This window comes from Gigantopelta aegis, chromosome 6, assembly GCF_016097555.1.
Source record: "Gigantopelta aegis isolate Gae_Host chromosome 6, Gae_host_genome, whole genome shotgun sequence".
Taxonomy (NCBI): domain Eukaryota; kingdom Metazoa; phylum Mollusca; class Gastropoda; order Neomphalida; family Peltospiridae; genus Gigantopelta; species Gigantopelta aegis.
This window is the reverse complement of record NC_054704.1, coordinates 56,275,075-56,347,163: the sequence shown is the minus strand read 5'-3', so window position 1 is coordinate 56,347,163 and position 72,089 is coordinate 56,275,075. Positions and strand designations below refer to the sequence as shown.

The following is a 72,089-nucleotide window of genomic DNA, read 5'->3' as shown; positions in this document are numbered from 1 at the left end:
TTAATTTTATTTTTTAATACATAAAAATTAGTAATAGCAGGACAGCGATACATGATAAACATTAAAATATGTTGAATGTGTTGTGGATATAGAGATGGCACATTTTGTACACACCTACCTAACATTAATTATTTGCATATGAAAAGGTAATGTATGAACACATTCTGAAAATGGCATTATCAGCGTTATAAGATTGAGTTAGATATACATATACATGTATTTCTGAATTGGACAGAAGCTATTTAAACCAGTATACATTGTGTACCAACGTGTATGAGGTAGACGTGAAATTGTTTTCTCCCATTCATCTGTGTGTTATAGATTATACATATACTGTTTAATATGTTTTTTTTATTTTATATTCAGTGTACAAGTATTTATATTTCCATTATTAAAGTGTGTATTGTTTAACAATACAGTTGGTCTGAGTGTTAGATGTTCTGTGTTACGTGTATGTTTCCTAAAACATGGTTTGTCTGTAGCTGTATTGTATAGATGCTTCAAATGTCATCATCCGTGCGTTTATTCTGTAATCGTATTTTGTTGGCACCGACTTCTGTTTGCAAATTAAAAAAGAAAATGTATTTGTGTGTATGTGTGCATATTATGCATGTATGAATAAACATGTTTATATATACAGATGCATATGTTCTGTATGTAACAGAAAATATTATGTTTTACAAAGATATATGGTGTTTGTTTTATGTGGGTGTGAAGTTTTGAGGAATAATTGGAGTAATGCTGAAGTACAACATAACTACCCGTTTTGTAACTCACTCAATTTCCACAGCAGTTATATTTTTACAGAATCAAATTTTATGTTTCTAGTGAACGTGTTGAACCACAGCCACTGATAATGAATGGCACCAATGAAAAAATTAAATCCCAAACATTCAACTGAAGTTTCTTGAAAACAACCTCATTTGGAAACAAGCAAGGCAGACTACAACAGACAATTAGAATTCAGTGTGGGTACCAGAGACTTCAATATGAAGCATCTTAAGATACCTGCCTACTATTGATGCATGAGGTTCAGAGCCAACGATTGTATTTGAAAATTTTGAACCAGAGCAGAGAATAAAGCTACCTTTACAAACCATTGCCGTACTGATGAATCAAACAGTTTGCAAAGACATAACGACTGCTATGTCATTATTCTCTTTAAAAATGGTAGGCATCATATGAAGGTGGTTTGAAGGCTTGTAATAGGATTATTGCTGAATACATAGTTGAGTCCTTAAGTCAAGATGTATATAAATTTATGAAGTTCTAAAAGTCATGGGACTAGCCCGGTCAGTTTATTATTTGGGCAAAAAGCTATCCAAAGTGAAAACCAGCATTGTTGAAGACTTGTGCCAACCTAACAGCTTAACATGTTTACACGTTTTAGCAGATTTAAAGAATGTCTGGAAAGATTTATTAAATTGTCTGTGCGAAAGAAATGAAGCGTTTTCAACATTTTGTGATGCTTCACAGTTTACATAGATGCATTACTTAGCCTTCTACGAGGGGTGGGATGTAGCCCAGTGGTAAAGCGCTCGCCCGATGGGCAGTCGATCTTTGAACGGTCCCTGTCGGTGGCCCATTGGGCTACTGCTCGCTCTAGCCAGTGCACCACGACTGGTATATCAACGGCAGTGGTATGTGCTAGCCTGGCTGTGGGATGTAGTATAACTCCCCACCCCGTCATTTTATTTCATTATAATCCAAAGACGGGGAGAGGGGTGGTCTTGGATAACCGTTGAGTACACTAGAATAGGGACAATGCACCCGCCCCCATTTAATGGCCCAGCACGTACTATAATAAGGAGCCGGACAAAAGGATACCGGCTCCGAGTACACAATTGCACTGCACCCAGAGGAAGCCGGTCATAAGAATACCGGCCTACCTTATCCCACCCCTAAATACTTGCTGCTGGTGGTCTACTTGGTACTTGGTGACAATGAGAGAGGACGTCGTTGACTGCAACAACAACAAGATCGGGAAAACCCCCGGAATAAGAAATCTGTCTCAATTATTTGTAACAATCATTTTTAAAACAACTTCTTAAAATTTAAATACTCTGTTGCAGGAAACTACCATATCCCTCGAGTGTTACATTATTATTATTTGTTCTATGTTTGAAAAATGTTTTCTCCGTCATGTCATGTAATATGACCAATGGAGTAATAGTGTGGGGGGGGGGGGGGGGGGGGGGGGGGGTAATATAATATCCACATGTTCCACAGTGTGAAAAAAAAATAATGGAATGCAATGTTTGGATTTAAATGACATGCAACTTGTATATTCACAACTGAGAAGCTTAATTTTTAGTACAGTGTCGAAAAGTTTGTGAATGGGGTAGAATATGCTGCAATTATTATACTGGTGAAGATCCAAGATTTTGCGGAGAGGATAAGATAAAGTTTCTGCTAAAACATCAAGACGAGGACCGATGAACAGACGGATATCAGATGGGGAAAGATGGAAGCGGAGAACTAAGAAAAAGGATAACAACAGGATAACAACGAGAGCTTACCGGCCTTACCTCCCGTATATATACACACATTGCAAGCTCCTTTAAGGGCTCAGTTCGGGACAACCTAGGGACACACCCAACGACGGCCATCAATAGGCTAGGTTCCAATAATGAGCTACTCTCGGCATAATAAGTTCAAATCACGTGTAGCTCCTCTTTTACCTTTCGGTGAACCGTTCAAAAGGAAGGAAATGTTTTATTTAATGACGCACTCAACACATTTTATTTACGGTTATATGGCGTCGGACATGTGGTTAAGAACCACATAGATAATGAGAGAGAAAACCCGTTGTCGCCACTTCATGGGCTACTCTTTTCGATTAGCAGCAAGGGATCTTTTATATGCACCATCACACAAACAGGATAGTACATACCACGACTTTTGTTACACCAGCTGTGGAGCACTGGCTGGAACGAGAAATGGCTCAATGAGCCCACCCACGAGTGCAAACCAGCGCTCGCTTGATGCGCGGTCGGTTTAGGATCGATACTCGTCGGTGGCCCCATTGGGCTATTTCTCGTTCCATACAGTGCTCCACAACTGGTGTAACAAAGGCCGTGGCATGTATTATTCTGTCTGTGGGATGGTGCATATAAAAGATCCCTTGCTGCTAATCGAAAAGAGTAGCCTATGAAGTGGTAGCAGGTTTCCTCTCTATATATCTGTGTGGTCCTTAACGATATGTCTGACGCCATATAACCGTAGATAAAATGTGTTGAGTGCGTCGTTAAATAAAACATTTCCTTCCTTCCTTCCTTCGTCTGCGTGTAGGCCTAAGTATTCGCGTGCGCGTATGAGTGAGCGCGCACGAATGCTTGATATATTATTATAGTATTAATACGTGAACTCTTTGTTTTTATGAGATGCTGCATTCCACTACATTTTATTAAATGTTTTATTCATAAAGGAATGACCTTGAGTTTCTCATATTACTGCATCGTATCCTCTAAAAATAGAGGCATATATTATTAAATCTCAGGGGAGAAGTAAATCCATACCGCACACATACACACAGACAGACACATATTTCCATCAGAGAACTTTTCAAAAACACCTGTTATGATAACAACCTGTCTTCGCCAGAGAGTTTCTCTGCAAAGCAGGTTTTTGCAATTAGCAGCAAGAGGGTTATTTTTTATGTACCATCCCACAGACAGGGTAGTACATACCATGACCTTTGTTATGCCTGTTATGGCACAATGGCTGGAACGAGAAGTAGCTCATTGGTCCCACAGAACGCCATCAGACGAATGCTTTATCTCTGGGATACATCCAGCCTACAGTCTGGCCCGTAACCAGCATATCAAGTGTGTGTGTGTGTGTGTGGGGGGGGGGGGGGGGGGGGGGGGGGTCGACTTTGAATCAGACGGAACTAAATTAGTGTGGACAACGTTGCCCGATGAGGCGAGCGCCGTAGGCCATACGGGGGTATGGAAGTTTTAAAATGTTTTGAATATTTACCCTCTCTTTAGCGCTACCCTGGCGTGTTTTCTGCTACTTTCAAAGGAGTTTTAAAATCACGCTTTTTGGTTTCGTTAATAACATTTATTTGATTCATCCCGTGAAATAAACTGCAGACATAGTAACCATTTAGGGCCAGTCCATTTCAAATCAATAAATGCCCCACGCTCATCAGTTTCAGATTCACTTTACATTTGTACCAAATATGCCTCAGTCATCTACATTAATACATCTAAATTATGGACTCTGTATTCCAAGTATTTGGGTGTTTTTTTTTATGAAATGGTCACTTTGCAAACCATAGTAGGTGTAAAATGTAGCTCGAAAATTTCCGCCATATTTTTTTTTTATCCCGTTTCAAGTTCCATTATCTTGGCAAATAATGAAGATAGAAATGTAACATTTTGTATAGGAATTGAATATAAATGTCTAATATATAGCAGATTGGTAGTTTTCATTAGTCATACTGAATGCCTAGAGACAATTGATAAATCTTTAAAAGTTAATTTTATTTTACTTAAAAATTATATTCATTAGACCTACACACATTTAACTTTGTGATGATTAATTATGGAACAATAGCCTTCTGAAATCGGAAGCATAGTTTTGGGGGGTCTTTTCAATGAAACTTCCCCCCCCCCCCAAAAAAAAAAAAAAACCCCACACACAACCCAACAACAAACAAAAACAACAACAACAACAACTCCAAAACAATGTGGTAGATTGTTAAAATCCCGAATCTTGTCTCATTTTGTAGCTAATGGTATGTAGTTTATGTGTACCGAATTTTATTATCCATATAGAAGTCTTTTTTTAGGATTTTTTTTTTAAATTACGAATGATTTTAACACTGACGAAACATTGGGGTGGACTTGACAGAGAAATAATAAATAAATAAATAAATAAATGTGTGTAATACTAAATGTAAAACATTGTTTATGGTGTCTAAACATTATCTGTTTGTAACATAAAATGGCATTTTAAAGACTCTTCAGTTGTCTCTAAGTATCCATTGTAACTTCTTAAAGCTACAAGTTTCGTGTTTCTATGTACAGTATGTTCTGAGATAATGGGACTTTATATTACCATTTCTCAAAATCTACTTGGAATACAGAGCCCATGTGGATATCTGTGGAATATTTGTTACAAATTTCAAGTGAATCTAAAACAGAAGTGCGTGGGTGACTCTAAATATTTGAAATGGATTTACACTATAAATGTTATTTTGACATACTAGATGTCATAGCAGAATGTTGCTGTTCTTAATAGCTTCATGTTTACAAGAGACCTGTCCTTTTATATGGATATTCCGCATTCTTTCCCCTTGGAGCGGAACTCTCTTTTTCTGCGGGGGAGGCGGGAGTCATCCGATCTCCAGCCCCCCCCCCCCCCCCCCCCCCCCCGGCTACGGGCCAGCTGCCTCCATGTGGTTTTCATCGAAATATTTTATATGCTCAGACTGAAAATTACCTAGCACGGTGTTTAATGTATGTATACAGGCATGTGGTAACGACTGGGACGGCACGGAGTTTAATGTATGTATACAGGCATGTGGTAACGGTTGGGACGGCACGGTGTTTAATGTATGTAAAGAGGCATCTGGTAACGGTTGGGACGGCACGGCGTTTAATGTATGTATACAGGCATCTGGTAACGTTTGGGACGGTACGTGTTTAATGTATGTATATAGGCATGTGGTAACGTTTGGGACGGCACAGTGTTTAATGTATGTATACAGGCATGTGGTAACGATTGGGACGGCACGGACCTTAATGTATGTATACAGGCAAGTGGTAACGATTGGGACGGCACGGTGTTTAATGTATGTATACAGGCATGTGGTAAGGGTTGGGACGGCACTGTGTGTAATGAATGTATACAGGCATGTGGTAACGGTTGGGACGGCACGGTGTTTAATGTATGTATACAGGCATGTGGTAACGGTTGGGACGGCACAGTGTTTAATGTATGTATACAGGCATGTGGTAATGTTTGGAACGACACGGTTTTTAATGTATGTATACAGGCATGTGGTAACGGTTGGGACGGCACGGTGTTTAATGTATGTATACAGACATGTGGTAAGGGTTGGGACGGCACGGTGTTTAATGTATGTATACAGGCATGTGGTAACGGTTGGGACGGAACGGTGTTTAATGTATGTATACAGGCATGTGGTAACGGTTGGGACGGAACGGTGTTTAATGTATGTATACATGCATGTGGTAACGTTTGGGACGGCACGGTGTTTAATGTATGTATACAGGCATGTGGTAACGTTTGGGACGGCACGGTGTTTAATGTATGTATACAGGTATGTGGTAACGGTTGGGACGGCACGTGTTTAATATATGTATACAAGCATGTGGTAACGGTTGGGACGGCACGGTGTTTAATGTATGTATACAGGCATGTGGTAACGGTTGGGACGGCACGGTGTTTAATATATGTATACAGGCATGTGGTAACGGTTGGGATGGCACGGTGTTTAATGTATGTATACAGGCATGTGGTAACGGTTGGGACGGCACGGTGTTTAATGTATGTATACAGGCATGTGGTAACGGTTGGGACGGTACAAACTCACTGATTCCGCTAAAGAGATTCTATCCCACGACCCAAAGCACCTCAGTTCTGGGCTAGATACTGCTTACCAACCAGCTGAAGTCATTATCAATTGGTCCATGTACTCCACGGCAGGTAAATCAAACTGTGTGGTATTATTTGAGATAGAGTAACCCAATGCAACTAGAGAACAGACCTCTTTGCTGATAATCGAAATGAATAGGTTATGTGGCTTTATATTAAACAGTCTCAAATTAAAGAAATGTGATGGTGTGTGAAGAAACGTTTCTTTATTTTTCGGGGGGGGGGGGGGGGGGTGTTTCTCTCCTTTTTTAACAGTTGAAGTCGTTATCTTACCACAATTTGAGATAACTCTAGCTATTATACATCAGGGCAATTTTATTTATTACAATTCAAGTCGACTACTTTATCACAATCCGTGCTCCAGCATATTCTCATTTTTAATACGATGAACAACGGCCATCTTGGATTTCAAGATTAAGATGACCTCAGATTGCAAAAATAAACTGACTTAAATATTATACACCCTCCTTGAAGTGCAAATAGATACTTCATTTATGACTTAGCCCAAATATTTCAAGAGTTCCAGCATGTTTTAATTGTCAATGTTGTGGATAACGACCATCTTGGATTTGGATGTCAAGATGACCTCAAACTGCAAAAGTAACCCCGCCAGAAAATAAGGCGCCGTCTGTGTAATGGGAATGTACACCAATTTCATGATTCTAACTCACATATTAACATGTGATATATGGCCCCTGGCGGCCATCATAGCCCTGTTGTGGAGTTAACTGGAAATTTCGTGAGGTAGGTGGTCTGTGGTGAGTTATTTTTTTTTTATAAACGTATGAAAGACTTGAAATCCACCATCAAATTTTGATCCCTGAAAAATGGTCACGGGGAAGTCAAATATAACCCCACTATATAGGCGAAGTAGTCGATTGTTTACATGAAATAGAAAGAAAGAAGTGTTTTATTTAACGACGCACTCAACACATTTTATTTACGGTTATATGGCGTCAGACATATGGTTAAGGACCACACAGATTTTTTTTTTTTTAGAGGAAACCCGCTGTCGCCACATAGGCTACTCTTTTACGACAGGCAGTAAGGGATCTTTTATTTGCGCTTCCCACAGGCAGGATAGCACAAACCATGGCCTTTGTTGAACCAGTTATGGATCACTGGTCGGTGCAAGTGGTTTACACCTACCCATTGAGCCTTGCGGAGCACTCACTCAGGGTTTGGAGTCGGTATCTGGATTAAAAATTCCATGCCTCGACTGGGATCCGAACCCAGTACCTACCAGCCTGTAGTCCGATGGCCTGCCACGACGCCACTGAGGCCGGTTTACTTGAAATAAGTCAGTAAGTTATAGGTGCATGAGACAGGAGGTCGTGGGTGTGGTGATGAGACTAAGAAATGAGTATTCCAAACTGGAAACGATAGGTACCATCTGAAACCCAGAGTGACTTTTAACAGCTCGGTGAAGACGCGTAAGACGTCACGTCGGTTCCATGCTATGATCGAAACACGCCTCTGCCGCTCTCTCTCTCTTTCCACACACACACACACACACACACACACACAAACACGGGGGAAGAGGGTTCGGTGTTTGCGTAGACAGACAGACATATTTAAAACTGAACTTAGTATGAGGCTGCACTAATAATTAACCATTAATATCCATCCTGGATAGTTCATTTGTGTGCTTATATCCAACTGATGTTCAAGCAATACAGTGGACAAAACTGTGCTTGAATATCTATCAGTGACAAACTTTTACTCAGATTTTACGTTCATGAAGAAAACATGCTGTGGTTAAGGCCAGAACATCCATGTCTGTACCTTGAAGCAGGATTTTGTGGTGACTGCTAAAAACATTTAATTTCATTTCAACTTATTGTTGTTCTGGGCACACACCTCAGCTATCTGTTGGTATAAATTTCAGTGGCGAATCTAGACGAGGGTGTTGAGTATATGAATCAGGGGCGGATCTGCCCTTGTATATCTGCAGAATAAAAATAATAACTCAGCATGTGTGGTGATTGGATCAATCCCAGAATCTCTTCACCCACCCGTTGCTTCTCTTAATTCCGGTTAATATGACAGGAATTATATGGAGATAACATTGCAAAGCTTGTTTTAAATAGGTTCATATTTTATAACCAAACAATCATTACTTCAGACACACCTCACCCCAATTAAGTGCCACGTTGTACAATTTAATTAAAATTAACCACACTGGTTAATTAGTATTACCTGTGGATCTAACAGCACCCCGTTGGAGCTCATGCCCAGTTGACCTTTCATTCCACCAATCAAAACTTTACTTGCAAAATCATGCCAGTGATTTGAAAATAATTTGAAAACATTCGGGAGTATGCCGAGGGTATACGAAATGATTCGGGTAATTACGAAGTGTGCCGGAAACTAATTTCAATATAAAATTTTATATAAAATTCGTTTCAAGACGAAAAAAACACCGTGATGGTATAGCCATAAAATCAGTTTATACTAGTATACAATACAGAGTTTATTATTGCGCTTCCCCCCCACCCCTCTTTTTTAATGTTGAAACAAGTTCGCCTGTTGCATAAATAGTCTCGCCCTATATTTTTAGCATTCGTATGCTCCCGAATAACGCTATAAAAGGCGAAGTGTAATTGGTCGATATTTATATTGTTATTTATAGATGAAATGTCACCTGGACATGGGAGTCCAGGCAATGCTGTTAGATCTACTGGTAGACCAGTAGAGCTAATTTTAATCAGATTTTGAAAATTCAAAATGGATCAAACAGCACACTAGGCATACGTAACACTATATATAGTGAAAACCCGCAGCAGTTATGGAGATATATGAATACCACTAGTTATGTGGGGTTTCTTTTGGAGGGACGTGCAATCCCGTACTCCCTGTCAAGATCTGTTTTATAAACACAAATTACAGTAACAGTCAAACTTTTAAAACAAAGTACACACACATTTTGAGTTGTAATATTTTAATAACACAACATGCCATTAAATTCTGTAATATATAATATTAACAAAACATGTGATCAAATTCCTAAAGACTTATTATTTTTTTTTTTTTATATATAACAATTAACTATGCAAGATATTTGCAGGTTTTAGTTAGCTGCTTGGGTATGAACAGAGTCAACATTCTAATTTCAAAAGCAGACGATGTGTAAACAAAGGGTGGACAATTTTTATCGCCTTATTATCTTGCGTAGTTTAAACGTTCATGGTTATTCATTATTATTCTGTAATCGTGTTGGTGGAGGGGGATTGAACACTCGCAGCCAAACAAAAATGTGTCGGGTTATACTAACTTTTAGAACCTGTCTGAAAACATGCCAAGTTATTACTTAAAATATTTTCATGACAATTACAGGCACGGCGGAGCACCCCCTCCCCCATAATTCTGAATCAAACATATTATTGGTAGTAAATCTTAATTAAGGCAAATATGAATTTTACTTATAGAATGCAGGGTATTGCTTTTCATGATATAAGTTTTCAAAATTTTACGGGGGAGGATACCCACGAACTCCCTAAACTACGTTTAATTACCGTTAGATTTCCCTCAAATTTTGTTACAGTGATAGAGATTCCACACACAAGACTGTAACGATGTCACTGATATCGACTACTCTGAGATCGCATAGGGCAAAATACATGCAGTTTTTTCCGTCTACCATTTTGCTTGTTTATTGAATACTCTTCCTTGGGAATTTAAATATTTTTAAAACAGTCAATAAATTCACAAATATTATTTAGTAACGTAATATTTGTACTACAAAACAATTCATGATTTAATAAGTAAAAACATTGGTATATTGATGCATGTTGCTTTATTGAACAAAAATGTATTGAAACAAATAGTGATATTCATCACCAACATTGCCTGTAAACAACATTTACGTTTATCTCTAGGAATATTCTTCGACATTCCAACTTCGATTGGTAGCTTGTGATTGGTAGTACGATACTTAACAAAAGTAGATCTATTGTTTTTATTTAGTAAAAAATAAATAAGGTTCCAAGTTAATGCTGTAATCGTGTTAAAACTTCTGTAAATATATTTACTTGAATGATAAACAATATCTTTCCATGTTTGCAAATACTGGTCCTTCAGTCTCTCTAAAATAACGTAACTCAAATGACCGCAGTAAACATAATTTTGCAATAACCATACAAAACTAAATCCAGTTTCATTAAAAATAGTTTCAATAAATTTAAATCATTTATATCTATATGTTTCATTAGCATAATCAGATAGTAATGTCATATATATTCTATATATTCTACCATATTACACCAATCACTAATCATTCTAGCTTTCACGTAGATAATAAGTGGAAATCTTCCAAGCTCACCATATACCATATACATGTACATACAATGTAGGTGTACTGCGTTTTACGCCAAGAATACTTCTTAAAGGCATATTGTCACGGATTTAAAGACCTTATTTCTCTAAACATTTATAATAAATGAAAATTACATTAATTTTTGGACACAAAAATCTAGCTATCGCATCACCTTAACTGAAGCATGATGAAGTGAAATCCATGTCAACCCTCTCCGCAATTTTAGGTTTTTAATTATGGACCATTGTCATAATTCAATTATTTGTATACAATATCCTTAATAAGTAGAATATGATGGTTACGTAAATGGTTGAATAAAGTACATTTAGGAATAGATCCAATATTATTTTTTCAGGTAATACTTTGTTAGGCCATTTTATAGGTCAGCGGTCTGTGACAATATGCCTTTAAGAACTTAATATGTACACTTTCAATAATAGAAATTTATCAAAACCCCATATCTCACAACCATATAATAAAATAGATAAAATGGTTTGGTCAAAAAGTTTAAGTTGGTAATCAATAGGCAAAATGAGGTTACATATTCGGGATTTAAAAAAGAAACGTGGCTTTGTGGCTTGTTCCACGATACGTTTCTTTGTAACGAACATGTGTGGTTCTTTGAACAATACAATGCATGGTACTTATAACAATCCGTTACCTCTAACATGCTATGATCTATAGTACACACAGGAGGTCTACGACTTTTTTTTTTACCCCAAAACAACGTTTGTTTTTGCTGTATTAAAGGTACATTCCTGACTTTGCTGCATTGTAAGATGTTTCCGACTATAAAATATTTCTACGATTAAACTTACATATTAAATATATTTTCTTGTTTAGAATATCGGTGTCTGTATATTCAATGTGTTTCTGGTCGTATTAATATTTGTAACAATCCCAAATATATTTTAGGAAATAAAATAAAATTAACCTAGTACAATATTAAAACGATCAGAAACACGTTTAATATACAGCCACTAATATTTTATGCAGAAAAATATATTTGATATGTCGATAACATCTTAAAAATTGTAGCAAACTCAGGAATGTCCCTTTAACAGTCAATTTCCATCTAATACAAAAATTATGGAATACATTTAACACAATCAATTTATTAAATAAACACAAGACAATTAGACCACCCATATGCTAATCTATTTTTACGGATATCCGAATGAGTCCCCTGTGCTCATTTTATATGCACCGCATACAATTATACTGGGTCAAGATTAAACGTTCAAGTGCATATTACATCTTAAAATAATATCTATTTAACATGAAATGTGTAGAGGACATTTATTTTTAATTATAGTAATAATAACAATCAACAAAGAAAAACACTCGAAGGGCTGTTTAAAGCGTACGAGACAGGGGCAGGGGTCAACTGCCTCCCTAGTTCTGGAGCAAAATTTTAAATTCGGGCAAAAAATATAGAGATATTCGGGTAAAATAAGTTAACTTAAGACCTTTTTACGGGGTATTTTCATCATTCTACTCTCAAAATTGCTAAAAATGTGTAGTGATTCGTTTTCAACCCTATATAGCTGCTTGGTAATAATACTAATATGAATAAATGTTCATATTCAGATTCGGGCATTTTCGTTTAATTCGGGCAAAAACCAGCCTGCACCCCTAAAAATATGGGAGCCCGTACGCCTATGAGGGCTGTTAAATTTACTCCATCTTATCAATGTACAAATAGTGACTTCGGTTTACATGTGTCAATAGGGCTATTTATTTTAATCGTGTTATTTAAGACGTGTATTATTAATATGAAATTTATGGACTACCACACACCGTTTCCAGTTATTTTAAGGGATTTTTTCAAAAAGAAATATTGGGACATTCAGAAGTTATCTGGATGTGCCGTTTCAAAACCCATACCGCATCAAAAGGGTTAGACTATTACAATATACACAAATAAACTAAAGATAAAAATAAAAATCGCACTATATATTGAATTCAATGTCCCTATTTTAATGATATAATTCTATATACATTAGGTTTGGTCTCTGTCAATAATCGTAGCCCAGTGGTAAAGCGCTCTCTCTACGCGTATTCGGCCTGGGATCGATCCCCGTCGATGGGCTCATTGGGCTATTTCTCATTCCAGCCAGTGCACCACGACTGGTATATCAAAAGTCGTGGTATACACTACCCTGTCTGCGGGATGGTGCATATAAAAGGTCCCTTGCTGCTAATCGAAAGAGTAGCCCATGAAGTGGCGACAGCGGGTTTCCTCTCTCAATATCTGTGTGGTCCTTATCCATATGTCTGACGCCATATAACCGTAAATACAATGTGTTGAGTGCGTCGTTAAATAAAACATTTCTTTCTTTCTGTCAATAATAACAAGAAGAACATGGTTATTTCTACACTACGCGAGATCGTTGCCTATCGGCTTCAAAACCCATATAACGAAGACATAGGCTCTTAAGAAGCGAAAAACTACACAACTACATAAAACAATCTAGCTCATTTTTGGGAGAAACGTGAAGAAAAAATCTTCAAAAATAACATTTTCCGCTTTGTGGTATTCCCATTCATAATGAATTCAAGACTTATCCAGTGAGGCGTGTTGATCGCGGTGGAAAACATATGGTCGGTCTATTCCAGTTTGTATTTTCGTACATTCAGTCAAGCAAATCATAAGACATGTCGTACACATCAGCAAATATTTTATTTACTTTCCCGCAAATCCTATATCTTCCCGCAAATCACACGGTATACGTGTGGTATTAGTTATTAACCAATCAAAAACGCATGAAATTTATCTAAAAGGTAATGAAAGGAAATACAAGGATTTAACTGAATGAACCCCAAAATGTTAAATTTTTATCTAACAATATAAGCTATGTTTATGCTTTTATACTTTTAAAGCTAAGATAATCAAGTAAACAGTATACAGATCAAACCTCTTTGAAACATGCCAAAATTGTCATTGTTAAAAAAAAGAAAAAAAAAGAAAGAAGTAAGGCAAGGCAAGGCGAGGCACGGCATGAAGTGGCACGAAACAGGGTTGCACGGCACAGGACAGGACGGCACGTCAGGGCACGATGCGGCTCGGCTCCGCTCCACGCTGGTCATACGGATAAAGCAATAGCGGTTGGATAGATTACGTTGCGGTTATAGCGCCAACAAAGTTATTCTTTCAGAGTTGGTTGGTGATTTGTAGGAACATGTAGTCAAATAAGTGTAGGGGATATGGGAGTGATTTCAGCGATATTAAGTCCGCAAACAAATAATATGTTTGCACACTGATATATTTTCAGTCAAATTCAAGTATTTTTTTCTTGTTTTCTTCCATTTAAAGCTAAACAATGTAATACCTGTTATACGACTAAAATTATTAAATCATTTAAGAATATACACTTTAGCAAATTATTAATCATTTAAGAGTATACACTACAGCAAATTATTAAATCATTTAAGAATATACACTTCAGCAAATTATTAAATCATTTAAGAATATACACTTCAGCAAATTATTAAATCATTTAAGAGTATACACTTCAGCAAATTATTAAATCATTTAAGTGTATACACTTCAGCAAATTATTAAATCATTTAAGAGTATACACTTCAGCAAATTATTTAATCATTTAAGAATATACACTTCAGCAAATTATTAAATCATTTAAGAATATACACTTCAGCAAATTATTAAATCATTTAAGAATATACACTTCAGCAAATTATTAAATCATTTAAGAATATACACTTTTAGCAACTGAATTTACATACTCAACGGGGCGGGACGTCGCCTAGTGGTAAAGCGCTCGCTTGATGCGCTGTCGGTCTAGGATCAACCCCCGTCAATGGTCCCATTGGGCTATTTCTCGTTCCAGCTAGTGTACCACGACTGGTATATCGGCCGTGGTATCTGCTATCTTGTCTATGGGATGGTGCATATAAAAAACCCTTTGCTACTAATGGAAAAATGTAGCGGGTTTTCTCTCTAAGACTATGTTAGAATTATAAAATGTTAGAATTCAATAGTTAATGATTAATAAATCAATGTGCTCTAATGGTGTCGTTAAACAAAACAAACAAACATTTGTTTCATACCCAATACATTTCTTTGTTTAAAATACCAGTGGCTGTGTATCCAGGATCATAGTTAGGGGGGGGGGGGGGGGGGGGGGGGGGGGGGCAAGGGGGCAGTTGCCCCACCCTCTAGAAATAAAAATCCCTAAAATATAAAAACTTAAAGAAAATTCTCTTCTTAACCGTTTACGGAGTTTTTAGACTATTAACTACTCAGATGCAAATGTAAGATATATGTATATCTTCACACCCAGCTGTTTACTTTTTTTGTTTTGCGTATGTCAGATTCGTAATTCCGTACAGTCTATTTAATATGCATAATTAAATATGATGTAATGACTAAATAAGATATTATATGAGTGTTTGTTTGCCAAAGGAAAGATGATAAATGCACGTAAAGTAACACTTGGGATTATCATTATAACTAAATGCCGCTTATACAGCTGGCGCTCCACATTGGGCCCTACCATGGAGAGGCAGCTTTCTGTCGGATTTTACTACTAATACATCTCGTTCACTAGTTACTAATATTTCAATTAACTATACAGAGTCATTAGATAAAAACTCACGCTCCAATAAATAAAACATTATTTATGCTATTAAACTAATTTTGGAATTTAACTACATAATTAATACCTTATTTTGTGATTGCATTCATATTTAAGTTTATTTATATTAAATTGATTGCACTTAGCTACGATTCTGACATATTTTAAACAACCTTGCGAAAAAATAATAAAAACATGATTTTAATTTCCCCATATCAAAACAAAAGAAACCTTCAGAAACGTAGGGGAACTCTTATACGAATTTACAATTGCCAAACTTATAAGATATATTAGCTGTGGGGAATGGTTATATGATAATAGTGAATTATTTGGGCAAACATTACAATATCAGTAAATCGCAAATTCAAACAATAAAAATGTTCGGTCTTATAGTTGATATTAACATTAATATTTCAATTTCCCTTACTTTTTTGAAGATTATATATGGACAGCAAATTCATCACTGAAATCTCAAAATTACCATAATTGTTGCAAACAACAAATAAAAATCATATGTAATAACCACATAATATTTTACTCCAAACCACAAAATTATTTACTCTATAAATGTTTTAACCGCTAAATACGTCACTTTCACTTGGAAAAACGTCGTGTAATACAGTCCACATCACTGAAGCTAATATTTATTAAAAATGTTTGTACTATCTGTATCCTTAAAAGCGCCTGGTATATATCACTACTTATGCAAAAAAAATTCAATAGTAGGTATAAATATTCAATTATATGGACGTAATAGATTCTCTCGTTTCAAATACCATAATTCTTTGTCTACATATTATAGATAGACAAGAAGAAATATGCTGTCATAATACTCGCAAACTTATTTTAATTCAAATATGGGAGTTTTCCTTGAACTCATCACTTTACTCTTACGCCCATTCAGTAGCGTGCAATCTCTCAAAACCGCAGCGTAATGTATCCAACCGCTATTGCTTTATCCGTATGACCAGCGTGGGCTCGGCTCGGATCGGATCGGCACGGTACGGCACGCCACGGCTAGGCTCGATTCGCCTCAGCAAGGCTCATCTAGGCTAGTGTCGGCTGGCCTCGGCCTTAGCTCGGCTCGGCGTCGGCTCGACTTCGGCGTCAGCTCGTCTCGGGCGCGGCCGTCTCGCCGGACCTGTTTATTGCTCTTGCGAATAAAAAATTATTTTGCAAGAGGTGTGAAGAGCAGCTGTTACAAAAACATCAGTAGCCCCTCCACCAAAAACAAAACCAACAAAAAACAAACAAAAAACCCCCCAAAACCCCCACCAACAAAACAAAACAAAATAAAAACAAATACAAAACAAAACAAAAAAATCATTGCCTTGTAACTTATTTCCACTCAGCAATAACTAGAAAATATATTTTCAGTTGCTATTGGGAACTTTAAATGACTGGCTATCCATGGCCATAAATCGTGGGGGGAGGGGTGCAGGAAAAAGACATTATTCGTGTATCAGTAATTTTAGGATAGACATTATTCGTGTATCAGTAATTTTAGGATAGACATTATTCGTGTATCAGTAATTTTTGTAATTTTAGTATGTTATCCACGGCAATTTTTTTGGTGTTTTTTTATATGTAGTTCCCCACAGACAACAGCACGTATACCACAGTATAATTATTTATACCTGTAACGAAGCACTGGCTGAAATGAGAAAACCCACAAAGAAGAATCGAGCTTACAATTTATTGTATTTAAGAAAAGAACACTCTTTGAGTTGATAACGACCATTGCCTAAATATTATACAAAATCTTTGCTATTTACCAGAGAACCAAAACAGTATGCCCCTGTTTTCTACAGCAACTTAAGGTGACGAATACCATTATTTATTCCAGTGCCGTCGTTTCTGCAAATGTAAGATATATGTATATCTTCAGACCCAGCTGTTTAACTTTAAATTAATAAATAAATGTTATATTTAACAACGCCTTCAAGACATTTTATCTACGGTTATAATTATGACATCATATACATAGTTACGGACCGCATAGATAATGAAAGAGGAAACCCGTTATCGCCCCTTCATGGGTTAATTTGAACGAGTTAAAAGTTAATTATTAATTATTCAGTTATGTGATTAACGCCGTTTTCAGAAATATTTGTCACAGCAATTATATAATTGGGGAGAGTGCGAAGCGAGATTGTGTACATTTCAGGATTGTATGATTACATTAGTTTTCCTATCATATAAAATCAGTAACCTTTAGAACGACCAACACATTATCTAAAACTGTTCTCCGCATTAGGTTTGAAAGAAAGAAAGAAATGTTTTATTTAACGACGCACTCGACACATGGGCTACTCTTTTTGATTAGCAGCAAGGGATCTTTTATATGCACCATCCCACAGACAGGGTAGTACACACCACGGTCTTTAATATACCAGTCGTGGTGCACTGGCTGGAGCGAGAAATAGGCATTAGGTTTGATGCCATATCAATATAAGATGCTAGCTCGCAGGGGAGAATTCCTCCACACCTCCAAATAGCTCACACTCATCTTCAAACATCCTCCCTACGGCCATTTTATACCGTTTATTACATTTAAATACATTGCGGTTGTCGGTATATACCAGTGTATGACCGCGTGGTGATCCGAGAGTGATTACTTGTAATTTTATTAGAACATTTCCAACTATTCAGTCTGCAGTTAATATTAAAAGGTAAAGACAAGTTCAGTGACCAAACAAAATGTTCAAATTTTACATGAAAACGAGTGAATACTTATGTTCATAATCAATAAAAATGTCCTGAATTGTCACACATTGTGATAATTTAATGGGATGTGTATCTTTATCATTCTAGTACTTAGACCTACCAAAAAGTAAAAGAAAACCCAAGTATTAGTATCAAGAAGCGCGTGTCAAACGGTCAGACCAAGACAACGTATGGAGGTTCCATAAACAGCAAGGCAACCAAGAACACGCCCGATATACAAATATAAATAGTCTAATCAAGAAGGTAGGTTTGTAGATATGGTTTAACGTGCTTACATTCAATTAAGGTTCAAACTAGCTCGTTGTTGGTACAAACTAATCAAGAATGTAAGTTCCATAAACAAGTACCGTGCAAATGTTTTCACAGGACTGCATATTTTGCAAGATCCTGATCGTTGTTTCTATGTTAGTCCATCCGATCTTTACTTTAATGGTTTCCTGTCACCTTTAATGAACACATTTCCCTCTTGTCATCTATTCTATTTCTAACGTGATTTCATTGTTTTCTGATTGGCTAAAACAATATGACATCTACATTTTATAATTCATATCACCTAGTGATTATTCGATAAATTGTTTTGTTTTTGTTTTGGGTATGTCAAATTCGTAATTCTGTACAGTCTATTTAATATGCATAATTAAATATGATGTAATGACTAACGAAGATATTATATGAGTTTTTGTTTGCCAAAGGAAAGATGACAAATGCACGTAAAGCAACCCTTGGAATTATCATTATAACAAAATGGTCGTTATATAGCTGGCGCTCTATGTTGGGCCCTACCATGGAAAGGCAGCTTTCTGCCGGGTTTTACTAATAATACATCTCCTTGACTAATTACTAATACTTCAAGTAACTATATAGTCATTAGATAAAAATCCACACCCCAATCAATTATTAAACTAATTTTGGAATTTAACTACATAATTAATACCTTATTTTGTGATTGCATTCATATTTAAGTTTATTTATATTAAATTGACTGCACGAAGCTACAAATTTTACATATTTCAAACAACCTTGCGAAAAAATAATAAAAATATGATTTTAATTTCCCCATATCAAAACAAAAGAAACCACATTATAAACAGAACATATAGAACAAGATGACAGGTGTTAACTAAATTTAAGAGTTATCCATTCATATAAAAGCAAATTTAAAAAATATGTGTAAATCAGAAGTGTGTTTTTGTGTCTCCGGTGATTAAAAAAAAAAGATAAAAATAAAAATAAATGTACTAAAAAGAACAGATTTAGGAATACTAAGTAAATGTTTTGGGGAAAACAAACACGATATTTATTTGAAATATTAAAACACATTTTATGTCTCATTATTGATTTTAACACAGTATCAAACATTATTGTTTGCATACACAACCAAGGCGGGGAATATATTGTACTGTATAGGGACAAAGTATCATTGGATACCAGCCTTTTCCCTCTTCTTAGCTTTCACATGGGTCTATACATTATTTGTTTGTGTGTGCCAAACAAATACATGTCCCTGGTTCAATTTTCAAAATGCAGGTGTTTGTTCAGACGTAAGCACGTAGAACATTATAATTGACTTAATAAATGTTTAGTACCAATATTTAATTAGTGAACACTCAGTAAACTAGCTAAAACAAGACCAATTAGGGGGTAACTGTTATATTTGACCATATGCGATCGTTAATTTTGGTTTTACTGTCGCATATTGAGTTATTTATTTATTTTTGTGCTTATATCCAATTAAGATTCAAGCACGCTGTCCTGGGCACACACCTCATCTACCTGGGGTTTCTGTCTTGGACAATGGATTAGCGAGAGAGAAGTCGGTGTAGTGGTCTTACACTTACTCATTGAGTCGTCAAAACGCGCTCTCGGTGGCAGCCCGTACTGGGCTGCGAACCCAGTACCTACTATTATGTCCGACGGCTTAAGCATGACGCCATCGATCTGTTAGACCCATTGTGTTATCAATCAACCTCAATGGTTACACTGTGATGATGCAGCTGCTGCTGATGTTGATATTATTATTATTATTATTATTATTATTATTATTATTATTACTGCCATACATCCAATTAAAAACTACTGAATGGAAATCAATTCGACTGTGACGTATAGTTAACCTGACATTCATGTGTCTGTGACACTAAGTCAGCTACAAGTGCAACGGCTGTAAATAACTTTTCGTCGAAAAAGATGTTAAAATTTGCTTGAAACATATTTTTTGAGAATATGTAAGAAATAGAATAATAAATTTGTGTCCGTTAGATTCTATTTATCTCACAACGTATCAAACTCGCGTTCGCTCGATAGATATATTTTAAAACAACTGGTTGTAAGATAAATGGTATCTAACGACCACTCGTGTATTATTCCCAATGTAATGCACTTTTTAAAGCTTGGATAGGTTCTATTAGATACTATTGTAAAATAATCCTTTTCACTATATATTGATAACGGGATGAACGTTTGACAGATGTATCTGGATGTATCACATTGGTTTGTAAAATATATTTCTCACCAATAACACCCACCTGATGACTGGAGGAAGATCATAGTGATATTAGTTCAGCAACGATGGTCTTGTTTAATAACTGCCGACCTTGTCCTTGAATTGGTGTTCTCAAGAATATATCTGAAATAGCATATTTACAACTGTATCTTTGTATAATTCTTAAAAGACCACATTTATTATATATTTTCACAAATATATTATACTTCTCTGAAACATTTTGTAAAATGTTGGTCATTTGTTTGTGCTTAGAATCTAATCATAAATTGTACGCAAATATATGTATAAATAGAATGTATAAATAATAAACAATGGCTTCCTTCTAAATGTTGATATATACGGCCATATATAGCCGATCAAACTGGGGGGTAGGGGTTGGCTTTTTGTATTCTCAAGATAATAATTGACGTCTAATTTTGAAGAGAAGTTTCTAACATGTTTTACATGTTCAAAAGTAATGTAGCGTCTGGCTCAAAACAGCAGGTAACCAAAAGACACATGGACAGGATTAGTGAGTAAAGTGTTCACCGTGTCAAACCTGTACAAAGCTGTGGCGTCAATTAAACCCCAAGCTGAAAGATTCCCAGTCTGGGTAATACGTCCCTAACCCTAAACCTAACCCTAACCCTAACATTTTAAAGACGCGGTAAGACGTGTTTGTTTCGCTTGTCCACACTGCACGTGCTTTCGTGTGCTCGACTTGGGGGTCCTTCATTTCGTTGTTTTTGTTAGCGAAATGAAGTTTTCTACTGGGATGTATGCGGCCATTGGAACTGATTGAACGCTGGAACGCTTCTCGTTTCGACAGCCTGCACCACCAGGTTGGATTCTTTTTTAGCGAGATTCCTTGCCTCCACGTCATTTCTCCGTCTGACTGTCGACTTGTTTTTTTTGGTGACTCGTATGACGACCATTCTGCAGAACGCCACGGTTGTTCGCGTTTAGTCTCTACATGTCCGAGCCTGTCCTAGCAGCACTGGAAGATTGACCGCCCCACTCTAAGTAGAAATAGGAAGCGGGGTCGGCCCCTACTACTCTTTTTCTAGACTTTACCTTGCTTTATAGTGATACCATCTCGTATCCTCCGGAGTCAGGCCCGTCCGCACCACTATACCAACCCATGACGACTAGACTATACCCTAGTCTGATACTCTCTCTCGTTCAGACGGATCCGGCTTCTCGAGATCTGTATTTCAGCACAGCACTACACCTTCAACGTCTATCGACTGTCAATCCAGGGGTTTTCTTGACGGGATGCAACCCATCTCGTCCCTTTAAGCTGTGCACCCAAACGGCCTTAACGAGGCCACTCGCGTGGACATATCGATTGGACTTTAAACTTTTAGATAGTCCGATTACTTCTTTTTAAAAAATATTATTAAATAGTCCGATCCTCTCTTCTTTCTCTTATTTAATTTTGGACTGTCCTTCTAAAATGCTCCAAATTATATAAATATTCGGCCGAGCAGTCAATTCTTTTTATTTTTGGCTTGTAACCTTTTTATTTTTTAAATTTATTCTATTAACTTTTTTACTAATTGCTATTTTCAAAATTCTGCCCATTTTCAACCCCCCCCCCCCCCCCCCCCCTCCATCCCGAGTCGGAGGTCGGACTCGGGATGGGCGTGTTCGAAACCCTAGTGGTATATGGGCACGTTAAACTAGTTATCATCATCACAAAGCTGAAAACCAGTGCAAGGGATCAAATGACAAATACCACCTACACAATAAAAATGTACAAACAGTATACGAATTAATGAATATAACTTTATTCGCATTTCGCATTATATATATATATATATATATATATATATATATATATATATATATATATATATATATGTGTGTGTGTGTGTGTGTAACAGTCGGTATTTTGTGCGTGAAGCTAGGTTCAACAAAGTTCACAACACCAGCTACAGGTTAGGGCATCATCTTTTATTCATGTAAACATAAGACACAAGTCACACCCTGCAAGGATTAAAAACACAAACGTTAACAATATGGTAAAAACAATACAAATATATCCCTGTCGAGGTAAAACAAACATTCAAGCATATATTAATGAAATACATTGCAAATCATAGAAAACCGTCATTAAGCATTAATTATCATTTTGATGATTATGAATAATCCTCCTCTTTATCCTAAATACTGTTATCACGATTATTAGGTAGTACTAAACCAAATAACTTCCGGCTGGGTCAAAGTTCGAGGTGCACCAAACTTTTCATAGAGAAGTGAACACCACAAGTCCTGTGATTGGTTATAAATGTGAGTGTGTTGGTTGTAAAAAACAATAGTTTCATCTGGGTAAAAAAAATATGCAATTTTATTTCATCTAGTACCAATGTGTCAAGTAGCCTTGTGCTTGAAACATGTATGGGGTATCTGTAAAAAAAAAGTACTCGAATTTTGTGCGGAACAAGGGTAGTCATAGACGCTACCCGTTATCTCAGAAACGAGCAGCTTGACCCCCAATTTTTTCTGATTCACTTTAACTGTGAGGGGTGGTAGTATTTATATCCGTGGCATTTATGTCGGTTGATACGTTGCAGGTAGGAGTTTTAGCCATATATGTTACTATTGTCGTCTATGGGATTGGATTTGGTAGTATACACCCTATAATCATGTTAACATACATGTATATATATATATATAATATATATATATATAATAATCAATTCGTGACCACCAATTATAATCATTGATTATAGCAAAGGGGAGATAATTTATAGTAAATAGGGTTATTTAAATGATTGTAATTATAATTATTATTTGACGTAATAAAGAGATATACTTAGCTTTATCATTAATGAGTTTATGAAAGAAAGGATATAAATTACAAGAGTATATTTAAAATTACAAATATATAAGTATTAGACTTAACCTGTAGCTTAACATACCATATGAATTAGCCTACACGTAGGCATTGTGTTGATATATTCGATAATAACTGGGGAAACCTGCATAAAAATAAATTCATAATATCAATTGTTTAGTATATGGTTTCCATATATCTATTATACATTCAGAAATAAAACATTTAAACTAATTCATTCCAAAACCACTGTTTTGGTGTAGTTCGTCATAAAAAAACAGTTGATTAAACGTAGCTAAATTATTAACTCAGATAAGCTAACAACTAAAACTTGTCTCTGCTTAGAGTAATATTAATTCAAGTTTCATTTCTTATCCATTCTTCTATTGCTTTCCACAGAGAATGTACTAAACCACATTCAAATAATAGGTGTTGTATGGTTTCAGGTGATTTGTTGCAAAAACTGCAGGCATTGGAATCAATATAATTAATCATATTTAGAAATTTGTTAGTTGTAAGAATTCAGTGTATGATTTTATACTGAAACCAAGATAACGTTGTTCTTTTGACAGATCTAAAGGGTAGAATGTAATATTTTTCCCAATCATATATATCATAGCTATATGCTTCTTTAGAATATTTTATTTGTGATTTTGGAATGGTGGTTTGAGCGTTCAGTAAATCATATATATGTTTGTAACCTTTCTGATCTTTGAACAAAACCTTTAACTTATATGGAAGAACAGGATTTTGTAATGCTATAAAAACGTCATCATTTAAATTATCTAGGTTGTAAATGAATGATTTTATAGCATTGACCAATGAAGCATATTCCAGAAAATTGGTAATGTCGTATTTCTCTATGAACCGTTCATATGTTAGAAAGTCTCCTTGTTCATTCAACAAATCGTTAATAAAGATAATACCTTTTGAGATACATCGTTTCCGTATAAATGGCTTTTTATCTATACATATTTTACTGTTAAAGCAGATATTGATCTGGAGAATATCATCTACGTTTATTGGAATTTGTTTTTGTTGTATCCTTAACCATCTAAAGAATGTGTCTCTCCAAAATTTATTTTTAATTGAACTTTTTTACTGTATAGAAAATGGTCGCCATATATATAATTAAATCACGTGTTGATATATTTGTAGAAGCTTCGAACAAAATGGTCCATTTTGGGTTATTTAAAAATATCCGTCGTAAATTATTTATGTTTATCATTTTGATGCCACCATTTTTATAGTGTTGCGTTATTAAGTTTCTTTCAAGTTGTACACGGCCGCTATTCCAAATAAAATGCACAAAATAATGTATTTATATGTTTTAGCAAACGTTTGCTTGGATTTGGTAATGTTTTCAGTAGGTATGCTAGTTTAGGAACTATTAACGTTTTCAGGACTGTAATTCTTCCTAAAATAGTAAGTTTTCTGATAGACCATAGCTTCATTAATTTTTGTATTTCGATAATCTTGGGATTATAATTGAAATCAATAATTTCTTCTAGGTTAATGGATAAGTTATACCGAGAAGGTTAAACTGTGTATTGCCCCATTCTAGTTTCCATCGAGTGTGATGGTAAACTTTATCTGAAAATTTCTTGCTACCTATCCAAATAGCTTTTGATTTGGTGTAGTTAATTTTTAGGCCAGATATTTGTGCATAATAATCTAGGACAGATAGAACACCCTGCGGGGAGCTGTCTAAAATAAAACGTGTGTCGTCTGCATACTGCAATATTATAGTGATACCTTCTGTATTATTGGAGGGTTTTTTTTACTATGATAGCGAGGATTTCAGCACATAAAATAAATATATAAGGAGACAAAGGATCGCCTTGTCTACAACCCCTTTCTAATGGCTCTGAAAGAAATCCATTCTGAATTACTCTCGATACCGAGTTACTATATAGTGTTTTAATCCAGGCTTTCATTGATGTCTTAGGCTTTATTGATAAATGACCAAGATACTGAATCAAATGCTTTTTCGAAATCGATTAATAATAGTAAACCAGGGATATCTTGTTCTTCGGTATAATGCATAATATCGTAAATTAATCTAATGTTTTCACCAATGTACCTTCCTTTAATAAAGCCTGTTTGGTCTGAGTCTATTATTTTATCAAGAAACTTTTTTATTCGATTTGCAATACAACCTGAAAACCAGTTTATATGTGCAGTTTAAGAAAGTTACTGGTCGCGTTTTTTAGAAATGCTTTAGGTTTGTTTTCATTCCTAACTTTTGAACACTAGACATAGTCATTGATAGATTGAACAATAAAATGACCAAGATATATCCAGAACAATTTGAAAAATTCGGCAGTAAACCCGTCCGAACCAGGGCTCTTATCATTTTTCATATTTTTAAGACACGTTAATACTTCCGAGTGTATTATTTCCCCTCTAATATTTCTGCATCTTCGTTTGTCGGAATATTAAAATTATAATTTGCAAGTATTTCCATAATATCATTATTAATAATATCAATATCATTATCAATAATATCAATCTCATTATTAATAATATCAATATCATTATCGTTTTGTCCAGGTGGAGTTCAGTAGTGGTTTTGGTAAAAAGCTTTAGTTTCTTTTAGTATCTCTTCCTAATCTTTAACTAGTATTCCATTTTCTAGTTTTATTTTTGAAATTAGTTTACTAAAGTAGTTTCTGGATTCTAAATTACAAAAATATTTTGTTGTTTTTTCGCCCTCTTCGATCCATTTTGTTCTTGACCTTATATAATGTCCTTTAAGTTTTTGTTTTCTTAGTTCTTGTAATTCAAACTTTTTAGAGTCAGAGTTGAAAATGGACAGAATTTTGAAAATAGCAATTAGTAAAAAAAAGTTAATAGAATTTAAAAAGCCAAGCTAAAAATAAAAAGAACTGACTGCTCTGTCGAATATTTATATAATTTGAAGCATTTTAGAAGGACAGTCCAAAAATAAATAAGAGAAAGAAGAGAGGTTTTGACGGTTTTTGCGTAGGCGGTTTTGGCTGTACTATTTAATAATATTATGTAAAAAAAGAAAATAATTTCGACATAAACTTTTGAACGAAGGTCTAAAAGTTTAAAGTCCGATCTATATTTCCACGTGAGTGGCCTCGTTAAGGCCGTTAGGGTGCACAGCTTGTAGGAACGAGATGGGTTGCATCCCGTCAAGAAAACCCCTAGATTGACAGTCAATACAGGTTGAAGGTGTAGTGCTGTGCTGAAATACAGATCTTAAGAAGCCGGATCCGTCTGAATGAGAGAGAGAATCAGACTAGGGTATAGTCCAGTCGTCATGGGTTGGTATAGTGGTGCGGACGGGCCCGACTCCAGAGGATACGAGATGGTATCACAGTAAAATAAAGTAAAGTCTAGAAAAGAGTAGTAGTGGCCGACCCCGCTTCCTATTTCTTCTTAGAGTCGAGCGGTCAATCTTCCAGTGCTGCTAGGACAGGCTCGGACATGTAGAGACTAAACGCGAACAACCGTGGCGTTTTGCAGAATGGCCGTCATACGAGTCACGAAAAAAACAAGTCAATATAGTCAGACGGAGAAATGACGTGGAGGCAAGGAATCTCACTAAAAAAATAATCCAACCTGGTGGTGCAGGCTGTCTAAACGAGAAGCGTTCCAGCGTTCAATCAGTTCCAATGGCCGCATACAATCCCAGTAGAAAACTTCATTTCGCTGAAAAAACAACGAAATGAAGGATCCCCAAGTCGAGCACACGAAAACATGTGCAGTGTGCACAAGCGAAACAAACACGTCTTATCGCACCCTTTGGAGCTCATGTCCAATTGACCTTTCATTCGACCAATCAAAACCTTACTTGCAAAATCATGCCACTGATTTGAAAAGAATTTGAAAACATTTGGGATTATGCCAAAGATATACGAAATGATTCGGGTGAATAACCTCACGATAACGCTATAAAAGGCGAAGTGTAATTGGTCGATATTTAAATTGTTATTTATAGATGAAATGTCACGTGGACATGGGAAGGGAAACTCCAGGACTCGCCGACCTTACCTCCCAGTCAAACACAATTGCAATATACATACACAATTGCGTCGAGTCTCCCCTGGGTTGTCATGCCACGATCTGAACAGATCAGGCCCTTCTAAGGGCCCCACGGGCAACCTAGGGAGACACTTCATCATCCGCAGGTCCTAATTAACGAGCTACTCTCGGCCTACTAAAATCTAGACCAGTAGAGCTAATTTTAATCAGATTGATTCATTATTATACATGTAACTGACACTACTTATGCATTACTATACACACCACAACACTATCAATTAATTAGTATACGTATAATATACACTCCCCATTCATTATTATACACATGCTATACACTACGTTCAATATTAGACAAATATTATATACTACCCATAAATTAGTACACATTAATGTACACTCCCCATTCACTGTTATACTTATAATCTACATCTTAAATGTAGTGATATACACATAATCTGCACTTCCCGTTCATTATTATTCATATAATCTACACTCGCCATTCATTATTATATGTAATATGCACCCCACATTCATTATTATACGTATAATTTACACTCCCCATTCACTGCTATACACATAATCTAGACAACACATTCCGTTTTATATGTATAGTAATGAATGTACAGTGTAGATCATATATAGTCATAATTGTGAAATGCAGAATACTTTTAAATACATTTAGGTTGTATGTATAATAAAAGAAAAGTGTGGGAGTACTCCTAAAGCAATGAATGTCCCCTACAGTGCCCAACAATGTTTTGTATCTCCTAAGTTCACGGGCCATAACTCTGTTAATATGAGTAAATCGCAATGAAAGTTAAACTTGATCTGTAACAGTGCATGACAAAGCTATATACAACATTTCATCTCAGTATCTTCAGGCACAAAAACCCATTTTCATATCTCCTAAGTTCAAGGGCTATAACTATGTAAAACAGATGGATAAATTGCCATAAAAGTCAAACTTGATCTGTAGTAGTACATGATAAAGCTATACACATTTCAGCTCAATATATTGAGGCTTTGCAAAAATAAGTCCGGAAAAACTAATTTTAGTTTCGCCAAAATTCAAGGCTATATCTCTGTCAAAAATAAGTAAATCGTCCTGAAAGTCAAACTTCATGTGTAAAGCTATGGAAAAAATTCAGTTGAATAGGTCTTCCCACGACTGGAGCTCTTTTTTTTATAAATTAATTTTCATCATTAATAAATATTATATTTTAGATGTTATGTTACAGCATGCTCCCTTAATATTGTTTACATTGTTTATTATACATGTGTTTAATTTATTTGGTTTCCTATTAAATGTAACTATTCAGGAAATATATTTATTTTAAAAGGGGGGGGGGGGGGGGGGACTTATATTTAATAATAATAATAAGATAAATATTGTATGGTTACCGGAAACGGAACGGACAACGGTTGGGAGGGTGGCGGGGTGTGTAAGGAGCCTAGCAATAGACGGCGTTAGGCGTAGGCGGTTTTGGCTGTAGGATAGCTAGTAGCGACTAGCCTTCCCCTACCACCCATCACCATCATCCACATTGAAGTCTTCAATGGGACCATCTTTAACCCCCACCCCCCATTAAATTTAACGATTCAATAATTATAAGATTTTTAAAAATTATTTTAGAAGGGAAAATTTTATATTTAATAATATTAATAAAATAAATATTGAGGGGTTACCGGAAACGGAGCAGACAACGGTTGGGAGGGTGGTGGATTGTGTGGGGGAGACTGGCAATAGAGGGCATCTTGCCTCCCCCTCCCATCCTCTACACCAAAGTCTTTACCCCCATATAAAAAAAATTAAATCGTTTTTTGGTTCAAGGCCAAACTCTCTCCGCTTAATTCTTCTGGGACTGAAAATATAAATTTAAATATTAAGGTTAAATTTTCCTCTTATTTTGACCGCCCATCGCAAATTGGGGTTTATTTGTAATATTAGGAATTAGTTGCCATATTCATAAATTTTGGACCATTGTAGTATAAAGTCAAAATTGTCCCTATTAATTAAATACCTTCTGTCCGATGCTCAGCCATTGGCCTTGTCAGAGACTGGACGTGGGATGGACGTGCCTGAACCTTTTTTGAATATAGGCACGTTAATAAAGTAACAGTACAGTAATGTATTCAGTATTTAAATATAGTCATGGAGAGTGCATATTATATGTTTAATAATAACTAGGGGAGTGCAGATAATTCAAGGGGGAGTGCGTATTATACCTATAACAATGTCTGGGGAGTGCAAATTAAATGCTACACCGGTACCGGGTTGCGATCCCAGTAGCTTTTTGTCCGATGGTTTAACCGCTACACCACCAAGGTCGGTATCCTGGACAGACCGTCTAGAGAGCTGAAGCGCGAGCTAAGGACAATAGGCTTGAAACTGAAGTGGATATAAAACAACAACAACAAATGAACTATGATAGTGACAATAGTGACACGTTTATTTGACTTTGTTCTTCGTGGTAAACATGGTGTTTGTTGACACAGTCAACCAACATGCATTTCAAATGCAATTAAAAAGAAGGTATTAAAAATAAGGAAGATATTAGGGCTACTCCAGAAATAATTACGGTGGTCAGCGTTGCAATTTAACTAAAATTATTTATGTGGGGTTCTTCAGGCATGATAAAACTATTTATTATTACACAAATATATATTTGCAAGTGTGTATTCAAACACCAATAGTATAACTGTCCAAAACATTTCATAACACAACAATCATAAAATTTCAACAGATAAAAGAAAGAAAAGCTAGACCAGCCATCTTTACACTGGTCAAGATAAACCAATTTCAGAAGAATTTTTTTTTAAATGCACCAAAAATAAAATTTAATGACATTTTGAAAGCACTTTCACCAAAATTATACACTTGATTGTAGACTAAAAAAAATTAAAGAGGAAGTCCTGAATTTCTGCTTGCCACTCACCGTTCATACCCAGCAATATATTGTTAACAGTGAATTAGCCTTTCGGGGTCGAAACTGTCCAATGTTTTAAAGACAGGATCGCACAGAATTTCACCCAAGCTGCCGTCAAAAGCATTATGGCCCAGTAATAAAGCGCTAACTTGATGTGCGGTCGCTGTCGGCGGCCTATTTCTCATTCCAGTCAGGTCACAACTGGTATATCACAGGCAGTGGTATGTGTTATCCTGTCTGTGGGATGATGCATATAAAAAATCCCTTGCTACTAATGAAAACAAAATGTAGCTGGTTTCCTCTCTAAGACAATGTGTAAATTTACCAAATGTTTGACATGTGATCTAGTGGTGTTGTTCTTTTTTCAACTTTCATAAGCATCATGCTTCAAATATACAGTGTACATGTTACTCTTCAGCTAAACCATGTTACCCATTTTGCTAACATTTTAAATAGCTAGGGTTAGTTAAAGTGATTTTGTTATAATTCAAGTTAAAAGCTTTGTTTTGTTTAACAACACCACTAGAGTACATTGATTTATTCATCATCTGCTACTGAATACCAAGCACTTGGCAATACTGACATATGGTCTTCAGAGGGAAAATGCTACATTTTCCCATTATCAGCACATTCCACAGCCTTTGGTTAACCAAATGTGAAACACTGGTTGGAATGGGATAAAAACCTAATGGGTCCGTCGAAGAGATTTGACAGGTTCTATTGACTTATATTATTTAATACACATGTCATTATTAAGTATACTGAGAGATACGTGTATTATTGGTTTACTATACATGTAAACGAATGGTACTATATTGAATAAATAGCACCTCAGCCAAGTGCTCTACTGAGGAGCTAGAACATGCCCCATAAAGCATACTTCAATTACAATATCAAGTGGGATATGACAAGTTGCCGGACAGCTATGTTAGTCTTCGTCAGGAAAGGCGAGTAACCACTGACACCCCCTCCCTCCTTGAGCAGCACATTGATCACTGTACAATAAAATCTTTGATTTAGCTCATGGCAAAGACTGTATGTGACTGATTGAAAAAAGTGCTTTGCAATACAAATTAAATTTACATTTTGTTAACTAGTAACAAAACCGCTATACATTCCATGTTGTTTGCACCCAACTTTAAGTTGCAAAATTTATATGCTGGCATTATTTTCATTGCAGGTATGCACGGCTGATACCAACAATAGTTTGCCATATTGATCTATTATAAACATGCACTTAGCGGCTAAAGTGTATATTCACGAAACAAACACATAACACTCAACAACATTAATCCTGTATACTGTAGTTTCAAACAATATTCTGTTGGCCCATTTCGTACTGCGTAGCTTACTACTGTGCAAGCCTGTCTTTATTTGCCTATCATTCGACACTATTTCCTATAATTATATGTGTATTCCATTATTAAAGTTGCAGACCTAGTTTCAAACCGTAAAAATGGATACTAAGTTTGGTTAATCTGCAAACCTGTAACACACTTGGAAAAAGTTACAATAGAATGAAACAAGAGTCTGTGACTCTGGAATGGGGAATTGTACTTAATAACCAGACAAGAGCTTGTTTCAATAACGGTTAAATCTCAGACGCACGTGTGTTTTTTAAAATAAGAAAAATACATTTTGAGGTATTAAAAACATCAGGATGACCAGGGCCCGTGCTTATAAAACTTAAAGACCTGACTTTAGCGAAATGCTATTTGAATGGCGTTGCCATGACGTTAAAGTCTAGACTTTAAGGTTTATAAGCACAGATCCAGAAACATTTTGGATATATGGAAATGGATAATCTAAACAATAAAATCTAAGTAATGCTTGATTTCAGTGATCATACACGGTTTTATTATGAAAATATGTCTTAGTGTTTAAAAACTAGGCTCTGTCACTTAAGTTGCTATTAAATAAAATATTTTATCCCATTCCCACTATTCATGCATGTATATGTTGCACTCCATTTGGGTTAAGTGTTATAAAAGCATAATAATTTTTTAAAATGTGAAAGTGAAAAAGAAATGATAGTAGTTACCATTACCAGTCTTCAATACATCATTGTGCTTACTTTTCATTAGACTAGGTAATGCAATGTAACAGTGCAAGCATGGTGGGATTCAGGGTCAGATCCAAGAAAAATAAAAATGTATATGTATTTATTTTTAAAAAAAATAAAAAATAGAGGGGTATTAAAGGTGCTATGTCAAAGGTGCAATAATGGCAGTTCCCGCCAAAAATATATATTAATTTTTGCTTTGAAACAAAGTTTATTCCTTCTGTTATATGTCTATACAAAGTTACAACTAAATAATTCTATTTACTAGTAGAATTGAAATTAAAAAAAAAAAAATTATGGTGCAATCTTGAGAGGGTGTCATATGCATGAACTAGTAACATCACTGTGCTGATGCAAACTACAGATCAGCAGACGACATAAAACACATGCAATTGTTTTGACAGCAACATACTCACCAGACTCGGACCCAGCTTTGGTGTATTTTGGGCCTGACATATAGTACTTATAATTGAATAGCCACTGTTTCTACCATATCAACATAACCTTTTAATTGGCAATACAGAATTTTGTGTGAGCAATAAAGGGAGATAAATCTCCAAACATTATGACATGGCCCCATGTCACACTTAATATAAATAAGATACCCGCATATTGACTCCTGTTTAGACCTGAATTGCAATAACGGTGGAAGACACGTGTATACAACTACTGAAGTACCCGTACAAAATTACTCTTCATGTACTTCAAAACACTGCATAAAAATGTAATGGTAAACAAAACATCGCTAACAAGAATGCTGTACATGTACCTACATGTATGATACAGTACTTTCAATTGTTCGTCTGAAAATGTTTCACTCATTAAAAAAAAAGTTTTTTGATGCTGATTGCCGGAATTACATGTAATTATGCCTAAAATATTACTATGCAATAACATTTAAATAAAGAACTTGAAATAACTACTAATAAAACATTACCACAGGTTTGCCTAAAATATAAAAACTCATTAGATATTAACATGCTAGCAAAACAATAAACAAAACCATAAACATTGTCTGTCTAAAACCAATGCACTATTAAATTTTAGTAATAAACAAACAAATGAACGGCAGGTTAACTTATACGTCACAGTAATCAATTTTTATCAGGCTTTTTTTTTCATTGGATGATACGGCATTGGCAATCTGGGCCCCGTTCCACGAAGCGATCTTAGCCCTAAGGTCAATTTAAGTGCATAGGGTAGCTATGACCTAAGGTAATCTTAGGGCTAAGATCGCTTTGTGAACGGGGCCCTGGTCATCACCTAGAAGCAGCCAGTTATATGTCTTGAAATTGTTATTGCACCTATATGTGTTACCAATATAACTAATAATGTTCTCACCAAGGGGTGTGTAAGAAACAGTCAGTTACTTTACAATGTATGTGTAGCTAATGAGTGAAAGTGACTTAACAAACAAGCTGTAAGATGAATTGTTATTTACAAAATATTATATTTCTTACATATCCTAAAAACCCAGGTTCAAACCCCCACCACAAAAAAACCCTTTCCAACAGATTTATTTATGTGCTGGCAGAGTTAACTTGTGAGTCATCAATAAAGGTCAGCACCTGTCAGTGTTAAATTCAGTGGATGGTTTGGATTTCACATGCAGGTCACCACCATGAATAAGTAATTGCATACATGTAAATCTTACTGCATTGAGATCAACATCCATAGATGCAACTACAGGTCGACATCAAGTTTCACTGGTCTAGGACATTGAGGTAAATGCAAAACTTGATACTATCACTGGTATCATAAAGAAACCTCTATATTTCACCAACAGCCAAGTGTTCACTTGTACAAACATTAACTTGACATTCATTGACATTTGATATTTTAAGCAAGTAGGCTTAATTAAGTACCACCATTCGTCAAGGTCAATAAAAAGATGCTAGTAGCTAAAAATAACATAGGCCTATATACAGTGTTAAACAAGGGAACATGTAGCCTTGGTTTAAGCAATACAGTACATATGAAATCCTGCTACATATGTACATCTATATCATGTAGATACTAAATCAATGCCAGCAAAGCATCATGATGCAAAAATAAATATACATGTAGAACATTATAGAAACATGTACATGTAAATACTGGTAATCTTAACATGAAATAAAATTGATATTTTGATATAATGTAAACTGGTTTTGGCATTACATTCTCTAAAAAGAAAGAATATGCTCATGTATGTATAAGTACATGCAATATGCTATATCACATTTTAAAAACATATCCATGAATCTCAACTATTCCAGCAAAACGAATGTAAAAATAATTTATAAAAAGAAATGCTTAGGCTTATTTAGTTCAATTATCTGACTCCAATATTTTTTTGTAGTACTAATTAATAATTCATGTATACTTGCAATTTAAAAATATTATTAATTACATGTATATATACATAAATACAAAACACACACAGTTATTCGTCGAGGTATATAACACAGTTATATGCCAAGGTACATAACACACAGTTATACGTCAAGGTACATAACACACAGTTATATGTCAAGGTACATAACACAGTTATACGTCAAGGTATATAACACACAGTTATGCGTCAAGGTACATAACACACAGTTATATGTCAAGGTACATAACACACAGTTATACCTCAAGGTACATAACACACATTTATACATCAAGGTATCACACAGTTATACGTCAAGGTATACATGTATATCATGTTGTTTATTAATTTTTATATACAAACTAGTAAGCCTGGACATAAATTTCTATCATTCCTAAATTGATAAGACTGACATACTGCATGCCCAGAAAGCATTCTTAGAGTACTGTTAAAGCAATACATGTTCCCTACTGCACCAAACAAATTTCCGGACCAAACAAATTTTTTTATAGTTCAAAGGCCATAACTCTGTCAAAAATGTATAAATCGCCATGAAAGTCAAACTTGATCTGTAACATGATAAAGCTATACCCAAATTTCAGAGGCTAGAGATGAAAGCTTTAGTCCCCTCTGGTTGAAAAGGTGGTGGACTAATAACCACATGATCTATAAGCTGTCTTGTAATGCCACATCCAGCAAAGTTAAGTTGATCTCTCAAAATCTTCACTGTGTAGATTTATTTGAATGATTTTTAATGAAACTAGCCCCTGCGCGTGCTGTAACCTCACTGTGGTGCAGGGGTGTAACATTCTCTTTGAGAATGGCCAATACAGCACAAATTGAAGTTTAGAGTCAAATTCTGTGATATCTGTATTTGTATTTTTGCACAGTTCTTTACACTGTTTTTGTTTAAACCTTGAATTTTTATATTGATGTTGATCATCACTTTATTTATTTGCATTACCATAGTTTGACACCCAATAGCCGATGTATTTTTCGTGCTGGGGTGTCGTTAAACAAACATTCATTCATTCATTCATTCATTTAATGAAACTAGGTTCAATAAGCTAGCTGAAAGTACTGCTAAAGCAATACATGTCCCCTGCTGACCCAACACATTTTCAAATCTCCTATGTTCAAGGGTCATAACTCTCAAACATGATCTGTAACAGTACATAATAAAGTTATACACAAAATTTCATACCATTATGTTAAGGAAGTCCAAAGGAAAAAAATCTGGAAGACAACTTTTCGTGTCTTCTAAGTTCAAGGGACATAACTCTGGCAACAATAGGTAAATTGCCATGAAAGTATTGAATAAATGTCCCCTACCGGACCCAACAAATATTTGTATCTCCTAAGTTCAAAGGCCATAACTCTGTCAATAATATGTAAATTATGTGTAATGTACATAATGTGTAAATGGGACTATGGTGAAAACTTACAGTACTGGTACAAGATTCGAGTAACTGCACACATACACGTCATATGCCTGGATTTTCAATTACATAACACATTTAACAGATATCATGGCCTGTTCAACATTTCATATATGGACATTACTTATGAATACATATTACAAATGTTACATACTTTATACATAAGAATAAATTAAACTAAAATGATTCATTCACATATTTTCTGGCCTACATATATAACTGCACAACAGTGTTCTAGCTAGCAATAAATAAATGGGCGCTGCACCCTGCCTCCATTTTTGTGCCACCTTACTGCGTTTGTTTCCATCTGCCCCTGATTATCGCCACCCTGCCCCAATTCATCTTGCTTTCCTCTCAAAATGTGTACAGTGTTGTCACTGGTCTCAATTCCCAACTAAGGAATGTTTGACAATACATCATTTGGTCACAAGTCTAAAAGCCAACAACAGTACTGTGACATGTTTTTTCTCTCTATTGTTCATTATTATAACCACAGATGAGCAGTCTTAAAAACCTTGATTGAAAAGTAATTCTCACACTGTCACACACTTAACCACAAATCAGTAATTAAGCAAACACCCAGGTGAAAGTAAACCATCAAGATAAACTTCGACAAAACGTCAAAATACAAGGTTTATCTTGATAGCTAACTTTTGAAAGTAATTTTGATTTTCTTATGGTATTAGGTGGCCTTTGCAAATACCCAGAGCAAGATACATATTGTTTTAACTGGTGTAACCAGTCATTATAAATGAGATTGCACACACAGCAAAGTAGCAACACTGTTTACGTGATGTACATGTATGCAGGTATAACTGTATTTTTTAATAAAAGCATTGCTGCAGAATCTTGTTCATAATGACCTCGGTGGTGTAGTGGTTAAGCTATCAGACATGAGGCTGGTAGGTACTGGGTTCACCTCCTGGTACAGGCTCCCACCCAGAGCGAGTTTAACGACTCAGCGGGTAGCCACTACATCGATTTCTCTCTCACTACAACAACCAACAACTAACTATAAACCCATAAAATCTATCTACAGGCCTTGACCTTTAATAATAGCCATTTTAAAAGTATCCAAAATTAAATGCAGTGTATATATCCATGTGCCGTATGTCCGATATTAATTTTTTTTTCTTTCTTTACTTATATTTATGTATTTCTAATAATTATTTTATTATTTTCATTTGTAGACTGTTTTTTAATATATTTCATTTATTTATTTTAAATTCAATTTTTTTATTTTTTATTATAGCTTAATTGTGTCTATATTTAGTGCATTGGTACAATAATACTACCCACGGCCATGAATGTACTTTTTAATCAAAAATCCAAATTTAAGAACTATAAATTTGGTTTTAGAAACATATTGCCCTCCCCCCCCCCCCAAAAAAAAAGGTTAGTAGATTAAAAAGAAAAGAAGCATGAATAAAACAGAAAATTAATGTGTGCTTCAATATCTATACCTACATACATGTATCTGATTTTGATGAATGTCAAAATTTTTATCATATCAAGCATTTGCCTTAAAAAATATGACTTACACGTTAAAAATGCTGTGCAATTAAATTAGCACCCTGCCCTGTCAAAATCCTAGCTAGAACACTGCACAAATAGCCAAATAAAAAATCATAAATTATCAGACAACAGACAACAAATTTATGCATGTAGCCTTATGCACGGTCGGTCTAGGATCGATCCCTGTCCATGGGCAGATTAGGCTATTTCTCATTCTAGCACCACAACTGGTATATCAAAGGTCATGGTATGTACTATCCTGTCTGTGGGATTGTGCATATAAAAGATTCCTTGATATGTACTAATGAAAACAACAAATGTAGTGAGTTTCCTCTCTAAGACTATATGTAAAAATTACCAAATATTTGACATCCAATGATTAATAAATCAATGTGCTCTAGTGGTGTCGTTAAACAAAACAAACTTTAAATAGATTGCATTTCTGATTTACTAATGTCACTTTGCATTGTCAGATATCAAGAAACATTTCTTGCTGTTCCCTAAATGATTTGAGTGTGATTTTCCTCATATGATTTGTTTTTTGGATATGTATTGAAACCAGTAAAATCACCACAGACAAAGAAAAAATACTGGTACATACATATTTATCACAGCTTTTGATATACCAGCCATACATCCCTGATTGGAACAAAACAAAATTACCCCAACCGGATCCACTGGTTGGAAAATAAATCTGGTTAATTCTTTTTTGTTGTTGTTGTCCTACTACATAACAAGTAACCAAGAATCCTGTGCAATTAAATGTCTTGTCTACCATGAACTGATTTGGTTTCACTGATAGTTGCATCCATAGATGTTCATCTCAGTGCATGTTAAACACATTTTAATTAGTTTGTATAAAATAAATAATTTGAAACTGTGATGATAAATTCTTGATTATTGTACTACTTGATATGTATAAAATATTATTGTGAGCTATACAGCTTTAACTCTATATTACTGTATACTTTGCATTCGCAATAACACTTTAAAAACGCCATTCCTACTTCTGCTATACTGTAATCTAAGCAACAAAAAGCATCTTAAAAATACACCATCTGAGAATTTAGCAGGAATCTGTGCTGCTGTGAATTTTAACTTATCATTATTCATATGTTATGTTATTCTAGATAATTTTTAGTTTGCACACTAACACCTGCAGATGGGGGAAATTGCATGCATGGCGTCACTTATTCAAGGGAGTTAAAACATGGTAATGTTTTCCTTTTAGCCAAAAAGCAATTTTAATGACAGCATTTTCAAAAACAATTTTCATAAAACTGAAACAGCATTCATTGGAAATTGGCAAAACATTTTTGCCTAATCTTAACTTTACTGTACAGTTAACCTTTAAAATAATTTAATAGATTTCTATTTTTGTTTAATAGACATGGAGATGGACATCTTCAGAAACAACTATAAACAAAATTTCTTTTATTTAGAATTTACAATTTGTGTGAAATGAAGCTAAACACGAAAGCTTAATGGTGAGCTAAACAAAAGATGCCACTGTCAGAAAACAATGTTGACATTTATCTGGTTTACTCTGTTAAAGTTCAAGTGTATTTGGGTCTATTAAAAAATGGCTGTTTAAGTCTTAACAGTAATTGGCTACTGTGTAAATTTATTATCAAATGATTCATTTATTAATAGCACATCAAACTTATGTATTAACATGTCCAAATCAGCTTCAAAATCACTAACACCTTTCTCAAATGTATGCCTCTTACTTTTAAGAATATTGTGATACCATTATATGATCCGTGCCTAGCAACATTGAAAGCCATCATAAGTTAACTACATGTGTAAAGCTTTCCCAGTTTGGTCCTGAAAGGAGAACTTTAAGGAGAACTTTCAGTTGTGTATGATTATGCAGTACATATTTTAACGTGTATCACTTACTATTGTCTGGAAGTAAAAACAATACGGCAGAATTCAACTGTAAACTGAATAACAAAAACTATAACAATTTGCGTATTAGTTTTTAAAATAAATATTGTTTTACAAAAAAATAAAACATGTTAAAATAGAGCAACATATATTTGTTACAAACATACTGTATACAATATACAGTAAAAAAAAAGTTATCTAACACAGCACTAAATTAACAAAAATAAACAAACAAGAAACATGATAAAACATTACAGATGGTTTTGTATAATATGCTAAAATGACAGAGATAAAAAATTGCTGATCTAAAACTCCACAAATAATGTGGTTTTCAAAAGGGTAAAACAATTAAGTGACATCATGGAGGGACATAAGTTTACAAGTGGTAGAAAAAGAACCTAACAAGGGGCAATAACTCTCGAATCTGATATCTTTCCCATTTGTCCTTAAGCATGTATCCCAGATAGAACCAGTCATCGTTGCTGTATGTGGTGTACGTCTGGATCTCCACGCGAGGCTGGAAGTTAAAACTGGGTAGATACATGATGTAAATGACCTGCTGGTCCGTGCTCATCAGCTTCTGCCCAATCAGCTTCTTCACGGCAGACATGTAGTCCTTCGTGTACAGATAGAGCACCTCCGGTCGACCCATGAACATGGCTCCAGAAACCCACACAAGATTCTTGAAGATGCAGTCACGTGGCGTCAAGGACGGGTCAAATTCATGCACCTCGCTGTAGGCGATTTTGTTTTCATTCCAGTCCGGTGGGATCTGCATTAAAAAAGAGTGCTTCTCATGTGTGACGGCCCTAAACAGACCTATATCAAGCCAGCTGATATATTTGGTTGCGTAGAGCTTTTCTCGGATGACTCGGTTCATGAGTTCGAACTTGGCGTGCATCACACAGGAGTAGTTCTCATTGATGGTGTTCGGCTGATGGGCTGGGTAGTCTTTCTGTCGGAAAATCTCACTGATGTTTGGTGCTAGTGAGAATGCCCATAATTCCGTCTTCTCAACTTTTATGATTTTAGTCCGATTTGGAGGATACCTGCTTCTCAGTTTTCTGAAAACTTCCAGCACATTGTCTTGGTCAGAAAAAATGATTAATGGATTGTCTAACCTGCCAAAAATACTCATCCATCTATGATAGACACTTGGAGTTCTTGGGCCAGAAAGGTCCTTTGCAAATGCTCCAATGTTAAAGTAAGCTGTCACCACAGTTACCTCAGTGGAAAGAGCAGAGATCTCTGAAAACCTGTGAATGTCTATTAATACTGGGTCTTTTCTCCACATCATACTGGATATCTGAAAGAAAACAAATCTAGGTGTAGAGTACACCAAACATCTTTATGCATTTTTATAAACCCAATGGTCAGTGATGAGAGGAGAAAATATCATCATGTCAGAAAGCTGTCATTTCACTGGGTAAGTGGGTACACCATCTGGCTAACGTGCTTACGTCGTAGGATCGAACCACCTCAGTGGACACATTCTCTGACTGGGTTTTTCCTGTCCCAACCAATGCCCCACAACTGATATATCAAAGGCTGTGGTATGTGTTGTCCTGTCTGTGGTAAAGTACATATAAAAGATCGCTTGCTGCTAATGAAAAATGTAGCAAGTTTCCTCTAAGACTGAGTAAAAAATTACCAAATGTTTGACATCCACTAGCCGATGATGAATAACTATATGTGCTCTAGTGGTATCATTAAACAAAAAACAAACATTTTAACTTTAACTTACTGGATAACTTTATGTATTTCTACCCAATGGCCATGCAGTGTAAAAGATCCCTTGCTACTAAAAATGTAGCGTGTTTCTTTTCTTAAGACTTTGTCAAAATTATCAAATGTTTTACATCCATTAGCAGACGATTAATAAAATCAATGTGCTCTAGTGTTGTCGTTAAACCCCCCACAAAAAAAACCCTTTAATGACTGTCCTGTACATACACCCTAGAGAGATGAGATGTGTGTGCCCAGGACAGCATGCTAGAACCTTAATTGGTGAAGGAAGAAAATGTTTTATTTAATTATGCACTCAGCACATTTTATTTATGGTTATATGGCATCAGACATATGGTTAAGGACCACACAGATATAGAGAGGAAACCTGCTGTCGCCACTTCATGGGCTACTCTTTTCGATTAACAGCAAGGGATTCAATTGATGAAGACACAAACATTTACATGTAGTTACAATGTTAATTTCTTCACATAATTCACTAAAGTCTGTTCTCTTCAATTTATTGGTTATCTAATTTTATTTTTACAATCCTCTTCATTGCTTTTGCTGATGCACTTAGGATGACATTTTAAAAACTATTTCAACAGCTTGTAAAAGTCATCTGACTTCTGTACTTGGGTCTTTCAGCTATACACTTAATCCACTTTTGTTGTTCTCTTTGACATAAGTACATGAACTACAATTAAACAACAAAAATAAAAAAGCTCATCTATGAATTAACAATTCAGTAATACACAAGAGTATGGTGTGTCTAGTTGTACATGGATGACGATTAGTTGTGGTTCAGATTTACAATCTATGCTTGTAAAAGAAGTGCACTTCACTGTGTTATTATTGTGGTATCTAGAGGACAGTAATATCGTCACGTGAGAGCCAGAAGGATGTAAGTGCATAAAAATTATTTTTTAAAAAGCCGAGATAATGAAGGAAAACTGTTTTTCTTGATCAGTAGTTAAGATGTCGAATTTGTTTTAATGACAATGAAAGCTGAACATAGTTATGATTTCTTTGTATATCTGTGGTATTTATAACATATTAGGTGTTTTAGTTATTTGCTTAAATAGTTGTAGTTACGACAATTATTCATGATTAAATTAAATGCGTCATTTACGACCAACAGTATATGAAGTAAATTTAAATATTTATTCTGAAAGAACTTCTAAAACATTTCAGTTTTGCAAATTACATATTTATTTTTAAAAAGGAGAAAGCTTGTAAATAGAACATATTTAGAAACAAACATTAAAAAAGGAATACAAGTAGAAGTATGTATTAATCAAATCACCGCTTAAACAAAATATTACGTGAAAAAGGTTATTTTACTTTTGTTAATAATACGAATGTGAAAAAAAATACTCTGACTCGTGAAATCCTTGTTTTCTTTGGCCCACCCCAGATTTTGTTTAACCTTATCTGGTGCAGGGTTTGTGCCAGAGGGTAAAATGGGTATGGTACCATAATTAAATATTTTTACAGAATTTATTTTGTAAGTTAACTTTTTGACAAAATTAATTACTCTTAATTACTGTATGATTTTCTTAATCCTAACCCTAAACTTAACCCATTTTCTTTCTGAGGGAGGATCCCCCATATCTCCATTGACTGTGGTTGCATTCAATTCCATAGAGTCATACCCAAAAATTTCTATCTGGCAAAAATACTGTGGTGGTAGTGCTCCATGTTGTTTGTTCCCATTACCATAGTTTGACACCCAATAGCCGATGTATTTTTCGTGCTGGGGTGTCGTTAAACATTCATTCATTCATTCATTTCATGTTGTTTGATGATGGTGCATCAGAATCAGACGACTTGTCCATACCAAACCTCTTTTTCTAGGCAAGTATTCGTTCCTGATGAGTCATCAGAAAAGCTGATGTCATGTTGTGTGCAGTATTCATTCTGTGTTCTTTGCGCCATGGGTGTCCTTTTGCAGATAGTTCCTGGTTCTGCTGCCTCAGGGTGTACTTCACTAGTTTCAAGAATACCTGGTTTATCAGCTAGTGCAACAGACAAACCAGAACAGTTAAGCAAACTGAAACTGGTATCCTTTAATGAAGAAACTATGTTTAGCAGCTCTTTGGTTTGGGATACACCGGGTTCAAGTGAAGCTCATTCAAAGGATATAGGGTTCACATTTCCAATGAGGGTGTGTACTGGATATCAAATCCAGAAGTAGTGAACACTATACCATGTCCACCTGTTGAGCATGCAGGATTCTCTCCAGGTTACATTGAGTGAACAGTAAACCCTACTGCTTCTGCTGTGCGTTTGGTGGACTCTCCGGGTTCTGTTGTGTGTTCAGTGCACACTCCTGTTTTTTTGTGTATTTGGTGATCTCTCTGGGTTCTGTTGTGTGTCCAGTGCACTGCCTCCATCTCCAAACAGTTGATATGAAGCTTCCTCTCGGAGAGATTCCATACCCTTGAAATGTGTTGATCCAACAGATGCGCCCCGTACCCGTGCAGCAATGCCTTTGGTGGACTGAGAACGGAACGCAGTACGACGTTTGCGTCCTCGCTTAGCGGAAGAAGGGTTGTTACCTGGTTGCCTCCTAGTGTCAGGAACCCTAGGGATCTGAGCTGACTGTAAAAAAGCAGCCTTTTTCACAGGAGGCTTGAACCCCGAAAACGTGGACCGACGTTTACCAGAGGTTGAGGGTTGAGTGTTCAGGACTGGTCGCGACAAATCCTTGTCTAGGACAATATTAAAATCGGGACTGAAAAGTAAATTTTCCCGTACCGAACGTGTACGAAAAAACGTCTTCGCAACGTTTGACGCACTCAAACCCGCCAGGTAATTTTCACGCCGTAACAAAAGACTGTTCGCAAACAATCGACCAGATAACTGAGTGATATGCTTAGAGGCTTTTGACGCAGCCTCCAAACAGCCTTTCGCCATAGCGGGAAGGCTCTCGACAGCCTTATCCAAGCCAAATAGGAACGTACCTAAATGGTTATTAACCTGGAACATCGACTTAGCCAGCCGTTCGAACGATTCCAGATCCGCGATTGGCAATTACACATGCGGCGATGGGGAACAAGCGACTCGCACACTAGCGGGAACGACCGCTGGATGTTCGAGAAAATCCGCCGTTGGGTACTCATGAACACCCACTCCCATGATACGATCACTGCCAGTGATCAACGCTTCAATGTCACAAAGTGAACTGTGCCCCTCCTGAGCAAGTGGTAAACCTGACTCCTCACGAGGAGTGACCAAATTCAAGGAACGGTTCCCGAAGGAGACACCCTTGAATGTAGGCTGGGCCTCAACCTGAGGTATAGCGTCCCCGCATACCTGTCGGACCTGGTCCCTGACAAAAGCCAGAACCGCCGGATAATCGCACTCCTCCTCTACCTCCGAACCGAAGTGAGAGAGAGCTGGGTCAGCGACAGAATCCGGTCCAACCGATGCTTCCTCTGAAGCCAGGTCACTGTCCATTAGATCCCGAAGATCTACATGGATTCCTCCCCCTAATCGAGACGCCCCTGGGGCAGCGTCTCCCGAGACGGAAACAATAGGAACCGAACGACAATCCCTAACTGTATCGTCAAACTGCTGTCGAGACGCAGTTTCTGCTGGTTTTGGCGGAAAATCAGGGGGGGGAGGGAAGGGGGAGGAATGGGAGCCGCACCCGACGGTCCCGTCTGTGAAAGCAATAATCCCAACTGAGGCGAAGTGTTACGAAATTCCACAAAACTCCGAAACAACGTTTCCTGAAAGCCTAACGGTCGGCGTTTGCGGCCACAGAGTACCCCCGACCGAGGGGTATCTGCGCGAACCTCGTCCTCTATCGAGTAAAATCGAAGAGGTAGGGACCAAAGATGGTGCAAACTGTGAGGAGATGTCCGTTGCTACCGATGTCACCGGACCCTTGGAGTAAACATATGTAAACAGAGGACCCAAACGGGATGAGTCCTCCACCCCACGGTAAACATCGGTCGGGATGCCATCAGAGACGGATCCCGGCATCGGAACAACTGGCTCAGTTCGAAGCAAACTGGCAGAACTCGCCTCGGGTCTTGAGAATGCTGAGGTGCCGAAGCGACTGTCAGCAATCGAAGGCAAAGTCGGGGCCACCTGCTCTGCGGACGAAGCAGTGGATCTATGCACAACGGAGTGCATGTGGTCGGTAACCGATGAAGTCGTCAAAACCGGTGCCGCGACGACTCCACCCTGCCCCCCCCTTCTGTTTGTAAAGGTAACCGTAACGCCGATGGCGACGCCCAAGATAAAGCCACACAAACAGAAGAAGGCGCCGTCACTAACGAAGACGGCTCACTTACCATGGTCACAATAGGAGCCCGGGGGGGGGGGGGGGGGGGGGGGGGGGGCGGGGCGCTCCCAAAGTATCGGTAACTGTAACACGGACCGACGAAGAAACACACTTGTGTTTCCCCCCTTTCCGGACACTTTTCGAAGTGTCCACAGACTTATGGGACCTACCCACTAAGTCCAACTTGCTGACTACTGCCGAAGCAGCCGACAAGATTTTGCTGGTACCCGAAACCTGAGTCTGCGAACCGAACCGAACCCACTGGTCAGGAGACCACGAGGCGCAGATCTCACACTGACGGTCTTGAGAACAAGACCGACAGTCCGGACACAACACGCGTGTGTCTTTACGTCGTAAAGGAAATAGACAAGCATCTTGCGCACAAACTTTCCATGCACTAGCTGTCAACGAACTCACGTCAGACATGGTAAATTCAACACAGAATTCCCAACTATCAACCGTATGTAAAGTTCAACCGAAAAACAAACACAAAATTACAAGTAAAGAAAACTTTTTGCCAAAGCTTAAACAGGTGTTGACAGGTGGACTGCAGAATTGAGAATGAAGTTACAGGTAGCCCGTGCAAGGATAGCATTGCACATATCCGGCAAGGGAGAGAATTCTGCAGTGTGTAGGTATGACTCAGGTTGAATAGCATATTTGTTGTGCTAGCACAGTAAGTTGAATAAGACTACATGTTTATTATTATAATTATGGTGTATATAAAATACAAACATTAATGTCACTGCAATTCCTATTTATATATACAGACACCATTCTTGTCCGTTGCCAAATGGTTCGGTGCATGCACTACCAAAAGTTTTTCTTAAATAGCCCGGGCTCTCACAACGACAAAAGGCATATTATTTTTAGGATTCAAGCACATAAAAATATTGACATAATGTATGCTCTATTGTACTTCGCATTTGTAATTTCTATCAGAGACCGATAACAAAGAATACATGTGTGTCGTATTTGGCACATACGACCTATGTCAGACATAATTATATAACAAACTGTATTTAAAAAGGGTGTATCTACCACACACGACCAGTCGTGTTCATATAATGGACAGCAAGCAAATCGGAGGAAAGTCGTATGTGTCAGTTACGTCTATTTTCGTGCAAAATGGTATTTGTGATTCACTTACGACCATTTAAATTCTTCTGTATAAGCGATGCAATTAGGGACACAGCTATGATTTTTTGTGACAATATGTAATCGTGGATGATGATTCCGAATATGCAAAAAAGACGTTTTAGGTCGTATCTGCCACTTACGACCTTTTAGCTCTCACGCGACGATATACATAACTAATTAATTATCAAATTACCTCTGTTGGTCATTTATTCATAAAATAGGCAATACATGTACATTAAAAACAATTGTATTTGTAAAAGGCTGGTCAGTAAATAGTATAATGAATGAATAATTAATGAATGATTAGTTACCTCAGTCGGTCGTTCATTCCAGGTGTTGGGGTGCATCCGCTTCACGCCATCTGTTAATGAAAGAAGACTGACAATGTTTCAAAGTTTGTGTCGTCACTATGATTTTTTATCACATTACTGTCATACAAAGAATAAAAACAACATTCATATTTAACCCAATACTGTCATATTTATAAACAATAAAGACAACATTCTTGTTTTATAATATTACTGTCAAACAAACAATAAAAACAACATTCTAGTTTTATCACATTACTGTCATACAATCAATAAAGACAACATGCTTGTTTTATCACAATACTGTCATACAGTCAATAAAGACAACATTCTTGTTTTATCACATCACTGTTATGCAATCAATAAAGACAACATTCTAGTTTTATCACATTACTGTTATGCTAACAATAAAAACAACATTCTAGTTTTATCACATTACTGTCATGCAAATAATAAAAACAACATTCATGCTTTATCACATTACTGTCATATTAAACAATAAAGACAACGTTCTTGTTTTATCACAATACTGTCATACAAACATTTAAAAACGATATTCTTATCTTATATCCAAACGTCACATTTTGGCTTCCTTTTGTTTGTGTTTTAAGATTTGCATTAATTATCAATATGTTTTTATCACACTGCTGTCATACAATCAATAAAAACAACAATTTTGTTTTATTCAAATGTTACATTTTGGCACTCTTGTTTGTAGTTTTAAGGTTGTGAACTACTCTTGTTTTATCACATTATTGTAATTTTTAAAACATTTTCATTGGCATCCTTTTTTGTGTTTAAGTTTGTTACTACTATTATTTTATCAGATTTATGTTCAAGGCATATAAAGCCTCAGTCACACTGTCAAGGATCATCTCACCAGATCCACAACGGATGAAAACCTCATGGATGCACCACGGTTTAACTACGGTTTTCGACGAATAAACCAAGGATTATTAAGGATAGAGGTTAGTTGACAACGGGGAGCACTACAGGTCACTACGTGTCGCTACGGATTGCTAAGGATCAGTACAGTTTAGTACGAACCACAACGGGTTGTCACGAATGATGCTGGATCGTATCTGTGGCTAACCCGGCGTCCTGATCCTCGACAGTGTGACCGGGGCTTGAGGCCGAGGATTACTACGATTAAGTATGGATAAGTACATACAAGTACTACTACGATTGATCAGGGATTTAATACAGACAACTACGGACCACAACGGATTGTCACGAATGATGCTGGATCGTATCTGTGGCTAACCCGGCGTCCTGATCCTCGACAGTGTGACCGGGGCTTGAGGCCAGGGATTACTATGATTAAGTATGGATAAGTACATACAAGTACTACTACGATTGATCAGGGATTTAATACAGACAACTACGGACCACAACGGATTGTCACGAATGATGTCGGATCATATCTGTGGCTAACCCGGTGTCCTGATCCTCGACAGTGTGACCGGGGCGTGAGGCCGAGGATTACTACGATTAAGTATGGATAAGTACATACAAGTACTACTACGATTGATCAGGGATTTAATACAGACAACTACGGACCACAACGGATTGTCACGAATGATGCTGGATCATATCTGTGGCTAACCTGGTGTCCTGATCCTCGACAGTGTGACCGGGGCTTGAGGCCGAGGATTACTATAATTAAGTATGGATAAGTACATACAAGTACTACTACGATTGATCAGGGATTTAATACAGACAGCTACAGACCACAACGGATTGTCACGAATGATGCTGGATCGTATCCGTGGCTAACCTGGTGTCCTGATCCTTGGCAGTGTGACTGGGAATTAACCATACTTAAAATATGTTATGTTGAGTAAAACGTTTCTTTCATTTCTGCTTCTGCTCTGAAAGGAAAGTTTATTTTGTTTAATGACACCACTAGAGCACATTGATTTATTAATCATCGGCTACTGGATGTCAAACATTTGGTAATTTTGACATAGTATTAGAGAGACGCGTTAAATTTTTCCATTAGTAGCAAGACATCTTTCATATGCATCATCCCACAGACAGGATAGCACATACCACGGCCTTTGATATACCAGTTGTGGTGCACTGGCTTGAACGAGAAACAGCCAATGGGCCCACCGATGGGGATCGATCTGAGACAGACCAAATATCAAAACCCTTGGAACACACTGGTTTATGAACATGCAGCAGCTCATTTGTATTCGGTTAGTCAGAAGCATAGCATTTTGTTTACATTAATATTATAAGGCGAAAATAAAAATTAAGTTTGTTTGTCCAAACCCAACCGACCCTCGAAAATCGGCCTGTGTCAAAATCGGTTTTGACCTCTTTTCGGGAAGATTAAAAAAACCAAACATTATTATTTTTTTAAACCAATTTCAGTTTTGGTGTAAACTAGTATAATACTGAGCTGTTGTTGGTATCTGTTGAAGATACCTTTTGAAACTCCTATATACATGTATTTAACCAAACATTATTAACGTTAAATTTGATTTGTTAGAAATGAATTTTTTTTGTAAATTGCTATTAATAGTAACAAGAGTGTCGGTGCCACAAGATGTCATGATACAAGTTGGTTAAACATGCTCTTGTAAAAAAATTGCATTCAGTGTCAAAATTACATCAAGCCAGTTCATGGAGATGGATTTGTGGTGGGTATACATTTATCAGCATGAATGTACAATGTATGTTTAGGGAGAATTAAAAACTGATATCAATAAGTTTGCAATATATGATCCACAAATGTTCAAAACTATTAATATTAATACATGACAGAACAGAATGTTTCCTATATGTATGCAGCAATTATGTGCAAATGATTTATTTCATTCTTGCAAAAATAAGTATGGAGTCAAAATAAAAGAAGAAAAAACAAATCCCTATCTACATGTACCTACAAAAATATTTTCGAAGATGGCCTAATATGCCACATACAGGTAGCTCCACATGTATATGGCATATAATTTATCTACAAGTACTTACAAAATATGGCATAAAGCCCATAGATGAACCCAAACGTCAGAGCAACCTTTTTACAAATACTCTGCCACATCGAGTCACCTCCCTTCGACATGTTAGCCTGGAAATAAAAGACAACAATTCAATTAAACCATCATCAACAGTCTGCAGGAACTGGGCCGTTTCACAAAAGGATCTCTGCTAAAATTAGACTACAACATATAGTACCTCTAGTTTGATGCACAGGTTGAGGAATTAGACCGGCCTCGGTGGCGTCGTGGCAGGCCATCGGTCTACAGGCTGGTAGGTACTGGGTTCGGATCCCAGTCGTGGCATGGGATTTTTAATCCAGATACCGACTCCAAACCCTGAGTGAGTGCTCCGCAAGGCTCAATGGGTAGGTGTAAACCACTTGCACCGACCAGTGATCCATAACTGGTTCAACAAAGGCCATGGTTTGTGCTATCCTGCCTGTGGGAAGCGCAAATAAAAGATCCCTTGCTGCCTGTTGTAAAGAAGAGTAGCCTATGTGGCGACAGCGGGTTTCCTCTAAAAACAGTGTCAGAATGACCATATGTTTGACGTCCAATAGCCGATGATAAGATTAAAAATCAATGTGCTCTAGTGGCATCGTTAAATAAAACAAACTTTACTTTTAGGTTGAGGAATTGTACGGTCTAGCAGCAATAATCTTCAAATCCCCATTTTTTGACTGTGTACTCAGTAACACTTTTCCACATACAGCACCATTCCTCAAATACATTACACCTAAGAACATTAATAATTTATACCATGTCTGTACCTTGTTTTGACATTTGTTTGTCCAGAAATACATAATTGCATGACTGTATTTATGTAATCATAATAATTTAACTGTTATACATATAGTTAATGAGTTTTAGACTTGTCATATTCTTTTTAGTCACATCCAAAGGGTTCATTTTCTATTTGAAATACTTTGAAAAAAATATACACTATATGTTTACATGTAAAAGGCATCCAGTTGTAGGTCCCCTATTGAACAAATTGCTGAAGAAAAAAAAAATTGACATGTGGATATTCTAAATATATAAATATTAAATTGTGTATGAATTTCTCTACAGTCACTGTGATGCACACTGCCACAGCTGTGTGCATAATAATAGTTAAATTAATAGCAGTTGCATCTGCCCATGCATTTATTATTTTTACAGGCACGTTTCACAAGTTCATAGTACATCTATGTCAGCATATTCATAATCTTTCACCGAGCCACAAAATGTGGCAGATACTATTTCAGAACTTGCAAACAATATTTGTATGGATGCCCTGACTGCGAGTATGTGTTCAATTTTATAATTTCCAAAAGCAAATATCTATTTTCTTGTCTCGTTTTTCTTTTTGCAGTGATGAAGTGCATTAATTTATACAATGAGAGATGAGATGAAGCTCAGTGGTATAGCACTCACTTGATTTTTGATCGGTCTGGGATTGATCCCCATCTGTGGACCCATTTGGCTATATCTTGTTTCAGCCAGTGCTCCACAACTGGTGTAACAAAGGCCATGATATGTACTATTCTGTCTGTGGGATGGAATATAAAAATTCCTTGCTGCTAAACAAAAGCGAGAAGCCCATGAAGTGGACACAGCGGGTTTCTGCTCTAATAATCTCTGAGGTTCTTAACTATATTTCTGACACCATAAAACAGTAATTGAAATGTGTCAAGTATGTTGTTAAATAATTTCTTTAATCGTTTTTTGTACAACGTACACCACTATAAGAAACCTCTTTAATAAATCCATGCTGTCATCAGCTGGATTGGAGAAACAGATAGTGCTGAAGATTGATGTGACGATTTCAGAAGCCTGCCACACTTTTAATAATCCTTAGAACCTATCTGGAAATAAGAGGAAGGGTCTAGTCTGTGCAAGATGAAACCTGCTTCCATCTAATGGCATACACTTAACAACAAAGGATCTTTTATATAAGTTTCTATAGACTAACCACGACACCACAGATCCCTTCATACATTCATCATGTAGCACTGGTTAAGACAGGAAAGCATGGACCCTGTCATCACTCAAAGCAGCAGCAATACAGTGGACAGAACTCTACTTGAATGTCTGTCAATGACTAACTTTTACTCAGATTTCACGTTCATGAAGAAAACATGCTGTGGTTATGGCCAGAACATCCATGTCTGTACCTTGAAACAGGATGTTGTGGTGACTCTGCTGATAGCAAAGATCAGCATGCAATAGTATTCTTGTGTTCATGGTGCAACACTTCATTAGGTTGTGAGAAATGACTCAGCTTCTACTGGGTTGAAAGATTCCAAAATGCATTCTAGCAAAGTAGAAAAGACCAGAAGGCCTTTCTTTTGCATAATATAACTTTAGGCTTCCTGGTTTGTAAATTTTCCAAGCAGTCATAGTGTCTTACTACACATTGCATTTGCATTATAATTTAAGTTGCATTATAATTTAAGTTAGGTTACATTCAAGGTATACATGTATCTGATGCAATTCTCCCACCCTCATCCCCTAATGTTTTTAGAGCATGTCATACCATTTTGGGTCCAGCATGGGTAAAGGACAGGGACTTCCAGTTAGCATGCTGTTCTGATGGACAAAGTGTAAGAATTATTGCCACATTAAAGGAGGGGACAATTAGGGCATTTGGCCTGGTATGCATATTCAACGATATATAATGCACATTATTGCTTAATATCAACAAGTATAATCGTATAGCTAATTAATAAAACGGTTAAATGTGACGGCTATTATATATAACGGGCGCAGCCATTTTGTACCATCCCAGTGAATACGCCCTCTGACGAGTTGGTGGTTACGTAATACCTAATGTGTCATGTCAGGAATTAGTCTTCGAACTGAAGAAACAAAACATACCTGATTTTTGCGAATGCATCACAATGTTCTGTAATAATAGCCATCCCAGTAAGCCAGCAACAATTATATATTATTTTTCAATACAAAATAAATCACCATTGTCAGTGTTGAAATAACTGTATTATGGTTTTACATAAATTAATCCATGTACTGAAATAATAATCGGGAGTGTTTTCTTGGTTAATTGGTCTTTTCTTTCCGTGGTCTGTACCTGTGGTTCCTGATTGGCAGGTGTATATTTAGACAGTCCCCAGACACTGTGTCTAGACACACTAAAAAGACGTGCCTTTTTTTATTAACACAGGGTATTGTATGGTAACCGCACGGATACCCCTCCAATCGCAATGAGCATTATCAGCTGCCTGCTTTATTACTGTAAGTAATTCTGTAAAACCCTTGATTAAATAGACTTTCCCATCTAAAATCACAGTATCGTGAGTGGTAGTTTTTGCTCGAACGTACCCTACCAATAGGCCTAATAATATGCATTTTTTCTTTGGATTTTTAAAAAAAAGAAAAATACTGTAACTGTTTCGTTCTATTGATGCAAATTGAAATATATTTAGTTAAATAGTTTATTATACTATCAAGTCATTTATGTTGTTTTACAAGTCAGGTTGATGCAAGCGAAGCGCCTTGTCGTAAATTGGAGGTTTTGTTTACACTGTGCTTAAGAGGAGATGGACGGAGCTGACGTCACTTCGCCCCAAGCTATACCACCGGTCGTCACAAAAACGAAACAAAATGGCTGCCCCCAGTTAGCAGGAATAATCATGTGTTTTTATTAACTTAAAGTGTCAGTATGTGTTGGTGGTCCGGGTATGCATCTTTCCAACACATAAGGCTCTTGTTTGAGATGACCCTACCTTTAATGAATCATTGGCTACTGAATGTCAAACAGTTAGTAATTTTGACGTATATATAGCAGGGCCTCTAGATTATGGTAGCCCCACTCCCATGGCTAGTGATATTCAATGTAGGGCTAGTAAATAACTACTATTGCCATGTCCGACGGCTAGTGAAAAAACCCATTGCCAAATGTTGCAGTTAAGTCTATTCTGTAAATATGAATATCCTGACCTCACTCCAATCCCAATGTTAGTGTTTTAAGCTCAATCTCCCTCCTTAGGTGACATATCTGATTATTACTATTAAATATATAGTAAAATTGTATTAACTTAAAGTAAAGTAGGGCTAGTGAATTTTTAATTGTGGCTAGTAAAAAAATTTAATCACTGATCCCATGGCTAGTGGATTTTACAAAATTTCTAGAAGCCCTGTATAGTCCTAGACAAACCCGCTACATTTCAGGGGTTCTAATTTTCCACACTGACCCAAACCTGACTCACCCTGTGCTGTCTTATTTACAGCAGGCCATATTTTTTCTTAGCAGGACATATTTGTTTCAGCCAATAGGTTTAAAAAATAACAACAGGCCATATTTTACTTCCTATTTCGAGCACTGCGTCGGCCACTTTAAATTTCTCCTACAATTACTTTTGTAATGTGGGATTTTTCATACCCTCCCCCATATAACATTTTATAAGATTAAGACCAACCCCACCCCTTTGAAAATTATGTAACATTCAATACCCCTATGCCATTTTCCCTATAACTTATCCAATATTATTAGTTCAGACTGGATCCTAAACAATCTGATTATATACCAGTAGATCTAACAGCATTTCGTGGACTCCCATGTCCAGGTGACATTTCATCTATAAATAACAATTTAAATATCAACCAATTACACTTCGCCTTTTATAATGTTATTCGGGAGCATACAAATTCAAAAAATATCGGGCAAGACTATTTATGCAATAGGCGAACTTGTTGGTCTATTTCAAAATTGAAAAAACAGGGGGAAAAGCGCAGTAATAAACTCTTGATTGTATACTGGTATAAACAGATTTTATGGCTATACCATCACGTTTTTTTTTTCTTTCTTGAAACAAATTTTATATAAAATTCACCCGAATCATATCGTATACCCTCGGCATAATCCCAAATGTTTTCAAATTCTTTTCAAATCACTGGCATAATTTTGCAAGTAAGGTTTTGATTGGTCGAATGAAAGGTCAACTGGACATGAGCTCCAACGGGCTGCTGTTAGATCCACATATAATAGTGGAGATAATTTTAATTAGACTGGATTCTAAAGAGAACACCATTTGTTAAATAAACCCAGCAATGAGTGGCTGCATTTTACTTTACAAACAACTGTTTTGAAAACATTAATAACCATCGGCAGATCCAGGGCGAGGTCATGGGGTGTGTGTGTGAGCCCAGTTTGAAGTGCCTTTTTTGTTTTGATTAAATTAATTAATCATCCACAATATACAACTCTAAATTGATCTGAAAACATTGTCTCTAACCATTTTTATTTCAAAATTTTCGAAGAAGCATGCCCCCTCCCTCCTCCCTACACATCTCACCCCTTCCAGGAGTAAATGCATTTGTTGACAAATTCAAATTGCCATTTTTAAGAATCCCCCCCAACCTTTACAAAATCCAGGATCCGACCCTGATTATTGACCAACACACCCTCTCTAATTCATCCCATAATAGCTCCTGCCCCCTAGAGTGTGACATGTATATCTAATGAACAGACCCAAAGATTTTTCTTACATTACCAAACATCTGAAAGCAACTACATGTAAGTTTCATTCCATCAGTATTTCAACAGACTATGGGTGGAAATATTTCTACCTGTTACACCCCACCCCCCGCACAATCCCCATTGTACTGATACAAGACGGAACCTCACCATAGCCCCAAAACGAATCCTTAATTGCTACTCTGGGGTGGGGGTAGACCGAGTACTCTGACTGTAAGAGAGCTAGACGGACAATTACAAAGCTCAGCGATCTATTTCGAGACGTAGATCACGTGATCGCCACTGGGCGATTCCACCTTGTGCAGCAGTTACAGGGGCCGTCTCATACCAAGCGACGTTACAACATGGAAGAGTTGGCTAATGCCGTTTTGGATGAATTTGGATTTAATTACGTCATTAAACCAAAACAATTACACATTATTGATTCCATTTTGAATTTGAAGGATACATTTGGGGTGTTATCGACAAGATACGGCAAAAGTATGTGCTACGTACTGCCTCCTCTTATGAGACGGCCCCTGTAACTGCTGCACAAGGCGGAATCGCCCAGTCTCGAAATAGATCGCCGAGCTTTGTAATTGTTGCGACGGAGTGTCACGAAGCGTAGCTGAATGTGGGTGCTGTCGGGTTTCTTTCTGTAGTATGTGTATTAGTGATTAATATGTGGATTTTTTTGTATCAGTTAACTCGAAAATGATCGATGTAAAGGTATTTGACGTCAAACATAGGATTGTTGTGGTATTATAGCGGGAATCTTTGCCTACCGTTTGGTAGTCAGGAATTGCCATAAATATACATAGGTTGGTCTCTGACTGTAATGAGAGCGTATTTATGTCCAAATGTCAGTCTAGCTCTCTTACAGTCAAGAGTACTCGGGCTAGGGATGTATGACTCGATCCCCAGTTATAAACTTCGCTCACCAGTCTAGACCCCCACATAAATTTCTGCACAGATGCCTGATTATTGAACCGGTGAATCACGCGGCCATTATTACAATGACTGTATGAGTATGTCCGATTGCGGGATCGTTCAAATCGTTGTTTACTTAACTACAAGTTACAACACTTCAACTTTCAAGTTCAGTGATATGCTGCGACATTTGCAATAGAAAGAAGTAATGTATACAATGTATTGCTGACTGCACTATTTCACTATATTATCTACACTCTTCATCACTGAAATTTATTTAAAAGTGTATATATACCTAACACCTGTAAGGCTGTATCATTTTCTTCGCCCCATTTTTATACCATTCCGGAAGGGCTTATTCTGTTTTTGGTTTTTGTTTCTTTCTCTACAAATGCAAATCGTTACCTGAATCTGGACCGGAGTCACGAGACAAACAACGGACCTTTAATTTAATCATCTAGCACAGTAAACAAAGATATACTGTTTAGAGTAACACCAAAATACTTTTGAGTATGTATGTCAAACATTCATGCGCCACACACACACACACACACGCATACAGACGCACACACAGACGCACACACACACACACACACACACACACACACACACACACACACACACACACACACACACACACACACACACACTCAGAGAACAACACTGGCACCAAATCACACACGCATGTGGAAAGAATTAATTATATGCATATAGATTGTTATCACATTTTTAAATACCATAAGCTATCCCAGGCGCGTGTGCAGGAATTTTAGCAAGGGGGCTTGAGCAAGAGTTTCGAAGCTACTCACTGTCACAAAAACAATATACATAACGCAGGCAGACCTGCCTATATATTTAAAAAAAATTGTTTTGTTTAACGACACCACTAAAGCACATTGATGTATTAATCATCGGCCATTGGATGTCAAGCATTTGGTAATTCCGCTACATTTTGTTTCATTACTAACATGGGATCTTTTATAATTGATGCACCATATCCGACAGACAAGGTAGCACATACCACACCTTTGATATACCAGTCGTGGTGCACTGGCTGGAACGGGAAATAGCGCAATGGGGCCCACCGACGGGTATTGATCCCAGACCGACCTCGTATCAGGCGAGCGCTTTAGTCTACTACTGGGCTATGTCCCGCCTCAGACCTGCCTATAAAGACCAAACAAGGGATCGACATGTATTGTACCCTTTGTAGATTGGGGGCTATATTATACAGAGATAAAACAGATGCCTTGGATTTGGAGGCTATATTATACAGAGATACAACAGATGCCTTGGATTGGGGGCTATATTATACAGAGATAAAACAGATGCCTTGGATTGGGGGCTATATTATACAGAGATACAACAGATGCCTTGGATTGGGGGCTATATTATACAGGGATAAAACAGATGCCTTGGATTGGGGGCTATATTATACAGAGATAAAACAGATGCCTTGGATTGGGGGCTATATTATACAGGGATAAAACAGATGCCTTGGATTGGGGGCTATATTATACAGAGATAAAACAGATGCCCAAGGACTATAAAATTCTTATCTCATATCCTTTATAGAGAGCTAATTGATTCACACGGTCCAATAAGTGTAGGTTTAAATGCAGACAGTAATTAAAACATAAATTCACTTAGGACATGGGGTGATTATTATATACGACCCAAAACATAATTCATGCGAAAGTATTTTGTACTACACCCTCGATAACCACCTTACAGCGTGCGCATAGATAAACAAAACACCGTAAACATGCGCATAGATAAATATCAGTGGGGTGGATGTCTACAATACATGCATATGATCAAGTACCCAAAAGCACTGTTGATGCATAATTATGACGTATATTACTAAATATAAATTATCACTACGTAAATTATGACAAAGATCACATATCGGTAGAAGATGGAAGGAATTCAATTGGTTTACCGTATCTACACCCAATTAACGCTCGCATTTCGTTCTGACAGAGTTCATACCCAAAACAAAAAGGAGGAAAGGACTTAATGGTGAGCTATGGACAGTTTGGAATAACAGTGTGTGTGTGTGTGTGTGTGTGTGTGTGTGTGTGTGTGTGTGTGTGTGTGTGTGTGTGTGTGTGTGTGTGTGTGTGTGTGAATATTACACGGGAATAAACTGTATTCAAAAACAATTATATTCAAAACATGCTGCCTGGTTAAATTTGTCATACATTCATTGCTAGTCCGCAGTCCAATTGTTTATACTTTACCAGTCACATGGCCCGGTTTTTCATTGGTCGCGATAGCATTCCTGTTGACAAATCATGCTTTCGTCAGTAACGAACATCGGCTATTTCCGTATCAACTAGTATCTGTTTACGATACTCGAAAGATTGTTGGGTAAGTTTTACAAAGGTTATAATTTTCAGTTTTAGAACACTTGAATATTCTGTACACTGTATACTTGTAAAATAGTTAACGCTTTGTGGAAAGGCACTCACTAAAATACTGCTAAGATCGATTCAGAGGTGGGACCGTACGCGTTTCAGCAGGTTTACAAGTAGTGTTCTAGAGGCCGAGTGTTCGCGAATGATTAGATTGGTGCCGTCGTGTTCTATCATGTCACATTCATATCACATGTAGCGCAAAAACCAATCTAACGAGAGACGTGTCGTCCCGAAAATAGTTAAAAAAAGGGATGGTTCAAACTTGATAACTTGGGGGGGGGGGGGGGGGAGGATACAATAATAAAAAAATCTATAAATATTGTCAAAGTGAAACAGCCCTAACATGTAAAATGGGTTTGAGGGGCGCATAGATAAAGTATTTAGTACAAAATCTGAGATTTTTTTACCCTCCTCCCCCCATTTACACCACATGCATACATACGGGTTGGGGTGGGAGGGTGTTAGATAGGCCTACATCGCTCTTTCAGTGAAAAATACATTGAATACAGTTATTAAGAGCGTGTTGTAGGCCTATGTACTCTCGGCGAACCACCTCAACCCCGTGCCTTCTTCGTACACAATGCCCTAACGCCCCTCACCCTTTTGGGGTGTAGGGCCTACGTACTTTATGGATGGTTCCTGAGATAAATTGTTGTTGTCATAATTATATTTCATATTTCGTGCATACATGTTTGTGTTATTTGGGGTATGTGGGTCCATTTGAAAAAACAAAACAAAATAAATGGAAAAACAAAACAAAAACCAAAAAAACAACAAAAACCAACAACACCGGATACATTTAAATAATTTGACTAATAAATAATTACATAAAAATAATACTGAAAAAAATAAATAAATTAATATATATATATATATGGAAGTCACTATATATATATATATATATATTTTTTTTTTTTTTTTTTTTTTTTTTTAAATAAATAAATATATTTTATAGTGACTTCCATCCCAATCCCCACGTGATAAAAAAAAAAATCCAGAAAACAATCTGCTCAGAAATAAATAAAGTAGTAAATTCCATAGTATGTAAAAAAAAAAGCGTACCCTGTGGGAAGGACTATAAATTAATAGTGGCTGGAAATGTCGAATGAACCACACGATACTTAATAATTTACAACGGTCTGTTTTCTAATTGGCCTAAAATCCATTCGAATATATATAATAAGAAGACATCTTCTCTTTTTTTTTAGACCTACCTGTGTTGTTGGTCAACGATGAATATATCCCTTATAACTGGCTACGTACATCATGTTAGCGACTAGTATTTTTGTGTTCACATTACTGGAATAGTCTAAATTTATTATTGACAGTTGTAATATATATTCACTACTTACAAGTACAATGTCTTGCTTAAATTTTCAAACTTGACAAATCCAATGTATATAGTCTTCCGGATGGTTATAGCGGCTCGGGGTCAGTAACACTGGGGACGAATAAATGACATTCTTCACAGGTGTTTCCATGTAATTAATAATTCCATTTGTCGTCTGCTTAACGAACGCACGCACTGCCCAAGGTCGCTCCCGGCGTGGATAACGAAGGGTGATCAATACGTATCCCAGTAGATATATGATTAATTGACCGGACGGATCCGAACGTTCAGCGAGTCATTTATCAGTCTTTAAGCGCCAGGCTCGAGAAACGGGAAGTAGATCATTACGGATAATGAAGCAGATTCATTTTTATATGGGAAAACAATTAATCACAATAACACATTGCATATAGAAGCCTTTGAGATTATCACGTAACGCTGTTTCAAACAAAATTAAGACTACTTGTAATGTCCAATTGTGGGATCTAGCTCAGTCGGTAGAACGCTCGACGTAGGTTGATTTGATTGATTTCAACTTATTTTCGTGCTTATATCCAATTAAGGTTCAAGCACGCTGTCCTGGGCACACATCTCAGCTATCTGGGATGTATGTCCAGGACAGTGGGTTAGTTGTTAGTTGGTTAGTGGTTAGTGAGAGAGAAGAGGGTGTAGTGGCCTTACACCTACCCACTGAGCCCTTAAGAACTCGCTCTGGGTTGGAGCCGGTACCGGGCTGCGAACCCTGTACCTACCAGCCTGTAGTCCGATGGCTTAACCACTGCGCCACCGAGGCCGGTTCGACGTAGGTGCTTACTTTATATGATCGAACCATCTCAGTGGACCCATTCTCTGATTGTTCGCCCCCCCCCCCCCCCGTCTTAACCACTGCCCCACGGCTGGTATCACAAAAGTTGTGGTATGTGTTGTTCGGTCTGTGGAAAAGTGCATATAGAAAATAATTTGCTGCTCTCCCGTAAAATGTAGAAAACTAGATGTCCTGAAATGCAATTTTCTATATTCTACAAGTAAAATTCATCTCTGCCTTAAGATTTACTACCAATATTTTTGATTCACAATTATTGGGGCGGGGGGGGGGGGGGGGGGGCGGGCGTGTATATGTCGAATTTACCACGTTTGACATCCAATAGCCGATATTTAATAAATCAGTGTGCTCTAGTGGTGTCGTTAAACAAAACAAAACAATATAGCTACCCGGCATAAGACATCAAATAATAGGAAATGAATATTGATTTTGTTTTACAACACCTTAACACATTATTAAACTATGGCTACTTGGTGTCTGACCTATTTCGGCATTTGGTCGCGAGAATGAGTCAACCCGCTTCCGCCATATAGGCTGATCCCGCCGAATAAGGGAGCTGTTATAAGTACGTTTCTTTTAGACAAGGAGGTACATACCAAGATCTCCCATGTACAAAAGTTTCTTTTGTTTAACGAGACCACTAGAGCACATTGATTTATTAATCATCGGCTATTGGATGTCAAACATTTGGTCATTTTGACATGTAGTCTTTGAGAGGAAACCCGCTCCATTTTTTTTCTTTAGCAGAAAGGGATCTTTTATATGCACCATCCCACAGGCAGGGTAGCACACACCACGACCTTTGGTATCCTAGTCGTGGTGCACTGGCTGGAACGAGAAATACCATGTACAAGTGGTGGATCACTGATTAGGACGGGAAATAATCCCTCGTTTACCGAGGGCGTCCCGCCCTAGGCGAGCGCACTACCACTGAACTACATATCGCCCCTCCCCCTATCCGACACATCGCAGATACAATAATAACGCATCATACATTTATATATACATGTACCTGTATCCAACGTAAAGTGTCCACTGTCAGTATTCTCTGCACTAATGTCGATGAACTGGACAAAATGACGACGAAGTCTAACTAGACATTATATTGGACGTGTCGAAATTGCGTAACATGTCGCTTGTGTGTCATAACGCATGGAACCTATTGCTATGACAAGAACATATCTGTAAGGGGATCTACCGGTTGTGAATTGATTTCTGACGCTTCAGATGGTAGACCTGTACTCGTAAATATAACCCAGTATGTGATCCAATACTAGTGTGTCAAGTACCCTTGGTGGTGGTGGTGGTGGTGGGGGGGGGGGGGGGGCATGGCACTAGTAAAACTAAACACCACAGAGGCCTGTTTTCTTACACACCCGTTGATTGAGAACACCAAGCGTTATTTTTGGTTACACATGGTTATTAACACATGTACGTGTGTTGACAATTTCAAGACAAACAACTGGCTGCTCCTAGGTGATGAGTAGGTCACCAATGCCTTACATCCAATGAAAAACTACACGATGGAAATCGATTAGACTGTGACGTATAGTTAACCTGACATTCATGTGTCTGTGACGCGTTAGTCAGCTACAAGTGCAAAGGCTGTAAATAACCTTTAGTCGAAAAAGATGTTAAAATTTGCTTAAAGGGACATTCCTGAGTTTGCTGCAATTTTTAAGATGTTATCGACTAACAGAGACTTTTTAACGATTGTAATTTCATATTAAATATATTTTTCTGCATAAAATATTAGTGGCTGTATATTAAACGTGTTTCTGATCATTTAAATATTTGTACTAGGTTACATTTTATTTTGTTTCCTAAGATATTTTTTTTTATTTGAAGACAAAATCCAGTTTGGGCTTCTTACAAATATTAAGACGACCAGAAACACATTGAACATACTAATATTCTAAACAATAAAATATATTTAATATGCAAATTTAATCGTAGAAATATTTTATTAGTCGGAAAAATCTTACAATGCAGCAAACTCGGGAATGTCCCTTTAGAACCTGGTTATTGAAGATATGTATGAAATGGAATAATACATCCGCAGGGGCGTAGGCTGGGGGGGGGGGGGGGGGGGGGGGGGGTTGGGGAGGGGAAGCAAAAGCAAATGGGCCGCTTTCAGTACTAAAACATACAGGTTTATAAATATGGAGTTTCGGGTGGTGCAAAAACAAAATAGAAAAAGGTCCACGTGGTTCATATTCGACCCCCCCCCCCCCACCCCCCAGGTCCAGATCACGCTACGCCCCTGATCCGTGTCCATATATAACATTTCACTCACAACTCGTGCTAAATTACATATGCGAGCGTGATATCACATGCTAGCTGAAGCTCCACATGGTCACACACATCTGCGTAAACAAAATACTAGTGATAGTGGTGTATTAATATTAGGAGAGCGGCGCAATGGGAAAACGTGCCTTCAAATTACGCCTGTTTTTATTTGTTAAATTGTCAGTATATTATGTGCTGATGATCCGGGTGTGCATTTGTTTCAACGCATAAAAGCTCATATTTGACCTGATTATCCCTTTAATGCCCCCGAAAGTCATACGGCTATAATATTGGAGCTCATTTGAAAGGTTTTTTTTTTTTAATTTTTTTATCATAGATTACACTTTTAGCACGTTTAACACTCTTATAATGCCAGACATTGAATGAAAATTCACTAGCGAAATCGTTAGGTCCGAAAGTATCCTGTCGGTTTGGGTTATTAGTCCCCAACCGGACGGAACTGTAGGCTTCGTCTCCTTCCGTCTGTCTGTCTGTCTGTCTGTCTGTGTGACCGTCTGTCCCACATATAGTTTTTCGGACTCTTTTTTTTTTCCCCACAATGCCTCAATAATTATGTTGAGCTGAAATATTGTGTATAGCTTCATCGTGTACTGTTACAGATCAGGTTTGATGTTCGTGGGGATTTAGATTAGAATAGAATAGATGTTTAATGACACCCTTCGTGACAATTTACGAACTTGGGCGATGCGAAATTCAGTTTTCACGACGTTCGTTTCGCAATGCCTCAATATATTGAGCTGAAATCTTGTTTGTAGCTTTATTATGTACTCTTACATTTCATCTCATTTCATTTCAACGTATTTTCGTGCTTATATCCAATTAAGGTTCAAGCACGCTGTCCTAGACACATGTCTCAGCTATCTGGACTGTCTGTTCAAGGCAGTGGTTTAGTTGTTTATTGTTTGTGGTTAGTGAGAAGAGGGTGTAGTGGCCTTACAGTTATCCATCGAGTCGTCAAAACTCGCTCTGGGTGGGAGCCGGTACCGGGCTGCGAACCCTGTACCTACCAACCTTATGTCCGATGGCTTAACCACGACACCATAGAGGCCGGTGTATTCTTACGAATCAGGTTTGACCCTCATGGCGATTTACCACCTTTTTTGGTTTAGAGTTATGGCCCCAGATCTTAGCAGATACGAAAATGTGATGGGCGCTGTAGGGAACATATTATATTGCTATAGCCGTACTCGCAGAATGTTTGTTAGTTTTCTAAATTTTCCTTGTCATTTAACCGATTTTTAAAATTAAAAATATAAAATAGTAGTCACGCATTTTTCTTTTTTTAAATCACTGAATATTGGATTAAGTTAGATAATGCATTTGTTCGTAAATTCTCCACTTAATATCTAATGGACATCCTATGGGGCGTGGTGCAATCTTGTCTCCACTTGCACATACCTATTGGTATTATTGTAAGCCTCACTCGGTTGAAGTGAAATTAAAAGCCAACATTTTTCAAGAACAACGCTTTAGCCCACATGGTCACACATCTGCGTAAACTAAATACTAGTGATAGTATTGTATTCATACTAGTAGAGCAGCGCAATAGGAACAAGTGCCTTCCTATGGGGTCCTACAGAATTTATGCTGTTGACTTCAAATCATACAGGAAAAACCTAAACTACATAAAATAAAACACTGCTTACATTCTATTCACATTGGTACATAAAACAAACTTTTTTTTTTCGAACACGTAACGTATATATACTTTACATAACATTACGCTGAACCCACAGCTGAATCTAGGAGTGATAACTTAAATAATTTTAGATATCAATATAACAACTTTGCAGTTAATTAAATTTCAGTTTTCACTTAAATATATTTGTATGTGTCACTACTCTGACGATCGAGATGAATGGCAAAGGTGTGGTTACTTTGGCGGGGGGGGGGGGGGGGGGGGGGGGGGGGGGGGGGGGGGGGGGGGGGGGGGGGGGGATTTTTACTAGCATGTATTTCTACCTGTCGTGTGTGCGGGACGTAGCCCAGTGGTAAATCGCTCCCTTGATGCGCGGTCGGTTTGGAATCGATCCCCGTCGGTGAGCCCATTGGGCTATTTCTCGACCCAGCCACTGGACCACGACTGGTATATCAAAGGCCGTTGTATGTGCTATCCTGTCTGTGGGATGATGCATATAAAATATCCCTTCCTACTAAGTGAAAAATGTAGCGTGTTTCCTCTCTAAGACTATATGTCAGAATTATCAAATGTTTAACATCTAACAGCCGATGGTTAATAAATCAATGTGCTCTAGTGGTGTCGTTAAAGAAAACAAACTTCTCTTCTACCGTCATGTGTCAATGTGTTCATTCAAGCGTAACCTATCATTAACTTCATTAACTGACTCATCACCGACCTGCCCAAAATAGTAACACAGCTGACCAGTCCATAAACTGATAATACCATTAAGAATACGATGCAGCGAGTCGTAACATTTTAAATCAACAATTAAAGTGTAAAACCTGTAATAAAGGTGAACTATGTGTTTTATAAAAAGCTACCCCTGGTTACATTTTGAAAAATTTATTATAGCATACGTATACGTGGCTGTATTAGAAGGTTGGCAGTTTCAGGCTCTTTTTTTATCGAGTGGTCCTACTGAATATGGAATTATTTCGAAAGTACAGGGACTGTAACTTTTATATTTCACACCCATTATTATATGGATATTTGCCCATTAGGCTCAAAGGTCATACCTTGTTAAAATAGCGACAGATTCAAAATTGTAAGTAAGAAAGGTGTTTATATATATATTAAAAAATGTATCCATGGGCATGCATTTATATTATATATTATGTTTGTAAGTTTGAGCATGTAATAACCTATTTTTAAAGGCATCATTCTTTTCATTATTATACATGTTTATTCAAACACGAAAGTGTACCACCATCGCACATTTAAACTATTGAAAATGACGTTCAAAGCTGAATTAGCTAAATTTGCATAAATTATTAGGATGACTTTCTTTTGCATATTACCGCAGAGTAGATGCTGGTTTACCAGGACCAACAGGGGCGGATCTAGGGTTTTGTAAATGGCCAGGGGTCACAACATTGTAAAACGAGGACGTTTGAGTTTGCCGAAGGGGAATGATTCGAGCTACTCCAAAAAGTTAAATTTTGTTTTTTGTTTTAAGTCATTAAAAATGGTACTTCAACGCAATGTAGCATTATAATTTTTAAACATGTATTATGATGATGATGATGATGGCGATGACAACAATAATAATAAAGGTAATGCGTTTTGATAACATTCTTGATTGATGTTCGTTAATATTTTACTGAATAAAATTAAAATTAAAATTGTCAAATTAAATATTATTAAGAGAAATGAGTTCGTTCAAGTATGATTTTGAGCACGTATAAATAGATTGTTAACTGAACTTTTTAAAGTGATTTTGTACATGCATGCATATACATTATGTTTTCTTTTTTAAAATTCAGGAACTGGAGATTGAAATGGATTGCAACAGGAACATCTGCTCGAGAGACAGGACTATACGACTGCAATAATGTGTCCAACTACAAAGTGAATAATTACAGCATCCCTAGCCTGAGTTACATCTAATGGAAGTATACATATCGTGGAAGTGTAGGCCTTTTTGCCTAAAGACGTGACATCGACTGGGTAATTATTTAAACAGTGACTTGCTATGTCCACTGTGTTGCCATCAGACGTTACCTGACCTTCATCACATAACGGTGAACGTGAATTCCTGTAAATACATACTAGTATACCGATGTATCTGTTGTCCACCATGAAGAAACAGTCCTATGGAATCTTTGTTTATTTCTTTATATGTGTAGCCCTTCTGGCTTTACTTGTGTTTCAAGTTTACTTCTGCCGTTATAAGTACCAACTGAGAAACCCATACCTCCTTGAATCGATGTCCAAACAGTCTTCAATGCTGTATGGGAGTCTGGCCAAGAATGTTCTCAAGTCGAGTCTTGTAGCGGACAAACCTGTTGTTGTGGTTCATTACCTGTGGTGTCGCAAAGGACATTTCGAGTTCAAGCATTTTATAAGTATCTTAAGCATCTTCAAAACGATCCGTCCAGACAAGATCGTCTTCCACTACTCAGAGCTACCAGTTAAGGACGACCAAGGCTTCGTGACTTGGTTTGCCGATATTCAGCGAGATATCCCCTCTCTTGTCCTTAAATACGTCGCTAACAAACGCTTTTGTGGTCATAGATATTTTGAGTCGTCACATTTTGATCTCGGTGACTATCACAACCCCACTGGAATATTCATATCTGACGATATTGCAGTGAGTGGGTTTACGAGAGAATCGTATTACGGGTATCAGAATCGTGATAAATGTTTTGGCAATTCTTCAAGCCACGAAGGATATACGTGTTATCCAAATGATTTGAAAATGGTGTTTCTTTTTCCAGCATCCGAACCAGCTGTAGTGTCAGAATCGAGCAGAACTCTTGTTATAAACTGTCCGACTATTCGTGACTACAACATCCAGTCTGGCAGTCAGAGTCTCGAGTGTGTTCAGGTTACAGATCGGATATTTCCGCGAGACATATGGCGGCCAAATGATCGGTTCTCTTCCTTTGCTAGATTGCTGGTGTATGGCTCCGAGGAGCCAGTTGTTCCCAAACCAAGCGACACTAACCGCATTCCGCTGCATGCACATATTCTTCACTTTGAGAAAGGTGGCACGATTGGATACACGGCCTACGCCAGTATTCTGAGTTCTATCCACGTGGCAGGGATGAAACACGTCTTTCTGCACGCAGACGAGGAGCCCACAGGATCCACATGGGAGGACCTGCAGCGATACAACGTCACGTTCGTCCCCGTCCGCTTCCTGGACGAGTGGCACTCTGAGCACGCGGACCTCATGTACGGGCTGTATATCCTGATGCACTACGGAGGCGTTCTCTTCAGGTCCAATACCGTGTGGAGAAAACCCATACCTCCACTACTGCTATCATTCAGCACCTTGACTACTCTCAGAAGGTCCGTCTATCGCATCATCAACCCGTCCACGGATCTCAATTTATTAATGTCACGGAAACATGCTCCCTACATCCAGACACTGCTGGCGGAGTTGCGGCAAACCCCTGCGAAACACAGACGATACAAAATAGAGGACATAGCATATCGCATGTATCAGACTGTCCCAGCATCTGTTGACGTGGAACCAAATCTAATCCAGCACGCCAAGTGCAAGGAACTAGCGTGCCAGGCTACAGCCGAAGACGCCGGAGCCTCCGGGTCTTACGCTGTGCTCATGGACTGGGGCAAGGATGATGAATTGGTAACCAGAGACCAGGTAGATCATTCCAGAGGACCTGGAACAGACGTTGTGAAAAACATGCTTAATTTGAATAACCGTTCATAATATTTAAATGTCAGTAATATTATAGGCAGAGTTCCGCGATAGGTGACATACTTAAGTAATGCCTCAGCCAGACTACAGCGTAGCGCGGCGTGGCGTAGAGAAAGAAGGAAAGGACAGTAATTATGGTTATATGGCGTCAGACACAAGAAAAGGACCTCACGTAATGAGAGCGGAAATTCAACTGCAGCCACGCAATGAGCTACTCTTTCTCATTAGTAACAAGGGATCTTCATGGGCAGGATCCCACAGACTATAATAGTACATACTACAAATAGCCCTACGGGTAGCGTAAATACGCGGTACATTTTAATCATGTTTAGATTCAAGTTCTAGTATGTTGACTGCAGATCATGCTCATAAAACGTTGACGTCCTAACTGAAGACATTAAGACATCAATAAAGTGTACATTAGCTGTCAAATTGCGTGCTGCTGGCTTACACTATGCTGCGCCACGCCTACGCTATAGTCTGCATCCGGCATAAGACTTACACGGATTACGTGACTTGAGTTACTCACTGACTGAACTGTGTACGTTCCACTGAAGCTAACATACACAGGCCTCTAAGGACTGAAAAGTTGTATAACCGATTTAAGCCAATTTTAAGGGTTGCGACAAATAAATTCATTTGACACAATTTTTTTTTTTGCTTAACCCATTATATCTAATTAAACAATATTCTAAATTTAAAGTGCGAACGAAAAATAATATAACGGGAAATATATAGCAATTTTCAGATGCTACATTTTATACAACAAGCAGTAGCTAAAATGACTGAAGTCCTCCCCCCCCCCCCCCCCCCCCATCCCACCCAGACTTTCGTGCGACTCCGCCTTGGTGTAGCGTTGATAAATCTGCTGAACTATAGGTAGATGTCTTAAGTAGTAAAGATGCTAGATTCAGGTTGTAAGTAAACATGTACATATGTGTATGCTTATCATAAAGTTCTCTCTCTCTCTCTCTCTCTCTCTCTCTCTCTCTCTCTCTCTCTCTCTCTCTCTCTCTCTCTCTCTCTCTCTCTCTCTCTCTACGTACGTGCGTCTGCCTGTCTGTCTTTCATATCACATCTTGCCTTTTTCTTTGATAACAATTTGATGTATGCTATAAGCATAACGTTTTATTACATATCAATTGTTTTTAAATATTACGTGTTTTATTGTTTGTCACCTATAATTAATACATAAAACGTGTTCTCGTCAAAAATTAAACGAGCCCCCATCATAGTCCATTCCTTGACGTGGTGAGGAGGCTTGTATTTCTCAGTGACCCAGAGAGCTATGCCAGCAGAAGCTTTGGCTTCTGTTAGGGACACCCAAGCTGGACTGGTCAATGGGTAGAGGCTTGACTGATATGGACTAAGGGTGAGGTAACCCTAACAGAAACCTCGAGTGCTGAAGTCAGAAGTACTGGGCCGCACGGCGCACTGTAATAGGCCACAATACCATGCATCAACAGCTATCATGACTACATACTAAACGAGTTTACCTGCCATACCATTTTTATGAAATGAGTGAACATGTTTGGTATCTAACGAGTTTCATAAAAATGGTATGACAGGGAAGCTAGTTCAGTATTTTATTTTATTACAAACCAACTGGAAACAAGCCGCAACGCAGATGTAAGCAGATGCCGGGACCTACTACTATACACGTTAGTTTCCTGCGAATTGTGTCAGCAAGTGATCTACGTCACGCTAATATTACACTAGTTGGATATTGAGTGATTATTATGTAATGAGCAATATCTTACACAGGTGTGTAATAAATAGTATGCATTGCTGCTAATCAGACGGAATAGCGACTGTGTTGCAAGTGGCTTTTTTCTGTAATTGTTGGATTATCTTGACCTAAATGTAATAATTACAATATTGTGTGTTATGTTAACTCGCGGTGCTAAACAATTCTGTCGTCTTTATGCATTAATTACCAGCAAAACATTAACCCTTAGTATTATTTTATTAATGGCTGGCATTTTACTTGGTCTGAGAAGGTGAGATGTAAAGGAATCACCGCTTGAAAGGTTCGTGCATCTCTGGTCGTTTTACCGGCCTCGGTGGCGTCATGGTTAGGCCATCGGTCTACAGGCTGGTAGGTACTGGGTTCGGATCCCAGTCGAGGCATGGGATTTTTAATCCAGATACCGACTCCAAACCCTGAGTGAGTGCTCACCAAGGCTCAATGGGTAGGTGTAAACCACTTGCACCGACCAGTGATCCATAACTGGTTCAACAAAGGCCATGGTTTGTGCTATCCTGCCTGTGGGAAGCGCAAATTAAAGATCCCTTGCTGCTAATCAGAAAGAGTAACCCATGTAGTGGCGACAGCGGGTTTCCTCTCAAAATCTGTGTGGTCCTTAACCATATATCTGACACCATATAACCGTAAATAAAATGTGTTGAGTGCGTCGTTAAATAAAACAATTCTTTCTTTCTTTCTCTGGTCGTTTTGGTAGAATAAGTGAAGACAACTCGTAAATGTGTTTAATGAACCATTTGGTTAACAGAGGTTATGTCGTGTTAGAATTTTATTTTAAATACAGGCCGATACAAATACCCTGTTGAACAGACAGATAACTGATTGACGGACGTACAAAATGTACACGCACGCACGCACAGTATATCAATATATATAAAATGAAGTGCCCTTATTACTCTATTTTAGGTTCATAAACGTCGAGGTTGATATACATGTAGGTTGAAAAGAACGAAATGTTTTTATTTGACGCTTTCATACATTGTAATTAGTTATATGACTTCGAACATACGTTTAAGGAACACATAGATAGAGAGGAAACCCACTGTCACCATACCGTTGACCATTAGTTTCGATTAGCAGCATGGGATATTTTATATGCACCATTTCACAAACAGGACAGTACACACAACGCCCTTTGTTACATGTAGGTTGGCGTTTAATGTTCACTTTTTACTAAGTCATAATAAAATATGTTATTACAAGCTGGTCCAGTGTGCTATATGCACTTTCCCTCAGACAGGACAGCATATACCACGGCCTTTGAAATACTTGTGAAGAACTGGTTAGGACGTGGGTAAAATTATTTTTAAAACTATGAAGTTAGTCCACTGAGGGGGTTCGATCCTCCGACCCATGCACCTCGGATGCGTAAACAATCGAGGCGAATGATTAATTGCTCCCCTGGCATTGATTATGGAGAGATATTTAAGATATTACCATAATGATACCGTATACATTGA

At 37.3% G+C, this 72,089-nt stretch overlaps 3 protein-coding genes across 5 annotated transcripts in view; 2 read left to right on the top strand and 1 right to left on the bottom strand.

Annotated features, from left to right (window-relative positions):
- The window catches only part of LOC121374122 (peptidyl-prolyl cis-trans isomerase FKBP1A-like), a 12,716-nt gene extending 12,030 nt beyond the window's left edge, over positions 1-686 (top strand). Inside the window, exon 6 of the mRNA XM_041501058.1 lies at positions 1-686. This exon is cut by the window's left edge and continues 3,502 nt beyond it. The gene's annotated coding sequence lies outside the window, so the exon portion shown is untranslated.
- Positions 687-39,947: 39,261 nt separating this feature from the next.
- On the bottom strand, positions 39,948-56,990 carry LOC121376156. Its single transcript, XM_041503963.1, has 4 exons — positions 56,929-56,990; positions 50,241-50,337; positions 47,265-47,314; positions 39,948-41,097 (listed from the first exon to the last, which is right to left on the bottom strand). The coding sequence occupies exons 2-4, from the start codon at positions 50,329-50,331 to the stop codon at positions 40,168-40,170; spliced, it is 1,071 nt and encodes a 356-aa protein (XP_041359897.1). The 5' UTR covers positions 50,332-50,337; positions 56,929-56,990; the 3' UTR covers positions 39,948-40,167.
- A 1,978-nt stretch (positions 56,991-58,968) lies between these two features.
- Positions 58,969-72,089, top strand: part of LOC121375070 — a 37,606-nt gene continuing 24,485 nt past the window's right edge. The window contains exons 1-2 of one of the 3 annotated variants that reach the window (XM_041502296.1): positions 58,969-59,006; positions 66,961-68,883. In XM_041502296.1, the coding sequence (XP_041358230.1) occupies positions 67,257-68,876 (1,620 nt within the window). In that variant the 5' untranslated portion in view covers positions 58,969-59,006; positions 66,961-67,256 and the 3' untranslated portion in view covers positions 68,877-68,883. Of the gene's footprint in view, positions 59,007-66,329; positions 66,629-66,960; positions 70,018-72,089 lie in introns of those variants that run through there. The other 2 variants (XM_041502295.1, XM_041502297.1) reach the window with 2 other exon arrangements.

Coding starts and splice junctions, on each gene's coding strand:
- LOC121376156 (XM_041503963.1), bottom strand. CDS start 50,331: ATGTCGAAGGGAGGTGACTCGATGTGGCAGAGTATTTGTAAAAAGGTT. Junction 47,315..50,240: donor TGGGCTTTATGCCATATTTT/GTAAGTACTTGT, acceptor TTTCATTAACAG/ATGGCGTGAAGCGGATGCAC. Junction 41,098..47,264: donor GGAATGAACGACCGACTGAG/GTAACTAATCAT, acceptor GTTTTCTTTCAG/ATATCCAGTATGATGTGGAG.